The following is a 71,282-nucleotide window of genomic DNA, read 5'->3' as shown; positions in this document are numbered from 1 at the left end:
TTAAAAAAATAAAAAAATTAATAACAGTTTATAATATGAACCCTTCAAATTAGAATTCTAAAGCAATATTCAATAGTTTGGTTGCTGAAAAGATGAGTAAAATTTAACAAGAAATGTTGTCAGTTTCTTTGAAGCATAGAATGTGTACCAAGTGAAAGAACATGGCGTTGTTTATAGGTTCCACGTGCATTACTAAATATCACACTTGTATTACAACATCGTATGTTCTTTAGTTGTTGCCCTTTTATACCATGTACACATACAGGTTTTCGGTCTTGGTCCCATAATGGGCTGGACCGCACCAAACGGTTGCTAACTATATATAAATTTTAATATTTTATATTTATATATAAAAAAAATAAAACCCAAAAACTCTCTCATCTCCCATGATCTCTCTCTCATTCTCCGTCTCACTTGTTTTTGTGGTGTTGTTATACATGAAAGACTAGGGGCTAGCTATGCTTAGGCAACTGCTTCCTCTATGGCTCTCACCTTACTTAATTGCTTTAAAAAGGTAAGAATTTCAATTGAACAATTAGATGCAAAATATAATTTTTTAAAAAAAATTAGTTTTTCTTACTTGTATATAATTCTAGACATGAAAATAATATGAACCGAGATGATTTAAACTCTTGAATGATGTTTTGGCAAAAAAAATATTATTTTCAGTCTTGAAATATAATCTATTTTCAATTCTTTCCCTTAAAATTTAAGAGGTTTTATTCCCTTTCTTGAAAATTTATAATGACCATCTATCTGTTTTCGTTATGTTTTTGTCCTATGATTAAAAAAAAAAAAAAAAAACTTAATAAGATTGGAGGAAAACACCAATTGTAGAACATTTGAATTGTTTATGGAAGAATGAGAATGAAGATAAAACTTGATTATAATATAATCCAGAATGAATTGTCTCCAACGTTCTTTCTATACAAATGCTTGAGATATAGCATAAACAACAATAGCCACCAGCAGATGACAGCTCCCTCGGTACCATTGGTTTCACAGGCTTCTACTTACATAGAAATCTTGAGCTAATAAAAACTGAGAAGGTGACAAGTTGATCTTATTTGGCAAATCTTTTATAAAGAACCAACTTTAATTGGAGAGCTACTTTACCCAATTTGTAATGTTCCATTGCAAACATTACTTCAGCCATAGAATAGTACACTATAGGAAACACGAGGTGTAATGGGGTCCTACAAGATATTACACTTTAATTAACATTTTTTTGAAAGCTATAAACTATAGGCCAAATTTTACAAATACAAACCCTGTGAAATATTTGAAAGACGAATCCTCTTGACCTTAAAATCCGATGTTGCTGTGAGACCAAACAATGTATACCTTGCTACACTCTTCCGAAACCATTTAGGTAACATCATTCGTGCATGGACTGGGATTGATGTAAAAGGTAATCCTCTTTGCCCTGAAGCCAAAGCAACACTCCTGGTTTTACCAATGCTATTCCCATCTCCTCTAATCCTACCTTTCTTTTACCGATGGAAAAGGTAGATGGGATAGTCCCTAGGTCTTCCTCTTGATAAATTCGTATTATTCAGCAAAATTATAAAAAAAAAAAAAAAAAAATAAAACTAGCAATAGAAGAGACTAAACCTTCTGCCAAGTTTTATGCCATTAACAACTACCCGTCTCTAAATCACATTTGAAAATATACTCATCATACTTTGCAAAATCATAAACTAACATAGCCTGTACAAACTAACATAGAAATTATACAAGTATGCAAGTATGCATGGTCAAAATTGAAGTTCTAAGAGTTGCTCACTATCCGTGAAATCTTCATTGATCATATCATCACCATTAGCTATTTTCCTAGTTGATCTAAATGACCCAAGTGTAATACCAGAATCAACCCAACACTGAGTTGACTAGGCTCACCATAGATTGACTGTTCTAGATTGGCTAATCTCACAACTAAATATTATGAGTGAGAAAAAAAAGATAAAATAAAAAGGAAAGAAAAATAAACAACCGCATACAAGAGAGATCACCAAGAATTTACGTGATTCAGCCTTTGGCCTACATCCACGGGTGGCGACAAGAAGAAATTTTCACTTACAAATATGGAGAGTACAAAGGTGGTGTAGAACCACTCTCACAAGACAACCACGAGTAAAGAGCTTTTCTTTGCCACTAATGTGATCTTGTATTGTAAAAGTTTGATTTTAATGTGCAGGGTAACTAACAATTCAAAAAACAAAGAAAACCATTGACAGCAGCAAGATAATCAAGTGTAGACCTTTAGAGAGTGTCCCAATTGGCAACCAATCCTGTTGGAGTTAAGCTGCAAGGGTAGGAGAAGGAAATGCAGGGGATCCAAGCTTCTTTTGAAAAAATAGAGAAGGTGCTTGTCCATGGCTGGTTGTTTCAGCTGAGCTTTTTCTTCCTTTTTAATCCTTTTGTGGATATTCACAAAATAAACATGACACTCACAAAATTTCAAGAATGAATTCCTTTAATTGTATGTGCATGCATGCAAGTCAAATACATATTATACATGAACAGAAGCTCTATGTAGATATTGCATTCACCTTTGAACCTCCTAAGTCCTAACACCAAGCAAAGTGACTTTGTACCTTTTCATAGAATTGTAAAATGATTGATATTCACATATAAATTGATAGGCATCACACCTAGAAGTGATCCCTATTGCTATAATATCAAAAGAGCTTCGTAAATAACATAAAAATAAATAAATAAATAAACAAAATTTTAATTTTTAATCAAAAGAATCTATTATTGATCTAGAAGCTCCAGGAAAGCCTCCTTGACATACCATCCGTTCTCTAACTTCAAACTATTGGGATGGTTGAAATGACAGCCTTCCTTTAATAAAATGTGAATGTCTTTGTATTTAATAAATTGATTTAAAAAAAAAAAAAATGAGAGGAAAAATCAGAAATGGGAAATGGAGATCATTAGAATGGCACATATCAACTAAACGGCAAAAATATATATTGCAGCTTTCAGGATGTTCCCTATTGGCTATTACATAGCATCTTCTAGCTTTGAGATTTCTCTCTGTTAGTATTCTTAGAATTTACAATCAGGTGGCAGAGTTGGCCAATAGAGAGGCTGTGGTGAAGGATATTCAATAGTTTTACAAATGTTTGGGTTTGACAGGTAGATGGATGTCTTGGCAGAGTCTGGATCCCTAGCAACCCTTGCCTGTAAGTTATTTATGAACGTTAGCTTGGATAACAGGCAGCGAACTCTGAATCTTATACTCTTTTCTTCCTGTATTGTTTTGGTTCCTTCATTTCAATGTACAAAAAAATGAATGGCAAGACAAAGCACATTGTTGGTGTTTGAAAAGCAGTAGAAATCATGTTCTGGAAAGCAAGTAAACTTTGAAACGGGAAGCTTTTATAGTCAAAGGTATATCGATTTGTTGTTCTATCCCATTTTCTTTTCTTCCATTCAGAATTAGGCTTCTGGGTTGTCCTTATTTAGAAGTCCTTAAGTACAAGCTCATTAGTAAAGGCATGACACATTCACAGGTAGTTCAAAATGAATAAACTAGAATTCTAATTCTTATATATATTTCCTTCTTGTCATTTCCATATAAAATGATTTGCTTTATGTTAAAGTATGCAAGGAGGTTTTATTTGTTTGGAACTGTTAAAAGACTTTTTTTTGCTTGGTTTGATCTATCCATTAGAACTGATTTCATTCAGCCTACTCAGGCATTGATTAAGTGCTGGCTGAAGGATATCAGGGGAAATTTAAAGAACTTAAAGTACTTATAGTTGTCATTTGTCTTTATTTTATGGTCTATTTGAACTAAATGTTGAGTCCTGTCCAAACTTCTAAATTTTTTCTTATATTCACTCAATTGATCATAAGTTTGTTTAACCAAAACTTTTAAATGTGTACAATGAAGTTGAGTGAACAAGATACTTTTGTCTTCATTGTTAATTACACCGAACGATTACAAATAAAAGTTCTTAAACAAAATACAATTAAACTTTTCATTACAAAGAAATGTCTATCTTGGAATTTAGCTTTCATAAAAACCCAAACAGATTGCTTAAGGCAACTTGTGGCTGGAGTATGGATTTGGATTTGGACTTTGGATTGCTTGTGTTGTGGTTTGTCATCAAGTATCAAATTATGACTAATACCACATAAAGAGTATGACCAAAATTGTAAAGTTGCTTTCTAGTACAACTTGCAACAAAACTGCTAATAGCATCAATTAAGAATTTTAGGTTGGCTTTCTCTGAAGGTACTTGAAATTTCCCCCTTTTAATTCCAAATGTGAATTTTCTCCTCTACTCATGATATGAATTATGGAGAGTTAACTATCCACTTAAAATGGATTTAGGCCAATTGCTTATCGTTATGTAAATATATCATGATTAGCAAAGACTTAGCTCTAGTATATCTTAGATGTAATTTTAGTTAAAAGATTCATGTGCTTACTATACTATTAGTTGTTGATGCAGGTTAAGATTCTCCTGAATACTCTCTTGCTACAGGTTATGAGTCTCTGGAATAGCATAATGGGGATGATAAAAGGTGAGAAAATCTTAAAGTATTTTACTTCCAAATTAACAATAACGTCAAGAAACTATTTCACTAACTTTATGTTTTTTTTTTTTTTTTTTGGAAGATTATGTACTCTTTGATTTATAATAGAAGAAATATGAGATGGACTATATGAAGTGATAGTCACTTGTTCAATGATTCTATTGACAGAGAAGAGAATCAAGATGGAGAAAGCAATGCAGGTATTTGAGGCCAAAGAAGAGTACTTCATCCAGAATGGAGCAATCTTACTAGAGAAGCAAATCTCCTGCAACCAAGGTAGAGATATAGAGACAATTGGGGTTTTCTTTGCCAAGGACATTCGACAAGCTGAAAATAACTATGATCCTGATCTAATACTTGGTGCTGAAATTGGAACTGTCTACAAAGGAAAACTAGATGATCGGCAAGTTGCTATTAAAGTTAAAGGCCCTCTTAGACTTTGGTCCTTTGAGAAGACAATAGATTTCTTCTTAAATCAAGTTGCAATAAAACAATTGATCAGTAACAAGAATGTTTTCAGAATCTATGGTTGCTGCCTGGAAACTGAAATTCCCATCCTGGTTTTTGAGCTCATCTCCAACAACACTCTTTTTGATAATCTCCATGGTAAAGGCAAATGGGTTCCTCGCCTGATCTCATGGCTTGACCGTGTGAGAATTGCCATGGAGACATACTATGCTATTTGTTACATGCATTGTGGCAGGTCAAGACCAATAGTACATTTGGATAAATCTTTCACTGCCAAACTATCTAATTTTGGTTTTGCGGTTTCAATTGCACCAGGAGAAAGACTTTTTTCAAGGTAATTCAGTTTTGGATAAGAGCAGCTTATAAAATTCAATTAACCCTTGGTTAGCACAATTAGTTGGTGACCACCATTCAATTCTTATAAAATTCAAGATTTGTGGCTTTCTAGATGAGTCAAATGAATATCTTAAATGACCTGACCTGTGGTCAATTAGCATAAGAGCAGCTTGAGAATACTGAAATGTTTTGGATTGGGTTGATTGGATTGAATTGTAATTTTATGCGACTATTGTTTGGCATTTACTTTACTAGGTTGAATTTATTGTGTCTTCATATATATATATATATATATATATTTTGTTTAGTACCTAAAAGAAAAAAAACCCTTTTTTAATTAATAGTATTTAATTAAAAAGCGCAAAAAAGTGGTGAACACCCTAAAGAAACAAAAAAGAAGTAAAATAGCAGAAAAACTATCAAAAGTTCAATGAATCCAAGAAGTCTAAGCAGTTCTCAGTAGAGAAAATATTGGAAGTCGAAGGCAACACGGACATAAGCCTTGTTGGCCCTATTTCAATAATAATTTGATTTGTGCGAATCCTACAATTTATGTAGTGTTAGTTCTTAGTGAAGTATATACAATGAAATTTTTCATTACAAAGAAACTTCTATCTTTTGGATTTTAGCCTTAATAAAAATACTAAAAGATTGTATAAGGCTTTAACAACTTGTGGCTAGATAAAGAGGTTTTGTTGTGGGTTTGGGTCGTGAGTATGGATTTAGCACCCATACTCATGTGGTAGTAGCACCCATTTCGGGGGAATGGGCAGACTAGCAGTGTGAGGGGCAACTATGTAGTAAGTTAGGAAACGTTTCAAAGTTCTAAGAAAAATAGCATCTCGAGTTTTAGAAACTCGAGATCAATATTAAAACCTGAGTCTCCAAGACTCGCTTTGCGAGTGTTTGGCTGGACGATTTGGACTGAAAATGCCACATAGATCTCGAGTCTTTAAGACTCGAGTTCCATGCAAAAAAAAAAACTCCCCTATAGTGGCGTTTTTAAGTCCTATAGTGACGTTTTAAAGCCCTATAGCGGCGTTTTCTCGCAAATTTTTTTTTATAAATGTGATCAACCCATACTAGGTTCAGGGAGCCCTATAGTGGCGTTTTTAAGCCATATAGTGACGTTTTAAAACCCTATAGCGGCGTTTTTCTGCAAAAAATTTATAAGTATGATCACCCCATATCAGGTTCTGTGAGCCCTATAGTGGCGTTTTTAAGCCCTATAATGACGTTTTAAAGCATTATAGCGGCGTACAAACTCGATTTAAAGCTTTAAAACTCGATTTTCACGTGAATTTTTTCGCTTACAAATCGAGACTTAAAAACTCGAGTTTTATCTTGGAACTCAAGCTTTAGATACTCGAGATGCTAGTTTTTAGTATTGTTTTGAAACGTGACAACTAACTAAATTTTTTGATATTTATTATTATTTGGAAAGGGTGTTCCACCCATTTCCATTCAAACCCAAATGACATTACACACACAATCTCATTGCAGAAAAGTCCAATAATCTTCCAAGAAGTGAGCAACTAGCACAAATAAGTAACACAAATGACTGAACCAAAATGACCCCAGTCGCAACAATAATGAAGAAATCCAATGACTTACAGAGTATTTGAACCCATTTTTCCAAATTCCAGCAACCTTCCTTCCAATTAACTGAGCTCTCCTCACCGCATTCCAAGTACTCCTAACAATCAGAGTCACCGAAAGACACAGAATTTTACAGAAATTTTGAAAGGAGAATTGTATAGAAAAACTTCATGAATATCTTTGTAAACGTGGTCAATGACTACATGCAGACATATATGCCAAAACCCATAAATTCTCTCAACTGGGTAACCAAAATAAATCAAATGTTGATGGGCTAGAGTGACTGAGTGAGAGTGAGAGCCAGAAATTTGTCATACCTGAGCTTTGAAGCGAGAGAGAGAGAGACAGAGGGAGAGGGATAAAAACAAAGCAATGTGATTGATCGTGACTCTCTATTAATTTACAAGGCACTCGATTTCCGTTATATCGATTACCATTGAGAAAAATTTAATGTTACCCTTTTACCCCTTTTAGTTATCACCAGGTCCTGTACTATGATCCAGGGGCAGATTCGTCCATTAACAACATCTCTAAACCAAAATAGGCTCCACCATTGTAAACTCTCACTTCGGCCCATCAAAGGGTAGAGAGCTGGGAGCCCATTGGCCTTGAAAATCTATTTTCGAACCAAACTAATATCTTATCCTAAAAAAAAAAAATTGTATTGCTATTGAAAAAATTTAAAAATAAACTTCATGATTTAAAAAAAAAAAAAATTCATTATCTGACTTACCCTATTTTTTTAATGACAATTTTTTTTTTTGGGAGAAAATTTAGTGATAAAAGGTAGGTCATAAATTTTATGTTATAACATGGAACTCATCAATATCAATGCAAATTACCCAACCATATAACTATTGGCAGTTTAGGCTTAGTGAAAAGGTACAGATAGACTCGAGCATGCTAGAAAAAATCTTGAACAGATGATCGAGCTATGAAAAATATATAAATAATTAAATCTAACTAGGACCCAACCATTACTTTGGCAGTTTAGGCCAGAAGACTTGCTAGAAAAAATCTTGAACAGATGAGAGCTATGAAAAATATGAATTACTTTCCCAGAAGTTGTATAGAAATTGACTTTATTATATTTAAGATTTTTGCTATCAAAAGCCGTAACTAATATATATTTGATATTTTTTTCTTTCCTCTTGTCGAGAGTCATTTTTTTATGTAACAAATATTTCAAATCAATGAAACATATCTACCTTCTTCTTCTTTTCTTTTTTTATTTAATAATAGCCACACTCTTTATTTATGTGATAGAGATCTCTCCTTTGAACTTGAATTAAGATTAATGTGGGTTCCAATTAGCTCAGCTGGTAAAGTCTCTGATGGTTAAATAAGAGATCTGGGGTTCAATTTTCGCCTACACTAAAAACTGATTGGTGTCTTAGTTTGGTGATAAAAAATATCATCAGGAACGGATACTATAAGTTGAAACTCTCTCAAAAAAGAAAAAAAAAAAGAATTAAGATTAATTTTTAAGAGTAATTTTATGACCACAATATTTTCACAACAAGTTCTAAGTTATTGATTATAATTGATTCTAATCTAGGCTCACCGTTGACATCACTTTTTTACTTATCAACAACAGTTTGCTACCTAAGATTTGTTGCGAAAATATTATTGATGTGACGTTACATATTTAAAGGAAGTCTACAACCATTAGGAAAAATATCAAATTCATAAGGATTTTTGTGTATAGAGCACCCACAAGAGATGGGTCTGTCCAAATAATCACATTATCAAAGTACGAAAAACTACAAGCTTTTGGTTAGTACATTACAAGCTCCACGGGTCAAATTCACTCTTACTGATTTGGTTGTGTAGTGAACTAGTGGCCCCTGTTACTTTCTTTAACGAGCTCATGTGCTCAACCAGTCCACCGACTATTCTAATGTCTATGTGACATTCTAAAGAGTAAAGAATAATATGCTGCCTTAGCTCTGAAGCATGCGTGACAATTTGCCTAGACTCTCTTTTTTGGCCTCTTCTCAACTCAAAATTGAGAGCAATTATGGCATGGAAGATCTGTGCCACACAATTTCAACTGAGGCAGGCAGGCACACTCCTTATGATCCCACAAACTACAATCTCACAAAGCATGACACTCAGCTTTTAGTGATGCTCAGAACTTTGAAGTACAACACTCGCAAGAAAATTGTGTTTAATATAAGAATATATATTTGAAAAATAAGTTTGGATATGTAGGGACAATTAATTAATTAATTAAAAGTTTGATACATTAGTTTGTAAGATGGTACTAAATTATAATACATCTAATGTGTCACTTATTCTTTTATTTTAATTTTTTTTTTTTTTATGCTTGACATATAAAGTTGATTAAGAGTGCACAAGGGTAAGCAATCCCACATGTACAGGGAGTTGCTGGTGCTAAAAAATGTAAATTCTTATTCTATAGGTTCATTGATGGAGGAGTTAAGTGTTGCATGACACCAAGAGCTTTCTTTGACTTGCTTATCCAGCCTTTCCTATAAGATTTATTAGATTATTATTTTTTAATGAATTATGGCCTTGAGTCTAATCTATACATATCTAAAAGCTAAAGCGTAGTATTTATTTTCTATTTTTTCACACACAAAATGTTCTCTCTCTCTCTCTCTCTCTATATATATATATATATATTTTTTTTTTTTCCTGTTTTTGGTTTTTTTTCTTGCATCTCTACTTTAGGTTGATGAACTTTTGTATTTTTTAGAATTCTCCTTTGAGTTGATACGATTTAGTTTTGAGTTTTATGTTGTTATCTTTTTTATTCTCATTGATTGTCAAATATATCCTATTGCATTATAAAAATAGTACATAAAATAATGTTATTTTATTACATAGTATAACTAAAATAATTTAGTGTTTATCGATATACATTTCATTTTTACTATTTTTTCTTCTTATCCTATTTTATTCAATTATGGCCTTGAGTCTAATCTATACATATCTAAAAGCTAAAGCGTAGTATTTATTTTCTATTTTTTCACACACAAAATGTTCTCTCTCTCTCTCTCTCTCTCTCTCTCTCTCTATATATATATATATATATTTTTTTTTTCTTGCATCTCTACTTTAGGTTGATGAACTTTTGTATTTTTTAGAATTCTCCTTTGAGTTGATACGATTTAGTTTTGAGTTTTATGTTGTTATCTTTTTTATTCTCATTGATTGTCAAATATTATCCTATTGCATTATAAAAATAGTATATAAAATAATGTTATTTTATTACATAGCATAACTAAAATAATTTAGTGTTTATCGCTATACATTTCATTTTTACTATTTTTTCTTCTTATCCTATTTTATTCAACATTTAAATTTAGCAACATCCTCCATATCATTAAATTATTTGTATTTTGTCTCTTTTTCTTTTAAATTAAACATATAATATTTTATTTAAATTCAATAAATAAAAATTGTTCTTATTTGTGTTGAATCCAATATATTGAAACATTGGACCTAAATCCAAACATAATTTAACTAATAAAAAATGCAACAAATAAGCCTATTTAAACCAACGTTAGATATGCATCTTTGGTTCAATATGCCAAAGAAAACGATAAGATGAGGCACTAACACGCAATGATCCAACCCAATCAAACACCAAATTAGTGTTTATTGTTACAACAAATTGTTGGATGAAAGGCACTAAAAGAAAGTTTACAACAAATCAACAATTCTAGCTACCATCAACTCTGTAGTTTAAGATTTGATAAACCACAGGGACCAGGGTGAATACCACGATATTTATATGTTGCAAATAAAAGTGTTGAATTCATGAATTATTATAAATTTATAATTTGTTATTTTGTTTTTCTATCATTTATTGGAGGGCTATTCTAGCCTTCAGGCCCATGCAAGGTATCACTACAATGTAATGGGCCAATGGAGAAATTTGAAGGCCCAAAAGTCATTGCAAAAAAAAATGTTATAGAGCTACTAATTTTATTAACAAAATAAAAGTAATTTAATGTGACAATAAGTATAATTTTTGTTACATCAACAATAGGAACAAGGTGGACCGAATTAGAACGAATGGACGGAATAGGACCCAAGTGGACAAAATGGACCGAATGGCATGAATTTGGACCGAGGTGGACATGCTGGACCGATGTGGACTGAATAGGAGTAATGTGGACTAAATAGGACCGAAGTGGACAGAATGGACCGAATAGGACCAATGTGGAACGAATAGAGCCAATGTGGACTGAGTGGACCGAATTAGACCGATGTAGACTGTATAAGACGGAATGGGCCAAATTGGACCGAATAGAACTTTAATGGACAAAAGGACTAAATAGGACCTAATAGGACTGAATAAGACCAAAGTAGATAGAATGGACCTAATGGGACCACACTGGACCGAATAGGATGGAGTGGACATACTGGACCGAATAGGAGTATTGTATGGACATGGACCGAATAGAACAAAATGCCAGATGTGGACTGACGTGGACCCGCAGTTGACCAAAGTGGACAAAATAGGACCAATGTGGACTAAGTAGAGCCAATGTAGACTAGATGGACCAAATTAGACCGAAGTGGACTGAATAAGACCTAATGGACCGAATAGAATTTTAGTGGACAGAGTGGACTAAGTAGGACTGAATGGGACCAAATTGGACCGAAGATGACAAAATGGACCAAATAGAACCAATATGGACCGAATTAAACGTTTGAATATTTATCATTTTTATTGCATTTTTAGGTTCATATTTGTAATTTGTAATTTCTATTTTAGTTTTTTTTTTTAAACTCCAAAAAAAAGATTTTAGCCCAAATGTAATAAATTTCATATTTTTCAACCAAAAAATAAAGAAATTTTTTTTGGGAGCTAAACTTGAAAAGAAAACCTACAAAAAGAATCAAGTTAAGACTCAATTAGTTTAAAATGGACAGAAGGGTGACTGAAATTGACTGAGTGGACCAAATTGGACCGAAGTAAACCTAATTGGACTGAATAGAAAATTTTTAATTTTAAGGAAGAGCAAGTTATCTTCAAAAAATTTTAGAGAAAAAATTATTCATTATATTACAATATAAAATAATTATTTATTCCCATGCATTGCGTGGATTTGCGACTAGTTCGTATAATGTTGACTTTGGTCCAAACTTGAAAATTCTTTCTTATATTAGCTCAACCATCAGTTGACCAAAATTTGTAAATGTGTACAGTGAAGTTGATCAGTGAACAACAAACTTTTGTCTTCATCCTCGATTATACGAACGAACGATTACAAATAAAAGTTCTTAAACAAATACTTGCAACGAATCTTTTCATTACAAAGAAATTTCTAACCTTGTTGGGCAATTATCATGTTTTGCTTAGTACCAGTGCCATTCCCATGTCCTCTAATCCTACCTTTCTTTTACCGGTGGAGAAGGTAGATGGGTTAGTCCCTAGGTCTTCCTGTTAATAAATTCGTATTATTCAGCACTAAAAAAAAAAAACAAAAAAAAAAAAACTAGCAATAGAAGAGATTAAACCTTCTGCCAAGTTTTATGCCTTCTGCAAAATCACAAACTAGCATAGAAACTATACAAGTATGCAAGTATGTGTGGTCAGAATTGAAGTTCTAAGAGTTGCTCGCTATCTGTGAAATCTGCATTGATCATATCATCACCATTAGCTATTTTCCTAGTTGATGTAAATGTCCCAAGTGTAATACTAGAATCAACCTAACACCGAGTTGGCTAGGCTGACCATAGATTCATTGTTGTGGGAAAGGCTACTTGGACACACCCCCGCAAAAGATCTATTAATAAAAATATTATTTCTTTAGAAAAATCTCACAGATAAATATTATGAATGAAAAATAAAATAAAATAAATAAATAAATAAACATCCACATACAAGAAAGAACACCAAGGATTTACGTGGTTCGGCCTTCGGCCTACATCCACGGGCCGTGACAAGGAGAAAGTTTCACTAACAAATATGGAGAGTACAAAGGTGGTGTAGAACCACTCACAAACCCAAACCCCAATACACCCAAATAACTCTATATCAAAGAGTTTTTCTCTCAACTTTAACATAATTCAAGGCTAAACAATAGTTTCTGTCCATGCAAAGAAGTCAATCAGAAAAAAGCTAATAGACAATCCAATTCTAATTCATATCAACATTGACTACCACAATTACATAATTTCTTGATTTAGGATAGCCACTGCATCTTTATTGGCTTGGGTAGATCCACCAGAGATGGCTTGGGTAGATCCATTGCATCTTTAATGGCTTGGGTGAATTCACTTTAGCCTCTACATTCTCCTTGTCTAGCTAGGAACATTGTCTCCCAACTCTTTTAGTTGCTTCTAGTATGGTGCAAAACTGAGTTAGCATGGTTCTGTGTCTATGGCATCCCTCATTTCCTTGTCTTCCCTTTGCAAAATTTTTGGCTTCATTAACAATCCTATCCACCTGCAACATTTTTATTTTGTACATACAAACATGGGGTTTAGTAACATAATTGGGTTACTAATATAAAATGTGAATGTTTCCATTTATTTTTATTTATTTATTAATCGAAAAACATAGATGCTAGAAATGCTGAGATTTCAAAAAGAAAATAAAGATATAGGTTCTTGAAGACCATGGTAGCATCATTGAAAGGGGTAACAAATAAATAAAAAAATAAAAAAAAAAGAAGAAGAAGAAGAAGAAGAAGAAGCCCTTGAGCTATAAAATCAAAATTAAAGATTAAGAAATAAAGAATTTTTATTTAATTTTTTTATTTAGAAAATACAAATTAGCATATAAACAAGAAAAATCATTCCCTGCCAACAATGGCTATGGTAATAACTAATAAGAGTATAAAATATCTAAGTAGTAAAATGCACTAATACAGAAATGAGTCCTGATTTACTTGCAGTTTGGTGATGCAATCTCTTATATTTCTATAGTTGCATTTGTTATATATATTTGATTATTTCTCAGATGGTTAGATAATTATATTCGGCTAAGCTAGGTTGGATTTCAGGATCATTCAAGCCCTAAATTAACCAAAAATTTTAATTTGAACAAATACCAAACACTCTTCATAACAACAGTTTTTTCAAAACATACCTTTTCACTTGGCAAGGTGCTAATACCAGTTATGGCAATATCCTACTTCATTCCAATTCCCTCGGCATCAATACCAAATTTCACCAAAATTTGAGGAACTCCAAGTGGCACATGTGAGATGCCATCTAAGCGAAAGCTTCCAAGAGATATGTTGTCCCTCGAAAACTCTCTCACCTTGATACTCGTTTATATTCATCTGCTGACTGCTGTAGTGGAAAAGAAAAAAACCCTGGTTTGGAAATTGGCAAGGTTGGGTTCCTTCAGATAATTTGTCATCACACCACCTAAAGTTTCAAGTCCGGAAATGAAAGTCAAAAAAATAAATATTAATGCCTCAACTATCTCAACAATTAATGCAAGTTCTAATAAGTACTACAGTGGACAATATCAGAAATAAAGAGATCTAAAATGGAAGTAATAAGTGACATCCAAGACCACAATGTCACTAGCTTCTCCAGCTAAAACACTAGCCCTGAAATGAAAGTCACTAAGAATTACTCGTATTTGTGTAGTAAATAATGCCAAGAGGATCAGCACTGAAAGCTCACGTGCTTCATTTAAGCACACGGCATCGTTTGTTCTTTTGTTTAGTTGTTGCCGTTTTAGGCTTTTAAAAAATCCAACCATATAGTTTTCGGTCCAGGTCCCGGACTGGACCGGACCAGACCGGACCAAATAGTTACTATATATAATTTTTAATATTTTATATTAAAAAAAAAAAAAAAACCCAAAGCCACAACGTCTCTCTTTCTCTTGTGGTGTTGTCATACATGAAAGACTAGGGCCTAGTTATGCTTAGGCAGCTATTTCCTCCCTTCGCATAATTACTTAAAAATAGTAAAGAGTTTCAATTGAACAATTAGATGCAAAATATAATAAAAAGATTGGTCTGAAGCATGCGTGAATATTTACCTAGACTCTCTCTTTTTGGCCTCTTCTCAACTCAAGCAATTGAGAGCAATTATGGCATGGAAGATCTGTGCCACACAATTTCAACTGAGGCAGGCAGGTACACTCCTTGTGATCCCACAAACTACAATCTTACAAAGCATGAGACAACTTTTAGTGATGCTCAGAACTATGAAGTACAACACGCAAGAAAAATGTGTTTGATATAAGAATATATATTTGAAAATAAGGTCGGATACGTAGGGACATGACAATTAATTAATTAAAAATTTGATACATTAGTTTGTAAGACAGTATTAAAATTTTATAATACATCTAACGTGTCACTAGTTCTTTTATTTTAACTTTTTTTTTTTGTTTTTGATTTTTTGATTTTTTATGCTTCACATATAAAGTTGATTATGTAGAGAAAAAATTATACATTATATTACAATATAAAATAATTATTTATTCCCATGCATTGCTTGGATTTGTGATTAGATCGTATAATGTTGAGTTTGGTCCAAACTTATAAATTTTTCTTATATTAGCTCAACCGATCATTTGACCAAAATTTGTAAATGTGTATGGTGAAGTTGATTGAGTGAACAAAAAACTTTTGTCTTCATCCTCAATTACACCGAATGAACGATTACAAATAAAAGTTCTTAAACAAATACATGCAACGAATCTTTTCATTACAAAGAAATTTCTAACTAGTCCACTTGTTGGGTAATTATCATGTTTTGCTTTGTACCAATGCCATTCCCATCTCCTCTAATCCTACCTTTCTTTTGCCGGTGGAGAAGCTAGATGGGTTAGTCCCTAGGTCTTCCTCTTAATAAATTCGTATTATTTAGCAAAAAAAAAACTAGCAATTGAAGAGACTAAACCTTCTGCCAAGTTTTATGCCATTAATAACTACCCCAACTCTAAAGCACATTTGAAAATGTACTCATCATACTTGGCAAAATCACAAACTAACATAGAACTTATACAAGTATGCAAGTATGCGTGGTCAGAATTGAAGTTCTAAGAGTTGCTCACTATCTGTGAAATCTACATTGATCATATCATCACCATTCTCTTGTTATCCCTCATGAACTCTCTCTCACCCTGACAGACATCAATCTCTACACTGGTCTGCCCATCTGCCGCAGTGGGGAACACCTCTAATTTGGAAGTTGGCAAAGTTGTGTTCTTTGGGATAATCTTTGTCATTACACCACACAAAATTTCGAGTCCCAGAGACAATGGAGTGACATCCAAGAGCACAATGTCACTAACTTCTCCAGCTAAAACACCAGCCTGAAAAAATAAAAAAATAAAAGAAAAGAAAGAAAGACCAAAATAAATATTGATGCCTCAACAATTTATGCAATATCAATAAGTATTACAACAAATAATATCAGAAATAGAGATACATAGTCATTTATTTTTCAAATAGACTAAGAAAAAAAAATTAGAGCATGTTAAAATAATTGTTAAATAATTTGATTCACCATTTCTAGTAGCTTAAGCTATTAGAACAGTAGTAACATATCTTCATATCAGAGAGTTCAACTGCTCTACCTCCTATTAAAAAAATTAAAAAATCCAAAATGTTGCAACCCGCTTAAGTGGTAGTTTATCTCAACAAGATAAGGACAAACCTGAACTGCAGCCCCAAGAGCAACAACTTCATCAGGATTTACAGTGACATTGGGCTCTTTTCTAGTCATCTTCCTCACAAGCTCCTGAACAGCTGGGATGCGAGTAGAACCACCAACAAGGATTACTTCATCTAGATCTTTGAAGGAAAGATTTGCATCTTTCAAGGCAGTTTCAATTGGTCCTCGTAGCCTAAGGAAAAAATAGATTTCAGTTGTAATCCATTGAACTTATGCAGGCAGATAGGTATTCATATTGGCAAAAACATACTGTTTTAAATCAAAAGGCAGCAAACTCCAGTAATGGAAATCAAACACACACTGATATTTCATATGAGAAGTATATCATTTTGGAACATGCATAGAGGGCAACCACAGAGTAGCAGTTTTCAACTTACATACCTGTCTAGCAAATCTGAACATAATTCTTCAAATTTGACTCTTGTCAGGGTGGTGTCAATGTGTTTTGGGCCTTCCACAGTGGCGGTAATGAAAGGTAATCTTTAAAAAAGAAAGCTTTCCTCAATGATCATGCCAAAGAGAGAGATCCATTTATATAAAGAAGGCATAGAAATTGTCACATACCTTATACTGGTCTGAGTTAGAGATGAGAGCTCCATCTTTGCTTTCTCCGCAGTCTCTGTGAGACGTTGTAGAGCTTGCTTGTCTTTCAGAAGGTCTATTCCTTCATCTCTTTTAAAGTTTTGGGCAAGCCAATCAACAATTCTCTATTTAAGATTATAGAATATAGACGTGTAATTTTAGTAACAACTAACAGACCAGAAAAAAAAGAATGGCAAAAGCTCTATTCATCTGTCTTGTTCAAGCCCTGTCAAAATCATCTCCTCCTAGATGAGTGTCCCCTGATGTGGAAAGTAACTCAAATACTCCATCTCCAACTTCAAGAACTGCATATTTAAAACATAACAGACCACAACAATCACTGACTAACAATTTCCTTGTGCACCAAAAGAAAACAAGTGAAAAATCACATCTTATTAGTGTGCTATTTTTAGAAAACTATAGTCCATATATTCATAATTCTGGTAAAACTATCTCTTATATATGCTGTTTAATTTAATTAAAGGACTGGGATGCAATAGCAATGGTAACAAAAAGGTAAAGGTTGTGAAAGGGCATAGTGTTCAAATGATTGTATGCTACCTAACTACCGTTATTCAAAAACCTTTTGAGAGATCAGATGTTTCGAAATCACAAGGTCCAGGTCACTCTTTTAATCTATAAAACTGCTTTTGGAAGATTGAATTTCGGGAATCACAAAATACCACATGTTCACTGAATGCTCATTGACACATGTATGGATTGTCACATTACCAACTTGTGCTTGTTAATTTGTTTCATATGTATTCCTAAGAGGCTAAGACTTTCCTCAATTATTTTTTAGCAATCTCCCCCAACATAATACCTTAATATAATACTTAAAATTACAGTTGGGGAGCAGATGCCAATGCAACAAGATAGGTAAAACCTTTTACAACACTCTAAATAGAGCTTCCAAACTGCAGCTGAAAGAACAACATCTGAACCTGAGCTATATTTCATGCAACGGTATAATCCCACAAACTAGAAAAAATGAGCTATGCCTTGTAAAGATTGGCCAACATTTATCTAAAGACAATGACACCAAGAAAGAAGTTCCTGAACTAGAAACCCATTTCAGAAATTTCTCCTCAAAAAAAAAAAAAAAAAAGCTTGATTTCGAATTACATTAAAGGGCATAGCAAAATCAATTAAAACGTTCAAATCATTGCCCAAAAATCCCAAAATGCTATAGAGAGAAGTCCTGACTCAATTCATGAGAAAATTTGAGGCATGCTGATTATTTCTAATTGGTCCTGGTTCGTTTTTTGCAATTTGGTTGTGTCAAAAATATATGTGTAATTTGTAGAGGATGACGGAAGCTTTAATTGGTTCTTTTGCTAACAGCCAAGCTGCTAGTTGCTCTTTATCAACAATAAGTCCCAAGGGGCTCATTCCATTTTTGTAAGTCCCAAGTGGTCAATGCAGCCATCAAGTTGAACTCGATTGAGGAACCCAATGTACAACACCAAAGGAGCTGTACCAAACTTTTATGGAATAGTTTGTAGCAAAGCTGCTAGTTCTCTGTAATCTGCCCTGAAGAATTCCTCTGGTTTGGATAAAGATCTTATCATCCACCAAACAACAAATGAATAAAGAGAGTGAATGAGAGGAAATCTATTATTGTTAACCTATGGTCAAGCATGTAAGTTATCAACAAAGCATCCATATTATCTAATACCTAAGATAGCTAGGAATAGATACAAGAATACAAGGCACACCAAAATGTGGAGGAATCACTCACACATGTAGTCATCTCATTTGTGTTATTGCATACCCCCACCTCCCAGATAATCAAGCTGGGAAGAATTTCAAACATTAATATTTGTCAAACTCACTGAATTATAACACATAGAATGAGTGACTTGGAACTTGTAAACCTCCAATTTAGCAGGCATGTGAGGCAATGACCACAACTAATACATAGGGGTTAACCCAAAAGATTCTACTTTGCATATGCAAATGGAACAGCCTGACTACAATTAAGGGTAGCTCAACATAATTTGAGGCCTAAGGCGAAAAATTTATGCGAGGCCTTTAATGTAAATATTAATTAAACAAAATTATTTAATACTAATCATATCAAGGCTAATTTGACATTAAATACATAATTTGATGAACAATACCAACTAAACTAATATTAATTTCATATAGAGAATTGAATGTTATAGTTGAACTTGAACCATAAATATTAATAAAAATAAATAAAAATATATTATGATTAAAAAAGATACTTTATTTTGGATATATTACAATGCATAGTTAAGTAAAATTATAATCTAATTTTTAATTTTATATCTTGTTTTAAAGAGAGAGAGAGATAGATATTATTTGGAGTGTGGTTTTGTAGGATATCAATTTACAAAAATTAAAGTCTCAAACTATAAGGGGAGATTAATATATAATTGATGATTTAACAAATTTGCAACATTTTTTTTTGAAACATTTTAGGGTTTCAATTGGGTTAGGATTCTATTGGTCTCGCACTTTAAGAGTCTTAATAGAAATGAAAAGGAAAAATGTACCTTTTTTTTTTTTTTTTTTAACATGGTAGAATTTCTACTCTAGCCTAATCTAAGTGTATATGTGTGTGAAGCTCCCTCTTGGAGACTTGAACCCCGGCCTTTACCCCCCCACACTCCACAAGCACTTATATCTATGAAGTGACCACCGCACCAAGGGTGCGCGATAATAAAAGGAAAAATGTACTAAAAGCACTATAAAATGTTCAAAATATAATGTGACATTGACTCTCATTTATGAACTTTATCAATTTAATTATTGAATGTTTAAGTCACTTTTTTGTGATTAATAACATGGTAATTTGTAAGCCAATAGTAAAATTTGTAGTATTCTTAACATTACTAATAAAAAAATGCCCAACCTTTAATATATATATATATATATATATATAAATGTAATTTTATAAAAATTTGGGTCTTTATCGGTTTAAAGTGGGGCTTTTTTCCCTAAGGAATTTTGTTTTTTTGTTGGGCCTTAGGCCTAGGCCTAACTTGCCTAGGCCTTGGCCCGGCCTTGACTTCAGTCCACAAGGATAGTTCTCTACAAAATAAGTAAAAACAAACATATGAGGCGGATTAGCAGGAGAAAAGGAAAAAAGTCAATGAACTCTACCTTACTCCTCTCCTAAAAAGGGCAATGGGTGTGCATGTAACTTACCAAAAACAGAGAAAAATCCAATAAGAGGAGTAACAAAGTAATTGGCATACCTGAAACGTCAAAAGCACCACCTCCAAGTCCAAGGTCAAAAACCAGAATGGTCTCATTGTTTTTCTTCTCAAACCCATAAGCAAGCGAAGCAGCAGTAGGTTCATTGATTATTCGCAGGACGTCTAACCCTGCAATGCGACCTGCATCTTTCGTAGCTGTCCTCTATGAATCTTTAAAGTTTGCAGGCACTGTGATCACTGCTTTACTCACCTCGTCATTCAGAAACTTGGATGCATCCTCCAAAGGTTTAATTAAAAAAAAAAACAAACAAACAAACTTTGCTGGTAATTATACTCTCTATCAATCCAAGGTTAAAAAATGGGTTGGTCCTATAAGTTATCAGTCTCATAAGCCTAAACAAAAGGCCGAACTTAGTGAAAACTCATATACCTAAGAAAGGAAACCATTCGATAAAACCCAGGCCCAGCATTGCCCTATCAGTGTAGGTCACTTGCCCACATTATATACTTTTACTTTTTTAGTACATGCAAAAGCTACCAAAATTGTTACCAATTAAATTAGCACTACGCATTGCCGTTTAACAAAACACAAATGCACTTTAAAATGCAACAATTCCCACGCGCGGTCACAGTTTGTGGTCACCTGGCTTCTAAAATCAAAAAGTGACAAATTTCAGTCCAAAGTAAAAAAAAAAAAAAAAAGTAGGTATCCATCGATTTCATCGAACGTCACGCGCCGTAAGCGGAACTTCAAAAATACGTTGTTTTTCTGAAATTTACTGCAACAATTAAAAAAAAAAAAAAAATAGAAAAACGTTTCCACTTTGCCAGCACATACTGCTTCTATTCTCTCACAGCTTTATTTTTTTCACTTTGCAACCTCGTGATACCTAAAATACCTTCTCTCTTACAAAAACCTCTCACTCTTGAGCTCACATAGCGCTCTCTCTCTCTCTCTCTCTTTCTCATATGAAATTTCGACGGAAAACAGCTTTTGGGATTGTCCGAAACCGTCATTACAATACAAGCATGCAGAAGAGAAGAGATAGAGATAAAGATTTTTTTTTTTTTTTTTTTTGGGAAACTAAGTAATAGTTTCTCAGGATACAAAACAACAGATGATCCAAATTCAAATTATCTCCAATATGCTAATAATTAAATGATTTTATTAAACATTTCCTATCATGATACCTGAACATGTGCTAAAGTCGCCACTCTTTTTTTTTTTTGGCTTATTATTTGTAAAGACTTATTTGTAAAGAGGATCAGCACTGAAAGCTCATGTGCTAATCGCGTGCTTCATTTAAGCACACGGCGTCGTTTACAAGCCCCACATGCAGAACACGCTTTGGATTACGGCGTCGTTTGTTCTTTTGTTTAGTAGTTGCCCTTTTAGGCTTTTAAAAAACCCAACGCAACCGTACAGGTTTTCCGTGCAGGTCCCAGACTGGACCGCTAGAAATTAATTGATTTATTCATTTTTGGGTTGAAGTTTCTGACTTTTGTTTGGTGGCAAAGAAAATCTGGGAGCTGAAATGAAGATTTTTTAATCAGCATTCTTTTTTTTGGGACACCTAAATTGGGTAGGGGTTCTCTGCAAGTTCTTTGCTCATGGGGCGTGTCTGAAAGGGGAGCATTGTGAGTTTTCACATGATTGGAAGGATCCTCCACATAACGTAAATCTTTTGATCTCAGCTTCATTTCATTACATCTGCCCATTAATTTTCATTTAGTACGGTTCCCTTCTTTCTTTATCATTGACTCTTGCTGGCCTTTTTTGTCACAGATTTGCACCTATTGTCAGAAAGGACTTTGTGCATGTGGTAGTCGTTGCAGATATGAACATGTTAAAGCTTCTCGAGGCCATTCTTCTGCTTCATCTTCATCAACAAATGCACGCCAAATGCATGTCAAAGTTCCTGAAAGTGTTGGTAGTAAATTCAAGAAACTGATAAACAATTTAGATAACTAACAATTGAAGTATTGTGAACGCATATTGTTGTTCTCAGTTTTGTAATTTGTTATTGTCTTTCTTGCAGGTCCATTGATTGCAAGCACTTCGATTTTGGGAATGGAAACCGCCCATTTGGGAGCAGTTGCTTTTATAAGGTCACGTGAATGTTAATAAGATAAATAGTTATTGCGATTTTCATTTTTCAAAGGTTTCTGGTTTAACTAATCTCAAGTGCAACGGTTTTACTTGTATGCTATACATATAATCAAATTTGATTCTCTTTAGTGTAATGGTTATTGTAAGCATCCTTTACTACCTGGGAATTTATTATTCTGTGTTAGTAAAAATTTATGTCTCATTGATTCTTAATCTTCTTGCAGTGAAGATGTGGTGGTTTTCTAAAATTTTTGTATTTTGCATTTTGTTGGTTGATGACTTGTTTTATCTTTGTGGTTTTCTTTTAATTATCTTTTGAGTAGTTGAATGCATGCTCCGTTGCTTAATTGACCACTATGGTGTTTTACACAAGAATATGAGATAAATTATGCTTTAGTTCAGATATACAAGTTTGGAAATCTGAAAATTTCTTATCATTTCTTCCCTTCTCTTCCCCTTTTCTAAAGAAACATAATGACTGATATCAAAATCATACAACTTTCTTACTTCTAAGGAAATCATCTATACAATTATATACAATCCTTCTCCCATCATTCCACATTCCAGTGAACATGGCCAACGGCGTTCACCTTTTTGTTTCACATATCAGAATGGTCCTCCTTTTTGGTAGATTAGTATGCATCCTAGATTATTGAGATAAGTATATTTTTTATTGGATCAACCTGGCTTTGGAAAACAGTAGTACATCATAATCTTTAATGATGATTTGATGTATTATTGTTGTTGATGCTGTCGTCTTTAGTGTTATTATTGTTTTGGGTTGCATCTCAACGGCAAAACGAAGCCTGTAGTCCAGTTAGTTGTGGTAAGACTTCAAGAGTGTGATTAACTGGGCTTGTTTAGTGGTAACTGGAAGACCAGGGGATAATTTATTAACCTTTTTTTTCCTTTTGATTTAAAGAAGAAACCTGCCTTGGATGGGTCCGGCTCCCCTCCCATTTGGAATCCTCATGTTTCCTCTTTTTTATCTAGATGAGTGACACGTGGCAAATGATACATCCAAAGGTTAAAAACCACCCATGTCAACTATGATTTTCTCTTAATTTTTTGGGTCTTTCTTTCTCTCGTTCTTTCTATTTCTCTCTTTGCCCCTTTCTCTTAAGTTTTTGCCACACTCAAACATTGTCACACTCACCTGAGAATCAAAGGTGCCAAGATCATTACTTTCTGGAAAAAAAGAGGTAAAAGTAGGACAATAGATGAGAAAATCAAAGAAGAATAAAATATCTTTCTGCCAAAAGCCAAGAAAGCTCTATTGTGCAAGGTAGGTGTGCAGATTATTGTCCTCTGTTTGTAAAGCCATTTTCATTCTGCTTGTAAAACCATCATTTGTTCTATACTTCTATCTCCATTCTTGTTTTAAATTTCTTTAATTTTGTTTTATCATTTTTTTCCTATTGTTTTGAGTAATTGTTTGACCGCATAATTTATTGTATATTTCTTGTTGATTTGGGCCATTGAAGACCCAACACGTTATCACCGAATGGCTAAATCTATTCAACGTCAAATACTTCAGTTGATTTTTATTCCTCCACGCTTTGCTTTTCTCAAGTTCAGTTGTATATTGAGATTGAAAATAAAGCAAACTTGGGTTTTGTCAAAAAAAAAAAAAATATATATATATATTGGGTTTTCTCGTAGCATTCAGAATTCACTTTTACTCAAGTTCTGATCTTGATGCCTTTGATTTTCAGGTGGCGGTGATAATGTTGGAGAGATAGCTAGAAAGAGGCAGATAGAAAGAAAGACCCAAAAAATTGAGAGAAAAACCATAGTTGACGTCGGTGGGTTTTAACCTTTGGATGTGTCATTTGCCACGTGTCACTCATCTAAACAAAAACAGGAGAAAACATGAGGATTCCAAACGGGAGGAGAGCCGGACCCGCCTTGGATGACCCATAGGAGATCTAGTTATGTATTATTTATAATTTTAAAATTATATTATTTTATATTGATTGCTATTTTGTTTAGCACCTGGGATTTTAATAGTTTGCTACATGGTGAATCTATTTTGTTTAAACCTGTGTCTACATATATGCAACCAAAAAAGAAGTAGGGTTTTATTATGTATCTAAATGTAGCATTCTAATCATAAATTACTAATTAGTGTACACAAATAAGCTTATAAGTTATAAGTTCATGTCCTTGTTTTGTAAATTTATTAATAGTGTGCGTGGAAAGAAAAAAAGAACATGTGTTAAATTATTGATTGCCCCAAAAGCTTAAGTCATTGGGATATGATAAATTTTATCATTTAACCACATACTTTTAACTACATGAATAAAATAATACCTAGATAAGAGAATATACCCTTTCACTTGACTATGTTGATACCATCTCTACCAACACCGTGACCACACAGATTGGAATACCACCCCTCATCTTCAAAACTTACATCTTACTCTTGTTCTTCTTAGCACTCTGAGTAACCAATAACCTGCAACTGCCAGCACCTCAGGATGTTTTTGCCTGTAATTCAGACATCTACATTTCATATCCCCTTCCCACCAGATTATCCCCAAAGCACCAGTGTACCCCTATGTCACTAAGGATGTTATGGTACTAGAGGTACTTTCCTATTTGCTTTTCACTAAGGCCTCCCAAGTTTCCCTATTGAACATGCTCCTTTCTTGCTTTGGTTTATTATTATATTATTTTTTTATTGGTTAGAAATCCTAATGCTACTCCCTGAATCCCTCCCTTCCTTGTACCCCAAGCACGTATGTGTTTGTGGGGTACCAATCCGCTTAAGAGGCGGTTGGTTGCTACATTGTGCATTTCAAGTGTCCCGTATCTGTATTCTGTGCCAGGAACTGATATAATCATCTACAAAATTACAAATTGCTTACCTCACTGAAGGTGAGCATAGCAAATTAACATTTTCTAAAACAATGTGACAATTTTGTTCTGTCACACTCTCTCTTTTGTGCTTGTTTTTCTGAGTCTCTGTGGTTTATTTTTAGGCTTTATTGATAAGTATAGGTGGGGCACAAACGGTCTATTTCTTTTTGTGGCAGTTGTATTATTGATGTTCCTAGAGTTGCTGTCGGAATGGCTTCTAGTCAATGCTGTTCCAAGAATTATACACCTTTTGTTTGTAATTTACTTCCATCTAGGAGAGGGTTAGCTTTATGACTCCTTTAATGGGTAGAATGTTTGTTGTGTTCCAGCATAAGGTCAAGCCAGGCTCATACACTTGGAGACATCACAGGCCCTCTCCATGAAGATCTGGTTTTGTGGATGACCTGTTTGATATGTTCAACTCCATAGAAGAATTAACAGCCTTCGAGACAGCTCTTGACCCCATGGAAGAATTAACATCCTTGGAGATGGCTCTTTTATTAAGGGATCTGATTCTGGATACATCTGACTCATCAAGTGATGAAGAAGATTTTTATAGCCCATGAGCTACTAGATATAGCCAGTTGTAATCATGTTGATTGCCTGTGGGGATTTTCTAAACATTGCTGTGTTGGCATTTTGTCAGCCTACTACTCTTTGCATCAGCAGAAAGAGTTGCTTGTAGTTTTTGAACTCTATATTATGACAATATACTATTATTTATAATTGATATCTTGGTTTCCCTGCTGGGGTTAGATTGTTTCTGCTTGGGATGATTACTGGCATTATCCAATGTTGATGTCAATAAGCCTTGGAGTGTAGGTTCTTTGGTAGATATTTGATTGCTGGAGCACATAATAATTTTATGTTTGTCATTAATGGTGCTCAGTTTCCTTGGATACTTTGTAAGCAAAGAACTTTCTTGTAGTTTGACATGTACACTTCAATTTCCAGTTTGAAGGTATTCCTTTTACACATTTTGTCTTTTTAGTGAGTTTATGCTCCTTACAGTTTGATATTTTAAGACATTTGACAAACATGGCCGGTGAAGTGATTACCACTGTGGTGTATAATGTTATATTTGTTATATTTCTTTCCCATGAGTGGAAGAGGGGTTACTAAGCTTGTTGAGCTTCTTTTTAAAAACCTTCAGTAAAGGGTTCTGTGGACTTGCTCTATGAAGTGGTTTGTTTGCAAATACGGCTTGTTACAGAAGGCTCATCTTTGTGACTTGTATGTCATGTTACAAATGTACTCATTTTCTGTGCTGCATCATTTTTCTCTATACAGGTTTATGAGCCTTCTCAGCTTGAAAGTATATGCATCTGCTTTTTATTTCCCCTATTTTGGTTATGGGGGTTGCATGCAATGTAATAAGTTCAGAGCCTCATTAGGTTGTTCTGCGTGGAGTTCTCTTATTGCAGCATGCATATCGAGACGGCTGTCTAGAGGAGGTAGTTCTACGTCATCTTGGGTCTGAAGATGGAGAAATTGTGATAGCTAAAAATATTAGGTTTTGTCTGTTCCTTTTGTTGTTATTCTACTCGGTCCATTTTTTTTCCCTTAAATAATTTAATATTCCCATGCTCACTGAGTTTTGGTTATTGCCAGGCTGTCAGAGTTCCTTGGTAACATGCGTATAAGGTGAACAGATGCTGTTTTATAGTCTAGAGTAAGTACGAAGTTATGACTTGGATTCTGCTTTTTGTACAAGTATTTTGTACATTACGACTTGACCTGTGGATTAATTTTTTGATGTTCCTTACTTGTCAAAAAAAAAAAAATTTGATGTTCCTTAATTTTAGGAAATTTTTTATTCCAACAAGAGCTCAAACTAATAAATAAAAGTAAATTTGTATACTGTGTACTCGTGGTGCAAGGGTTTTACCTGACCTCTACTTGGAATGCATTAGCAGTCATTGACATGCTAGGTATATTGAGCAAAAAATATCAGTCTTTGACAAATAATGGTTTTGTTGGCCATCAGGAAAGTTTTCAATGATGGCATGCTCTCGTACTCACTGAATCTAAAGGATTGTCTTGATGTTATAAACTTATAATACCACCTTTGCACTGTGGTTTTGCCAAAAAACTGGTTATCAGTTGCACTAGTTTCATCAATTGCAAAAAGTCTCTTAATTGCTTGAACCTGTATTCATATTGCAGGATATCTAATGATATGGAGAAATCATGCGCCACTTCAATTGCTGAGTTCTTTTCAAATGCCAATGTGGCACTCCAGTTGTTTTTGAGGTATGATGCAATAGAGATATTTATATGCTTTTCTAAGATTTGTGTAATTTGATGGTTGCTCAGTTGGACCCCTGAAGTGACCTTCAATGTCTCTTTGCTTTACAAATATATATTTTGGTTCCATTGCCTCTGCTGCCTAGTTGTATTTATTCACCTTTCAATGGTGAGATGTTTGATTCTACCTGTTATGGGTGTTGGGAATTTTAGGTTTCGGTATTTTTTTTCGTCCAACTAAGATTTAGACGTTTAGTCTTGGCACAATGTTAAGTGCCTTCCACAAATAGTAACAAGTTGTGGTTTTTTTTTTTTTTTGATGTGAACAAGTTGTGGATTTGACCTTCGTATTTGACTTGATGATTGGTTCTTATTTCTAAGTTTATATTGATAACTTGGATTGACACGAAATTATTGGGCGGTTCTTACGACTCATGCCAAATGAAATATGCAGTAATAGTTTATAGGTCACAAGCTTTTGTTAGGATTTACATGTGCCGTACAAATCAGGTTGCAAGATTCTTCTACAAATCTGTGAATCCTAGGAATTCTTTCTCCATGTCACTTCTTTTTAATTAATTTATGATTAAAAGAAACGGCAGTAAAAAGTCAAGATGAGGAAATTGTTTTTTTTTAGAAGTAATATATTTTAGTCACTGTTCTCTGAACCTCTTATTGCTATCATTAACACAGATTTGCTTGCTGTAGGGGACCAGAACATGGAGTGTTGGGCATGCTATACTATTTATCGAGGTGCATCTTCTATCAAAGTAATAAAATCGTCATGCATTAGATGGGTATGTTTGAGAGTTCTCATCAGCTGTCTATTTATGGGATAATGATTTTTAGCAATGGACATGCAAATAGCCGTGTTGTTACCTAGTTGTATGGTTCTCCCTCACCAACAGTGATATATTTGGAACTGTTTATATAATTGTTTTTTCTGGCTTCCATTCTTGTCAATATGGAGCTGTGATGACATGTTCTGGGCAACATTGTTTGAGTCTTTTGTATTCTAATCTGAATTTTTCTGCTGTTTGAGGACATTGGATCTCAATTTCATTTATAGATACTTATATCACTTGTTATACATGAAAGATTAGCTTCCTCTCTCACTCTCTCCTTGCTCACTAGCTCAAAAATGGTTAAGAGTTTCAAATATACGTTTAGGTGCAAAATAACCAAAAATTAGTCGTCAAGATAGAAATTTTACTCTAACTTAATTTAAGTGTATATGTGTGTAAATCTCTTTCTGGGAGACTTGAACTCGGCCCTTGTCCCCCACACCTCACAAGCAGTTATACTTGTGGAGTGACCATCACATCAATGGTACACCATGGTTTAATTGTATAATTCTAGCCTTGAAAACATATGAATGAAGTTTAAACTCTTGATTAATGTATAATTTGGGCAAAAATATTCTTTTCAGTCCTGAAATATAATTTATATTCTATTTTTGTCCCCAAAATATATAATGTCCCTCGTATATCTATTCGCTGTTATGTTTTCTATCGGTGTGTATTACAGAATGCGTATTTTGGAAAACAAAATAGAATCTAGATTGTTTTAGAAATGAAAAGCTTATCTTTGAAATGTGGCTTTGATTTTGTTTAATTTTTTTTTAATCTTTTTATTAAACCTGTAAAAAAAATTAACAAGAGTGGAAGGGAACACTGGTTGTAAAACATTTTAATTGTTTATGGACAAAAATAAAACCATTTAAATCTTAAGAAAGACAATCAAAATAGAACGTGAGATATAATTAAATGAAACCTCCAGCCGCCATTGGTCTCACAGGCTGCTTCCTTACATAGAAATCTTGAGCTCTGAGAAGGTGACTAGTGCATATGCAATAGTGGCAAAAGAGTTGAAACGTGGCTTATTGTGCCATCACAATGATCTCAGTATGTAGTTTCACAATTCGATCTAACTAGGCCAATCTTTTATACATTAAAAACTTTAATTGGAGGGCTGCTTTACGATATTACACTTTAATTAACATTGTTTTCAAAGCTATACTATGGAACAATTTTACAAATATGAACCTTGTGAAATATTTCAAAGACGGAATCCTCATGACCTTAAAATCTGATGTTGCTGTGAGACCAAACAATATATACCTTGCTTCAATCTGCCTAAACATTTAGGCAACATCACTCATGCATGGACAGGGATCGATGTAAAAGGTGATCCTCTTTGTGTTGAAGCCAGAGCGACACTCTTGGTTGTTTCTAGTTCATTATATGCTTGTTTGGACTATATCTTTTTTTGAAGGCAACACTCCAAGGGGGCGTTTGGTTGACAGTGATGTTGCATATGCTGTAATATTAAGTTATTGTAATCTTACATTAATGTAATCTCAATACAAGAATACAACATTATATTGTTTAGAAAGGCGATGAGATTAAAACAGTGTGATATATTTTATAATTTAAAATTATGGTAATGTTAGAAAAAAAAAAAGAAAAAAAACCAAAAACCTTAATGTCATATCATCGTAATATGCATCATATCGATGACACATTACAATGAACCAAACGTCCCCTAAATGTTATTGGATCCATTCAAAATTCTACCTCCACTCAAAATTCAAAATTCTTATATTTCCTTTCGACAGGTTATTAGATCCTCAAATAGTTTAGCCCATTTCCTTGTTGCTTCAGCCCCCTTTTATAATTGTACTAGTGCCATTCCCATCTCCTCTAATCCTAATCCTACTTTGTTTTACCGGTGGATAAGGTAGATGGGTTGGTCCTAGGTCTTTGTCTTAATAAATTTGTATTAATCAGCAAAATTATAAATATATATATATATATATATATATTTTTTTTTTTTTATGTTATAAAAACTAGAAATAGAAGAGACTAAGCTCATGCCAAATTTTATGCCATTAACAACTACCCATTCTCTAAATCACATTTGAAAATATACAAGTATGCAAGTATACGTGGTTAGAATTGAAATTCTGAGTTACTTGCTATCCGTGAAATATGCATTGATCATATTATCATCATCAACTGTTTTTCCAGTTAGTTTAAATGACCCAAGTGTAATACCAAAAGCAACCCAATACTGAGTTGGTTGGGTTAACTATAGATTGACTTTTGTAGAAAATGGTATTTGGATGGCACTCCTATGTAAGATTTATTTGTAAAAATTATTATGGTTTTAGAATTCAAAAGATCTCACAAACAACTATTTTGAAAGAAAAAAAAAATAGAAAGCCAAACGAAGAATAAACAATCACACAATAGAGAGAACACTAAGGATTTACGTGGTTCGGCCTTTGGCCTACATCCACGGGCGGTGACAAGGAGAAAGTTTCACTAACAAATATGGAGAGTACAAAGGTCGTGTAGAACCACTCTCACAAACCCAAACCCCAATACACCCAAATAACTCTATATCAAAGAGTTCCCTTTCAACTCTTAACATAATTCAAGGCTAAACAATAGTTGTCGTCCATGCAAAGAATCAATTTGAAAAATGGCTAATAGACAATCCAATTCAAAGACACAACAACATCAACATTGACTACCCCAGTTACATAATTTCTTGATTCAAGACAGCCATTGCATATTTAATGGCTTGGGTAGATCCACCAGGGATGGCATCCATGACCTCATTCACTTTAGCCTCTACTTTCTCCTTGTCAACTAGGAACATTGTCTCCCAACTCTTTTTGTTGCTTCTAGTTTGATACAAAACTGAGTCAGCTTGGTTCTTTCTATCTATGGCATCCCACTCTTCCTTGTCTTCCTTTTGCAAAAGTTTCAGCTTCTTTAACCATCCTATCCACCTGCAACATTTTTGTTTTGTACATACAAACATGGGGTTAGTAACATAATTAGGTTACGTATACAGGTTATAATAAAAAATGTGAACGTTTCCTTTTTTTTTTTTTGAAAATCGAAAAACAACGCTTGAAATGCTGAGATTTTAGAAAGAAATGAAAGATGTAGGTTCTTTGTAGAACATGGTAGCATGATTGAATGGGGTGATAAATAAATAAATAAAAAGCTCCTTGTGCTACAATATAAATTATTAGAAAGCGGCATATTCCACTAATGGTTTAAATTTTTCTTGATATATGTATTAGTTATTTCTCAAATAGATTAAATAATTATAGTTAGCAAGATAGCTTGGGATTCAGGCTTATTCAGACTCATTCTAATAGTATCTCTGGCCACAACATCTTCAACCACCAGATTCTAATTCATGCCTTCTGTTAAGAACTAAAACTTGTTATATCTAGTTTGAACAAAAACCAAATTCACGATAGTTTTTGCAAATACATACCTCATCACTTGGCATGGTGCTAGCACTGGTTTTGGCTCTATGAAAAAAATTTCAAGGGATTTGTTGGCCTTCATGAACTCTCTCTCATCCGTTTTTTAGATAGACAGAGAACTCTCTCTCACCCTGATAGACGTTAATCCCTTCACTGGTCTGTCCATCTGCTGTGGTGGAGAACACCTCTGATTAGGAAGTTGGTGAATTGTGTTCCTTGCGATAATCTTTGTCATTGCACCCCCCCCCCCCCCAAAAAAAAGTTTTCAAGTCCTTCTATGGTGAGACATACAAGAGCACAATGTCATTAACTTCTCCAGCTAAAAAACAAGAGTCTGGAAATAAAACTGACACAAATAAGTGGGAAAAAAAAAAAAAAACACTAGAATAACAGGAAAAGGGCAAAACCTGAACGGCAGCCCCAAAAGCAACAACTTCATCTATATCTTTGGAGGAAAGCCTATGAGAAAGTTAATTGCAGTTGTAATCCGGTGAGGCAAGTAGACTACCAGATGACAGAAAAAGAGAGTTCAAAATCAAAAGAAAGAAAACTGAAGTGATGGAGATAAAACAAATACAGTGATATTGCATATGAGTTATTCTATTTCTGAACATGCATGGTGCCAAACCATGGAGTAAAAATTTCAATTGCCAAAAAGCATACCTGTCTAACAAATTTGAATACAGCTCGTCAAATTTGGCACTTGTCAGCATGGTGTCAAGGTGTTTTGGGCCATCCACAATGGCGATAACGAAAGATAAACTGGAAAAGAAAATGTTTTTTCTCTGTGATTATGGCAAAGAGAGAGATCAACATAAAGAAAGAAGGCATAGAAACAGGCACATACTTAATATTTGTCCGAGTCAGAGATGACAGCTCCATCTTTGCTTTCTCAGCAGTCTCTGTGAGACGTTGTAGAGCTTGCTTGTCATTTAGATGATCTATGCCTGCATCTTTCTTAAAGTTTTCAGCAAGCCAATCAACTATTCTCTATTAAAAATTATAGAATGTAAGGGTGTAATTTAATCACAACTAACTATAAATCAGAAAACAAAGAATATAAGCTAAAGATCTACTCTTTTCTCTTGTTTCAACCTTGTCCATATCATCGCCTCCTAGATGAGTGTCAGCCAAGGTAGGACGTACCTCAAATACTCCATCTCCAACATGAAGAACTGCATGGGAAAAACATAACAGAAGTATTTAAGGTTCATTACCTATTCTGTATATGTTTACATGTCACAGCTCAGAATTCTTCAAATTTGATTATAGACAAGTGTAACTGATCAGTACCTTAGCTACATCAGCTTCTCAAATCCTGAAACTATCCAAGCAAAAAATCCCATCATCAGATTACCAAAGAAATTTCTTCAGATTATCTGATTCTTCTAGGTAATTGGCATTTGCTAGATGCTTATCCCTATAAAATATTTCTCATGATAGTTCTTGTAATTAAAGTACTGTTATGTATATACTATATAGGTAATAGAGTTACAATTTGAAACACATTAGAAAAAAAGAAAAAAAAAATCATCACAAGTTTGTTTTGTTATTGAAAAAATTACACTAGGATAAAAGTTAGCTTAGGTTTTCACTGAGGGTGGCTGAAAAGTCCAAGAACTGGCCACCCTGAAATTTTACTTTATCTGAAGATAGGTAGTAATCCTGTTGCTAACACCAAGCTACAGTTCATCCAAATGCAACCTATCAGAAATAAGTTTGAGAATTAACATTAAAAAAAAAAGGAAAAAAGAGGGAAATAATACTAGAAAACAAATAGCACCGATTAGGGATATCTGTTGTACCAACCATCAATGCAAAATTACAAACAGGATTCCTCACAGCAGCAACAACAAACTTTTCTGGTGCCTGCAGCATTAGAAAAAAAATATGATCCGATTCTTAAGTGAGCCCCAGTTCATTTGAGAAATCAAATATGAATGTGTATCATTAATCATAACATCCACTTTACCAAGTATTTGCATGCAGTGCACCATGAATTAAACAGAGAGAAATGATAAAAACGTGACACACAAGACCACCGGTCCATGTATGACAAGTAGCCCACTTATAAGTTTGACTTGCACTAATCTCTCAACTATCTAATCCATAATGGAAGAGATTTCTTTGTGGAAAACCACTAGCTGGTAATAGATATCTTAACAATCAAATGCTAGACTCAAAACAAATAAAACTTGGAAGGCACAAGGGATATAGGAGGAAAGATTGAGAGATAAATTAAATTACCAAAAAAAAGAAAAAAAAAAAAAAAGAGGGGAAGTAAAAATATACAAATTTCATAATTAAAGCACCTGACCAATCAAGTGGGTTGTCAACGAGTCCCTTGTCAATGACATGATCTATAGCTGTGAGTAGATCATTTACATCCTGTGCATAACATAGAATAAAGAAAACAGGGTTTATATGAGATTCCCAACTAGTATCGCAATGGAAGAATTCAAATAACATTTTTTAAATTAAGAAGAAAAAAAATGACCATAGCAGGTGTAACAAAACTAGATACATAATAAGTACCTAGTGCCCAACTTTCCCTGGAAGAGATTGTAATGCTTCTTCACCAAAACCTAGTGAACCTCTGAGATAAATTACCATGTTAGAAGAAACTAGAAAGATAATCAGGCATATGTTGATGTAAGTAATATTGGTATTCAAAATAGGCTTTTTCAAGCATGTGATCCTTAAAATCCTAAAGGACCCAAACAAACATTAAAGATGCTGTAAAATCAAGTAGCATGCAAAAAGCAATTGGCATACCACTTCCTCATAAACCATGAATAATGGAAAGCAAATAACACTTGAGAGACATTTTTCATTTCTCAAAAGGAGGGGAAAAAAAAAAAAAAAACTTTAAACGATATTACAAAAAGATTTGCCATCTTAAATCAAAATCTAGGACATAGGACAGAATCCTAAGGAGACCAAAGAAACTATAGTTTTTAATCTCAAGTTTTACAAACAAAGACCTTTTCTGAATATTGTTTGCGAATGCTATAGAAATCACTCCATGATTCCAAATTTCTTAAGAATATTATTTTAAATAAATTTTCCAAAAATTCCAAATTTCTACCATCTTTCAATAAATTTTCCAAAAATTCAAAACAAAAGAACAAAGTGTAATAAGATATATTAAGATAGGAGTGAGATATGCACCGCATTATCTTCTTGTAGTTGCAGTAAATTCACTAAAAACTGTTTGTTTCCAAATTCAAAGTTCCTACATGCAGATTTCAATAACTGATAAATTCACTAAACCTGAAACAAAAGGAAGAATGAAGAGAATCAGTATTTAGTAAATTCAAAGTGAACTTAGAAAGGAGATGCATGAATCTAAGAAAGTAGTGGTTGCTGAATGATCAATAAAAATTTAACAAGAAATCCTTTATGTCTATGCAGTTAAGCTGTTCCAATTTCAAAATAAATAAATAAACGTCTCTGATTTTTAATTACCAAAAAACCTAAACAAATTACCATTTCAATTATACCAGAACTGAATATATATATATATTATTGTTTCTATACAGAATAGAAAAGCTCAGTTTGTTTTGAAAGCATGGAATGCGTACCAAGTGAAAGAGGGGAGTGGCCGTTGCAGAAGACGAAGTAGAGCTGTTTGCTGGTATGGTCTCAACACCGGTTCCATTTGATTTCCAAATTAGGGAAATCCTTTTCGATTTTATTTTTGTATTTTTCAGCTAACTGAGGACACTCCCAAATTTCTAGTTTTTGTAAAGACTTGAGAAAACCATCATCGGGTAGTGTTGTGAGATTGGGACAGTTGTCAATGGTAAGCTTTTCAAGTGAGATTAGATTCCTAATTGATTCGGGGAAAGTAATCAAATTGGGAAAGTCTTCAATATTCAGCGACCGTAAAGAAGTGAGACAACTAATCTGAAGAAGTGACGTCAGATTAGGCTCGCATCTTTCAATCCCAAGATATTCAAGTGAGGTGAGTTCCGGCAAAGTCATTAAATTTGGACAGTTATCAATGCGGAGCTGTTTTAGGGTGGAAATACATTGAAGACCCACAGGGAGAGACTTCAGTTTCGGAATTCTATAAAAACGTAAATGACGGAGACAATTGAGCCATCGCCATTCCATGCCATCATCATGCATGTCTCTGAATGGATCGAACTCCTCGCAATTGCCAATTGATAGCCAACAGAGGGAGGTGAGATTACGCACCGCTCCAGACATAGATGTTAGTCTAGGGCAATTCCCAATTCCTAGTTCTTTGAGAGAATGTAGTGCCCACTCAGCCGGAAGAGACTCTATATCTTCTATAGAATCCAAAATCATATGATTTAATTTGGAGAGAGGAGAAGAAGAGGATAATGAAGAGGAGGAAACTGACATTGTCTCTTGCAAAGGCTTGAAACTGACCTTGCTTAAATATAGAGATTCTTCGAGATTGGGAAACAGGGGCATGGAAGTCATTTCAGGGCAATTACGAATCCGCAAAGAAGAAAGAAGCGGAAATAAAGGCAGTGAGTTGTGAGACTGATCTTGTTGATGATCTGGTGTTGATGCGGATGTTGTTGCAACTAAATCCCTCCCTGTTCTCCCCCACCATCCCTTCAAATTAGGACATTCCTCTATTGTGAGTGACTTTAAAGATGGGAAGAACGTTGTTGATAATGTTGTGGATGAAGCAGGCACCTCTTTACTCATATCATTATCGGATATGTACTCCAAATCATTCATCGTATCAAGGCTTAGAGATTTTAAAGAGGGGAGATGAGACAATGGTGGCAGATATCGGCATCTCTTACAACTCTTTATACTTAAATCAACAAGATTTATGAGAGAAGAGGACAATGAAGAGGAGGAAGAGGGAACTAAAAAAGTCATTGACATTGTCTCTTGCAAAGGCTTCAAACTGACATTCTCTAAATATAGCTCTTCTTCGAGATTGGGAAACAGGGGCATGGAAGTCATTTTAGGGCAATTACTAATCTGCAAAGAAGAAAGAAGAGGAAATAAAGGCAGTGAGTTGTGAGACTGATCTTGTTGATGATCTGGTGTTGATGCGGACGTTGTTGCAACTAAATCCCTCCCTGTTCTCCCCCACCATCCCTTCAAATTAGGACATGCCTCTATTGTGAGTGACTTTAAAGATGGGAAGAATGGTGTTGATAATGTTGTGGACGAAGCAGGCACCTCTTTACTCATATCGTTATCGGATATGTACTCCAAATCATTCATCGTGTCAAGCCTTAGATATTTTAAAGAGGGGAGATGAGACAATGGTGGCAGATATCGGCATCTCTTACAACTCTCTATCCTTAAATCAACAAGATTTATGAGAGAAGAGATCCAACTTGAAAATTTCACACCCTTATACTGATACACTTCCAAATATTTGAGATTTTCGTGTGGTTGGGGGTCTTCTAATAACTTCACATCTTCATTATTATCTACTTGATCTTGATGATCCCATTTTAATATCAATTTTTCAAGATGTTGCTTCTCCCTTAAATTCACAACAATGGATTCTGAGTTAGTTTCTTCCAACCGCTCCAAATGTGAGATCTCTAATGTTCCTCGCAGGTTTTTTAGGTCCTTCAATTCGCCTAATCCACCAGTGCCGGAGGAGGTGCTCACAATGAATATTGGTAATGTTTGAAGTGAAGTCATTTGCCCTAATCCACATGGCATATGACTCAAATTATCACAACCATGATTATAAAGATGTTTGAGGTTAACCAAGTTTCTAAAGTTTTTGGGTAATTCTTTAAGACCTTTACAATCATAAAGTTTTAGTACTTGCAAATTCAGCAATGTAGTAATTGAGTCAGGGAGAGTTTTAATATCCTTATTAAAAGAAACATCAAGATACTTTAGATGTATTAACTTCCCTATAGAATTTGGTATTGATGTAATCTTCAATGCATGTAAATCTAATGCACGCAAGCTCTTGAAACTCAAAATAATTGTATTCAACATTGACTCCTCCAAGGCTCCAGAAAATCGGTCATTATGTGTAAGAAGAAATGTACGTACCTTGATTGCTTTAACCAACAAGCTTAAGGTTTCCATAGAAGATGAGTAAATATAAAATGGACATGATACATGACGATTTTTTTCATTAATATCTTTGCCATCAAAACTAACAAGCTTGCACTCCTCGCCTGCAATAGCTTGTGCAAGATCATGAATTAAATCATGCATCTTGTATCTTAAGCCTTTGTAATTCTCTACTTCTTCAAAGAAGGACCTCCAAAGTAAATCCTTGAAATACTCATCACCAATATCCTCTAATTGTTGGTTTTTGTTTGATGATTGGACAAACCCTTGTGCTATCCATAGTTGTATCACTGTTTCCTTATTCATCTCATAATCTTTGGGAAACAAAGAGCAATAAGCAAAACAACTCTTTAAATGTGATGGGAGATTATCATAACTCAACTTTAAAATTGGAAAAATCTCATTTCCTTCAATTACATTTGCTAGTAAATTATTCTTCACGAGTAACCATTCAGATTCTGTTTCCTTACAATATAACACATGTCCTATGGACATTATGGCAAGGGGTACCCCTTGACATATTTTTACAATCTCCCTTCCAATTTTAACTAATGCAGGATTATTGGTGACTTGCCCTTCACTAAATGCCACTTGCTCAAATAACGTCCACGATCGTTCTTCGGAGAGACCTTCGAGATTATATGGTGAAACCGTGTGTGTAATCTTTGCAACCAATTTACTACGAGTAGTTATTATAATCTTACTTCCTTTTGAACCACCCATTAAAATATCTCTCAAGTCGAACCATTTTCTACGGTCTTCATTCCATACATCATCCAATACTAGTAAGTATTTTTTTTGATCAATTTTTTGACGAAGTTGCCTTTGCAATTCATCCATTTCCAGATTTCCAGGTGCATTACCTATTATCTTTTCAATAATTATTTTCAACTCAAAGACATCGGAAATGCATACCCACATTTTTAACTCAAAATAATTTTGGACTTTCTCATCATTATACACATATTGAGCAAGTGTTGTCTTCCCTAAGCCCCCGATCCCCACAATGGGAATGACCGAAACATTCTCTTCTACATTAGAGTCAAATAATAGGCCTATGATAGCCTTTCTATCATCTTCCCTCCCAATAACTTTTTCTTCACGTACAAATGAGTGAGTTGGATCCCTCTTCCTTCTCACAACATTTGTCTCTCAATGGAATTCTTTCAGGTGAAAGTTTTTCCTGTTTCCTGCTACCGCATTTAGTTTTTGCCTCACTGCCTTTATTTTACGACTCATCTTATAACGAAAAGCAAGTGGGTTTGAACATGAAAAGCAAGTGCGTACCTCTTTTGCAACTTTATTCTTACTCACCATGCTTCGCCTTGTAGCTTCAGTTGAGAACTCACTCAACAGGTCATCTGCGTCATAAACTGCATCGTTGAGCTTTTCGAGCCAGTGCTTGACTTGATGGTTATGACTTTGCTGCTCCGCTGCATCCTGAAGTACAGCTTGGATTGTGGAAACAGTGTCCTTGAGTTTTTCAAGCTCAGCTTCGACACCCCATAGTGATCCAATCTCTTGGAAAGTCTGAGAGCCCAAATTTTCAATCATTTTCCGTACAAGACCAAAGAGGATTACTTCGGCCATTTCTTCTTAGTGGCTGAAAGGAATGCTGAGAGAGAGAGAGAGAGAGAGAGAGGAAAGCTAAGAGAGGATTGGCTTGTAGTGATGAAGTGTGAGTGAAAGTAATGTTGCTGTGAAAGAGGGCTGAGTTAATGAAGACGAATGTCTTTAGTTTTCTTTTTCATTTTCTTGGTACAATAATGCAAAGAAAAAGCAACCAATACTATCAAGAGCACATGAAGCACAATGTGAGTGTTGGGCCCCTTCTGCACCGAAAGAAAATGGGTAGGACAGAGGCTTAGTTGGAAATTTTGTCCACTAGCTGGAAAATTTTTGTTGCAGTCTTATCATCATTCTAATGGAAGACCATGTCCAAAAGTTGGGCCCCTGAGAACTGCACTAAACTCATGGTTCTGTAATTTTAGCTAACCAGTTTTTGTTTTTTTTTTTTTTTAAATAAAAATTATATTTTAGAAAAAAGTTTTTTTTCTTTTAATGGCTTGAAATTTTGATTTAATGGACATTGGATAGGTTGTCCAAGATCAATAGAAGTAATTATTAAGGGATCGAGAGGTGTTGCACCTAGTGGAATTCCTCCCAAGTCTCTTAAAATAAACTTTTCTCTCTTTAACATTTCACCTTTCACTTTCTTACCTTTGTTTTTTTAATTTACTTTTTTATTCAAAGATTGAGATTGAATTTTTTTTTTTTTTTTTTTTTTTTTAACTCTATATTCCAACTATCAAAAGAAATTGCAACAGGTGCAATCTCAATCTATAATAAAAAATATATAGTGTTATCCAAAAATGAAACCAGCTGTAGTAGATTAGAAAACATAAAGAGAAAGCAAGAGTGGAAAAAGTCATAAAGAAAAGATAGCAATCATTATTTATGTATTCTACTTTATTTCAATGTAAACACAAGGCCTTGGGCCCCTTTTGCACCGAAAGAAAATAAGTGGAACAGAGGATTACTTGGAATTTTCTTCCCTAGTTGGAAATTTAGTGGGTCAGTCATATCATGAATTTCGCATTTAGTCCAAGAGTTGAGCCCCCTGAGAATTGCACCAAACAAGCCTTACTAATTCAAATTCACATTTAAATTTCAACAACTAATTGCGTGATAATTGATAAAATGATGTTTACAAAAAGTTTGGCTACAAACATGTTTAAAGTTTTTTTATTTCAACTTATTATGTAAGAATTTTTATGCAATCAAATATGTGGTAGTTAAAAAAACTATTCACGTATACTTATAGTCAATGACATTTTTAATTTGGTTCAAAAAAAAAAAAATTTTTAATAAATTGTGACTTGATTAAATAATACACATAATTAATCTTATAAATAGCCATACAATAGATTGAATAAAAACCCTTGCAACTCAAGTTTGATATAAACCTAAATAATACATATGAATTATTTTATGTATCACCATTTAATAAATTCCGCCAAACCAGTTTTGGGAAAATCTTTCTTTGTATGTGGTTTTAACCTTGTCTAAATACACTAGGAAAAATAATCAAGTGCTCAAAATAGCTTTTTCAATAATAAAAAAGAGTGCTAAAAGGGCTCTAAATGACAATGCATAAAACCATTCGTAATTATTATAAAAAAAATAAATGTTTATATACAGCTTGGGTTGTAGGAATTTTTATTCGACTTGGTGATACTACAAGTTCTCAAAGAGATATTTTTAGGGGGAAAAGAAGTGCGAAAATTAAAATTTTTTCTAGTAGTAACATACTTACATTGTAGATCATTTTTACAAACACAAACATTGAGATATTCGAAAAAAAGGAATCCTCTTGATATTAACAAGCCATGGAAGAGACTAAACCACCTGCCAAGTTTTATGCCTTGACTAACTACCCATTGTCTAAATCACATTGATCACTATGAAGTACTGGGCAGGCTGGAGTCATGATGCACATCATAGCTAACAAAATCACAGCCAACAAAGCCTGTACAAACTAACATAGAAAATAAACCAAGTATGCATGGTTGAAATGTTGCCCACCACCAAGTTATGTGATCTACTTGCTGTCAGTAAAATCTGCTTCGATCACATCATCACCATCAGCTGTTTTCCCAGTTGATCTTGATGACCCTGGTGCAGTAGCAGAAGCAGGATCAGCATCTGGTTGGCCAGGCTGGCTATAGATTGACTGTCCTAGTTGCATAACTTCTTGATTTAGTGCTGCCATTGCATCTTTAATGGCTTGGGTTGATCCACCAGAGATTGCATCCTTGAGCTCGTTCACTTTAGCCTCTACTTTCTCCTTCACTGGGCCAGGAACTTTGTCTCCCAGCTCTTTAAGTTGCTTCTCAGTTTGGTACAATACCGAGTCTGCTTGGTTCTTTGTGTCTATGGCATCCCTCTTTTCCTTGTCTTCCTTTGCAAACTTCTCAGCTTCCTTAACCATCTTATCCACCTGCAGTTATTTTTATTTTGTACATCCAAAGTTGCAATTTAGTAACATAAATAGAATAGGTTTATATGTGGTAATAATAGCTTCAACAATAACAAGTAGTAGAACATCCTTTTATCATGGTTAATATGTGAAAAAGCATAGCTACTTGAAATGCTGAGATTCAGAAAGAAAAGAGAGATATAGGAGGTTCTTTGGAGAACATGATAGCATCATTGAAGGGGATAAATAATTAAATATAAGAAAAAAAGACCCCAAAGTTAAAGACCAAGAAATAAAAACAATTAGCATCATTTATCAACAAATTAGCATAAAAACAAGAAGAAAAGAAAAATCATTTTTGTGCCAACAATGGCTATGGTTCTAGGAGTACAATATATGTAACCAGCAGATGGCTCTAACACAATTTTTTCTTGATTTACTTGGTGTGTAGTGAATCTAGTGATGTTTATTCTTTTGAGCTATTATGAAGGTTGAGGAATAGTTATAAGGGTCCTTACGGTAAGAAATGTTTATTCCTCACTTTAAGGGAATCCTTGTAATGAATATGCAATCAAACAACTAATTAGCTATTGTGTTTTATGGTTCTAGGAGTATACCATATGCAAGCAGCATATAGCAATAATACACAAATTATTCTTGATTTACTTGGTGTTTTGTGACAAAATCTCTCATAGTTCTGCAGTTGCCTTTGTTATGTATATTCAGTTATTTCTTATGTAGTTAATTGATTATAGTCAGCTAAGATAGGTTATGCTAGTCTATTTACCCACAAATTAACCACACACATTGATTTCAAACTCATTTAAATAACAAATCTAATTTGAACTTCAACTTGCAATGGCAAGCTTGCAATATCAATAGTTTTTAGAAACATACCTCATCACTTGGCAAGGTGCTAGCACCAGTTATGGTTATATCCTGCTTCTTTCCGGTTCCCTTGTCAATAGCAGTGACAGAAAGGATGCCATTAGCGTCAATATCAAATTTCACCTCAATTTGAGGAACTCCTCGTGGGGCAGGTGGGATTCCATCTAAGCGAAAGCTTCCAAGGGATTTGTTATCCCTCACGAACTCTCTCTCACCCTGACAGACATTAATCTCTACACTGGTCTGCCCATCTGCCGCAGTAGAGAACACCTCTGATTTGGAAGTCGGCAAAGTTGTGTTCTTTGGAATAATCTTTGTCATTACACCACCCAAAGTTTCGAGTCCTAGAGACAATGGAGTGACATCCAGAAGCACAATGTCACTAACTTCTCCAGCTAAAACACCAGCCTGAAAAAAAAGTTGACTGAAATAAATATTGATGCCTCAACAATTTACGCAATATCAATAAGTATTTCAGCAGATAATATCAGAAATAGAGAGTTATAGTCATTTATTTTTCAAATAAACTAAGAAAAAAACTTAGAGCATGTTAGAATAATGGTTAAATAATTAAATTCACCATTCTAGTAGCTTAAACAAGAAGTAATTTATCTTCATATCAGAGAGTTCAACTGCTCTACCTCCTATTAAAAAAATTTAAAAAAAATCCTACATTTTGCAACCCACTTAGTGGTAATTTATCTCTACAAGATAAGGACAAACCTGAACTGCAGCCCCAAGAGCAACAACTTCATCAGGATTTACAGTCACATTGGGCTCTTTTCCAGTCATCTTCCTCACAAGCTCCTGAACAGCTGGGATGCGAGTAGAACCACCAACAAGGATTACTTCATCTAAATCTTTGAAGGAAAGATTTGCATCTTTCAAGGCAGTTTGAACTGGCCCTCGTAGCCTAAGGAAAAAATAGATTTCAGTTGTAATCCACTGAACTTATGCAGGCAGACAGTTATTCATATTGACAAAAACACACCCTTTTAAATCAAAAGGCAGCAAACTCCAGCAATGGAAATCAAACACATACTGATATTTCATATGAGAATTATTCCATTTTGGAACACGCATGGAGGGCAACCACAGTGTAGCAGTTTTCAACTTACATACCTGTCTAGCAAATCTGAACATAATTCTTCAAATTTGACCCTTGTCAGGGTGGTGTCAATGTGTTTTGGGCCATCTGCAGTGGCGGTAATGAAAGGTAAACTGTAAAAACAGAAAGCTTTTCCTCAGTGATCATGCCAAAGAGAGAGATCCATTACTAGAAAGAAGGCATAGAAATTGTCACATACCTTATACTGGTCTGAGTCAGAGATGACAGCTCCATCTTTGCTTTCTCCGCAGTCTCTGTGAGACGCTGTAGAGCTTGCTTGTCTTTCAGAAGGTCTATTCCTTCATCTCTTTTAAAGTTTTGGGCAAGCCAATCAACTATTCTCTGTTCAAGATTATAGAATATAGACATGTAATTTTAGTAACAACTAACATACCAGAAATCAAAGAATAGCAAAATCTCTATTCGTTTGTCTTGTTCAAACCTTGTCAAAATCATCTCCTCCTAGATGAGTGTCCCCTGATGTGGAAAGTACCTCAAATACTCCATCTCCAACCTCAAGAACTGCAGATTTAAAACATAACAGACTACAACAATCACTGACTAACAATTTCCTTGTGCACCAAAAGAAAACTAGTGAAAAATCATATCTGATGAGTATTAGTGTGCTATTTTTAGAAAACTATAGTCATATTTTCATAATTCTGGTAAAACTATCTTATACATGCTGTTTGATTGAATTAAAGGACTAGGATCCAATAGCAATGGTAAGAAAAAGGTAAAAGTAGTAAAAAGGCATAGTGTTCAAATGATTGTATGCTACCTAACTACAGTTGTGTTAAATCAAAAACCTTTTAAGAGATCAGATGATTCAAAATCACAAGGTCCAGGTCACTCTTTTAATCTATAAAACTGCTTTTCGAAGATTGAATTTCGGGAATCACAAAATACCATATCTTCACTGAATGCTTATTGACACATGTCAGGATCGCCACATTACCACCTTGTGCTTGTTAATTTGTTTCATATGTATTCCTAAGACGCTAAGACTTTCCTCAATTCTTTTTTGGGCAATCTCCCCCAACATAATACCTGAATATAATACTTAAAATTACAGTTGGGGAGCACATGCCAAAGCAGCAATATAGGTAAAACATTTTACAACACTGTAAATAGAGCTTCCAAACTGCAGCTGGAAGAACAACATCCGAACCTGAGCTATATTTCATGCAATGGTATAATCCCACAAACTAGAAAAAATGAGCTATGCCTTGTAAAGATCAGCCAACTTTTATCTAAAGACAATGACACCAAGAAGTTCCTGAACAAGAAATCCATTTCAGAAATTCTCCTCAAATAATAGCTTGATTTCAAGTTACATTAAAGGGCATAGCCAAATCAATTAAAATATTCATATCATTGCCCAAAAATCCCAAAATGCTATAGAGAGAAGTCCTGACTCAATTCATGAGAAAAGTTGAGGCATGCTGATTATTTCTGATTGGTCGTGGTTTTTTTTTTTTTTTTTTTTTTTTTTTTTTTTTTTTTTTTTTTGGTTGTGTCAGAAATGTAATTTGTACAGGATGATGGAAGCTTTAATTTGTTCTTTTGCTAACAGCCAAGCTGCTAGTTGCTCTTTATCAACAATAAGTCCCAAGGGGCTCATTCTATTTTTGTAAATCCTAAATGGTCAATGCAGCCATTAAGTTGAACTAGATTGAAGAACCCAACGTACAACACCAAAGGAGCTGTACCTAAGTTTTATGGAATAGTTTGCAGCAAAGCTGCTAGTTCTCTGTAATCTGCCTGAAGAATTCCTCTAGTTGGGATAAAGATCTTATCATCCCCCAAAGAACAAATGAATAAAGAGAGTGAATGAGAGGAAATCTGTCATTCTTAACCTATGGTCAAGCAAAAGCATCCATATTATCTAATACCTAAGACAGCTAGGAATAGATACAAGAATAAAAGCCACACCAAAATATGGAGGAATCACTCACACATGTAGTCATCTCATTTGTGTTATTGCATACCCCTACCACTCAGATAGTCAAGCTGGGAAGAATTTCAAACATTAATATTCGTCAAACTCACTGAATTATAACACATAGAATGAGTGACTTGGAACTTGAAAACCTCCAATTTAACAGACATTTGAGGCAATGACCAGAATTCATACATGGTGGATAACCCAAAAGATTCTACTTCACATACGCAAATGGAACAGCCTGACTACAATCCACAAGGATAATTCTCTATAAAATAAGTAAAAACAAACATATGAGGTGGATTAGCCGGAGAAAAGGAAAAATGTCAATGAACTCTGCCTTACTCCTCTCATAAAAAGGGCTATGGGTGAGATTTTTCAACTGGGTGTGCATGTAACGTACCAACAACAAAGAAAAATCCAATAAGAGGAGTAACAAAGCAATTGGCATACCTGAAACGTCAAAAGTACCACCTCCAAGGTCAAAAACCAGGATGGTCTCATTGTTTTTCTTCTCAAACCCATAAGCAAGCGAAGCAGCAGTAGGTTCATTGATTATTCGCAGGACGTCTAACCCTGCAATGCGACCTGCATCTTTCGTAGCTGTCCTCTGCGAATCATTGAAGTATGCCGGCACCGTGATCACTGCTTTACTCACCCCATCATTCAGAAACTTGGATGCATCCTCCACAAGCTTCCTCAATACCTGTGCAGAAATCTCCTCAGCTGCAAATTGCTTGCCTATGGCCGGACATTCAAGCTTCACATTGCCATTTTCGTCCCGCACGACCTTGTATGACACCTATATTGGAATATTGGAATAATGGTTAAATGATTAAATTCACACTAGTTTATCATAGTATCAAACAATTGATCCAAAATTCCTATCTCTAATTAGTCAACTACTAGTTAAAATATTATAAAGATTAACAATTTAAGCTTTTTCAATAAGTAATAGTTTCTCATGATATAAGACATCAGATGATCCAAATTCAAATTAACTCCAACATACTAATAATTAAATGATTTTATTAAACATTGTCTATCATGATATCTGAACATGTGATAGCATACTAATCGTTATAAGAATATAAAATTATCAAAATTTACCATTTAAGTGATAGTTTAATATGATTGCATAACAAGTAACATCTAATCCAAATTCAAATCCTATCTATAATCTACTAGTATTTAAATGATAAATTTTACAGTCATTTATAATAATATATGTTTGATTCCCAAAAAAAAAAAAAAAAAAACCATTCAAGATTAATCAAAAAATTGGGTTTTGATCAAACAATACCAGAACATGTCATGGTATCCAACAAAGCAATCCTAAGTTCCAATCTCCAAATAGCATACTAATAGTTAAAAGATCATTAAAACTCACAGTATAAGCTCTTGTGAACACTAATCCAAATACAAATGCTGTCTCTAATCTACAAATTCTGCCTCCAATTTACAAATGGTCAAGTTAAAATACTAACTTTACAGTAAAAACTTTTAAGAAAAGTGATAAATTTACCAACCTGCTTGGCCTCCTCATCCACTTCAGACATCTTCCTCCCAATAAACCTTTTGACAGAAAAGAAAGTGTTCGCAGGATTCACCACAGCTTGTCTCTTAGCAATTTGCCCAACAAGCTTATCACCATTCTTAGTGTACGCCACCACAGATGGTGTCGTTCTCTGCCCCTCAGCATTAGTCACAATCGTTGGCTTCCCACCTTCCATGGCTGCAACTGCACTGTTAGTTGTCCCCAAGTCAATACCAACCACTTTCTCACACACCACCACATTGTTGTTCCCATTTCTCCTCCTCCTTCCACTACTACAACTACTCCATTTCGTTTTTGGTTGCTGACCGAAGAACAAGTTTCTTGAGCTGGTGATGGTACACCGAGTGTTTTTGCTTGGCTTATGGGAACACGAAGGATAGAAGTGGATATGAGTTGGTGTTAAAGTCGCCATTTTTTTTTTCTTTTGGGTTTGCTATTTGCAAAGACTTGAACTTTTTGTGTTTGTGTGATAATGCAAAGAGTGTTTTGGGTTTTGTAATAAGAGAGAGATAAACATGTGGGCACTTCTGGAATGCTCTGGGTTTGCTTAGTTCGGTCACTTGCTGGGACTCTGTAGAAGGTTTGGATTTTTTGGAAGGAACAATAAAGAAGCGCCTAGAAAGTCGAAAGCTTGGGACTTTGAACTATTTCTAGTAGTCTCGTTCCGCACGTGTGACATGGTTCAAGGATTGGGAAGAGTAAAGATTAAAAAAATATATAAATAGAAAATATTTTTTCTTTTCTTTTTTTAAGATTGAAATAGAAAATTTCTTGGTCATTAGATTAGATGGTAGTAAAAGAGAACTAGAGAATGTTAAGGGTTCGTTCAACCCAAAAACTTTGCTAATTTGGCCCAACCCAATATCTTGGATTTTGATTAGTAATATTTTTAAGCCTAGTAAACTAACCCAATCAATATTTTTAAGCCTAGTAATCTAACCCAATCAATATTTTTAACCCAATCAAGTAATCTAACCCAGACATTGCCATTTTTATTAGACCTTGGCCTTCCCACCCCTAACCCATACTCATTGATCTGCCTTACTTTGCCTCACTTCCCACTTTGCTTATGGTAGGCAAAATTCTATTTTTTTAAGGAATTTCGTCAAGCACATAGTCAATAAATCAACCAAATAACCAGTAGAAGTATAGAACAGTTATCATTTCACAAACCCAGATCACAAAGTTCTACCTTAATACCATATCCAACACAATTGCGCAACTTCTGAAATAAATAAAAAGCAAAAACCAAATACTTACTGACACGCACAGAGAACTAAAGGGATGCTTGAACTTGAAGGAGATTATGGCCATGGATTTCTCTGCTACTGCTTTAGTAACTACGGTGTCATAGAAGAAATTTGTTTTATTTATTTTAAGAACTTGGTTTAGAGCTATACTTGTTGGATATTTGATTTTTACCATAAAGCTCCACTGAGATAGTGAGGGGGTATTTTTGTCTCAATGGAATATGTAATCCACGTGTGCCAATAATTGCATGCCAAGTGTCCATACTTTTTAAAATTAAATGGTTTGGTTTAACTCATATGCCATGTCAGCATACCGTTGAGCCACGTAGGACATAAACTAACAGATATTAACAAAAGAACAAAAAGTATAACATTTTGTAAAGTTTAAAGATGAAAAACGAATTTTTGTAAAAATTTAGGGATAAACATGATATTTTACACTTATTTTTATTAGATCTAACCCAATTCTCACATGTTGGGTTGCTTAAAGATAACATGAATTGGATTAGCTTGGAGATTTCTCAGCACAAAAAGGATGGGTTGATTTGAAAATACTACAAATCCAATCCAATCTGACTTATAAAAACTCCAACTTAGTCAATTGAAAGAAATTAAGCCTTTTTATTCAAGAAATACAAGTTAATAATGTTCTTTGAGCTAAGATTTTCCAATTTCCACTAAAAACAATTCTTGAAAATTTATGCCCATATGCAAAAGAATAGTTACATTCAACTTAAATATCGTACGCTAGAAAAATTGAAAAAAGTAAGATGTAAAATAAAAAATAGAAATAAAAATTCACTGAAATGATACACTTACATACCTTCTAATGGAGATATATTAATACTAATAGTACAATATAATATAATTGGTACATTAGATTGAGAATGCATGATGATGTGCAAAAAGTGAAAGGGAAATTAAAAAAATTAATGTGATTCATTCTAATTCAAACTTTGCACAGTAAAATTACCAAGATGATATTAACCCTTAACAATTGCAGTATCTGTTTTTAAATAAAGACATAGCCCCATGACTCCAAAAAAAAAATGACGATATAATAGGTATTTGCAATTTGTGAGTGAGGGGTGTTTTTGCGAGCCCCTTCGTCCTCCATCTAAGTTGCGCAAGAAAAGCCCAAAGCCAATCCTAAGAAATAGTGAAACTTTATAGTTTTTTTTGCCTAGGTGTAAGTAGGTAACTCGCATCTTGTTTTGGGATTTTTAATTATGTAATCATTTTTCATTCTCCCAAGAAAATTATTTACACAATAATACATCCATATAGGAGTAATTTTTTCCGTGTCCAAATTTGTTGCATGATACTTCAAAATGAAGACAAGGACCATAATAAGACCATTTTTACTAGTTTAACATTTTAATGCTTCATTGTTGGGAGTGTGTCATGGCCTGTAACGAAATAATTTTAGAGATTGTAACTTGTAACCCAAGCCTCTCCACTCCAACAGTAAAAGTCTACATTGTCCATCATTGCCACTTTTTTCAAAGTGATTTACATTTTATGCTTATACAAGAACAGTTCAAAGAAAATATTTTGGGATAAACTTGGGTCCAGTCATCACTGTATATTGGACACATTAAGATTCAAACACGTGTCTAATTATGGACACTCTGAATTCCACTGTGTCTAATGCATTCTTGCTCTAGGCACAAGCCATGTTCATCTTGTAAAACATGCAAGTGACAATAATGTGAAATTTCTCTATGCAAAAGGAAAAAAATAAATTTCATGACATGTTAGATATAAAAAACTTGTACCTAACACTATAAATGGTAACAATCTTGTAAGCCAAGTATCTAACACTTCGTATACACACGAATGTCCTCATAAATATTAGGAAAAAAAAAAAATAATAAAACATCTGAAGAGAATGCCTACTTAACTTATTAAATCTGTTTCTCCAAAAAAAAAAACTTATTAAACCCAGGGAACAAGCTAATATGTGAACAATATTATCTATCTTGGCGTGTTTTGACCAACTCAATATTACTTGTTAATCAATATATCTGTACTAAATTAATCATGAGATCATAGGTTGCTCCTCAGAAGATTTATTCGATTATGAAAAATAGAAAGCTAAGATTTTATGTGGCCTTGACACGTTAGATATATATTGTTCTGAAATTGTCACATTCAAGCTAATTCACTTAGAGTCATAGGAACTACATGCATTTGACCTATTTATTATGTCGTTGGTTTATCCTATGACTAATAAATAGGTTATATACAAATCTATTATTATATTAAAAAAACCATAATTAACTCATCCTTATAATCTCATTGGTAAACAAAATTAGTTATCAAACTCATCGATAGGATGAACCATTGACATAACACAATGTATTCCACCTCTTAGATAGAAATAAAAACTAAAATATGAAATTTACATGATATCTTAACCTCTAATGTACCTACCTCTTTATATATGTAGGCTAATTTCTCTTTTCTTCTTACATTCTCTACTTCCTCCTTGTTAGAACTTTCTTCCTCTTTTATTTCTATTCACCTTCATCAATGGCTTCTGTCTTAAAGTTGTTCGTCATCTTACTTATATTCCTTTATTCTTCCAACCCATGCAAGAGCTCTAATGATAATAGTTTTAAGTTGGATGTTGATTCTCCTACCTTCAAAGATTCATTGAACTTAGCTATGAGTATTCTTCAAAATACAACCTCTACCATATCAAAATTTCAAAATCTTGTCAAAGATTTTCGGCTCTCCAACATTCTCTCTGATTGTGCTAAGTTGTTGGATTCAACTCAAGAAGTTCTAGATTGGTCCCTTACCAAATTTCAGAATCCACATGGTACACGTATGCATGCATGTATATTAGTTACTCTTTTTTATTTTTTATTTATATATAATTATTTATTTTTACTTTGGTGTTTATTTAGATTATAAGCCTTAATGTGACAACATATACTTGGACTGTTTCTATTTGGTAACAATTGTGTTCTAACAAAATTTTTTTTTTTGAAGGTTGGCAAAAATAAAAATAAAAGGAGAATAGTATTGGAATCTATAATGCCAAAAGGAAATTAATGTAAATGTGGCAATAATTATTAGCTTGCAGCATAAAACCATGACATGTTAACGATGAATATTAGCATTGGAACAAAAATCCTTTGTAAAAGGAAAACTAAAGAAGCATGCATATATACTATCCTTTGTATATTTTTGGATGGCTGATAGTGTCTCAAAAATTGTTATATAGTCTCCGCTGCAATCTTTGGCTATAATATCCTCTGAATCTCTGATCCTCACGGGTCATCAAGGTGGCCACCGTAACGTTCTTTTATAGATCGTTCATACAAAATAAAGGAGCATTCATGTTTATCATGGTCCCTTTTATGTCTCACCACATGTATAGACTCAAAACCACAAGCCTTAAAATTGATTTTGTGCTGTCAAAAAAAAAAAAAAAAAAACTGACGTTGTTTTCTAGAATTGTTCACACCATTTTCTTACAATTACATAAGATGATAAATCGTTATTTGAATAATGTTATTTTAACAAGGGTACACCATGGATTTTACTTGGTAATTTATTTTATTTACAGTTGATCTTTAGCAATTCTATATTTTCAGTGTTTGAAAATTCTTAATTGTTCAATAATGAGGGAATTTTTTTGTTCTTGTTTTTGTTTTTTTTTTTTAATAATTTGAAAACCATGATAAAGCTACTAAAATGAATCAAACTGCAAATGACCAAAACTACACTTTTAATTAATAGATGACGGCACTGCTCAATTAGAAAATTTTCATTGACATGAGCTTTTGTTTCTGTTTTTGTTTTTACAAGAAAAGATATACTAACATGTAAAGTTCCATAACAATTACAGATTTTGGCACCAGTAATCTAAAGTTTGATCTCCAAACATGGTTGAGTGCGGCCATCACAAATATTGCCACATGCAATGATGAACTTGTTGGCACTAACATGAGTATCATCTTGAAAGAAAGCATAGCAATGAGCTTAGAGAAAGTAACCATATTGGTTACCAATCAGTTGGCTTCTGTGCAACAATTACCTAATGAGACAGTTGATGATGGTTTTCAATCTTGGTTTACTTCACTTGACTGGAAACCCATGGAAGCAAGTGAGATTTCGGTCAACATTACAGTGGCTTCTAATGGGTCTGGTGATTACAAGACAATCATGGATGCAGTAAAAGTTGCGCCATCTAAAAGCTCAGAACGTTTTGTAATTTATATCAAGAAAGGTACCTATAGGGAATTCGTGTCTATTCCAAGTGACAAATGGAATATGATGATGGTTGGGGATGGTATCGACCAGACTATAATTTCAGGAAATCGAAGCAACACCACTGGCTGGAGAACATATGGATCAGCCACATTCGGTAATTAAAAAATATCAATATGTTTATAATTATATTCTCTCAATGCAAGATTAATCCTAAATCAAAAAAAAAAAGAAAAAAAAAGGTGTATAAATATATATATATATATATATATATATATATATATAGGAACAATTAACTCCTTGTTTTGAAAATATAAATATGTTTATGTATTTTGTGCATCAAACCGATTTCTATACAAGGTAAAACTAATTTGGCCAAGCACCATTAGTGCTAAAAACTAAGCTTATGCAAGGACTAAGAGAAGATACTAAAGGTTTATATATACAATATTACAAAACATTGTTTATTCTAAGATTTTCATATTGTATATTCTGTTGTGCAGGTGTTGATGGTAAAAACTTCATAGCAGTGAACATGACATTTGAGAACACTGCAGGGCCAGAAGGAGGCCAAGCTGTGGCACTTCGATCAGACTCTGACTATTCAGTCTTCTATCGTTGTGGTATAAGTGGTTACCAAGATTCATTATACGCACACAAAAATCGCCAATTCTATAGAGAATGCCAAATAAAGGGCACTGTCGATTTCATCTTTGGTGATGCAACCGCAGTCTTTCAAAAGTGTGATATTCTTCCAAGACAAGCTTCGCCAGGACAATCCAACACTATCACAGCTGAAGGCCGAGAACAAGTAAATGCCACAGGTGGCTTTTCTTTCCATATGTGCACTATATCTGGGGATTCAGATTTAATTTCTTCAAACAACCCAACTCCTACATACCTTGGTCGACCTTGGAAGACATATTCAAGAACTGTATTTTTGCAATCATACATGAGCAACATCATAAGGCCAGAAGGGTGGCTAAGGTGGAATCCAGCCTTTGAATCCACTTTGTTTTATGGAGAGTACAACAATACTGGGCCAGGTGCAAACACAGACAAGCGGGTCAAGTGGCCAGGTGTTCATATTTTAGATTCAACTCAAGCTCAAAATTACACAGTTGATCAGTTTCTCCTTGGCAACACATGGTTGCCTTCCACTGGTATACCGTTCGATGGAGGATTAGTAGGCTAAACAAATGTATTACCAAAAACTATGATAATAATAAATAAAACGTGTTTAGAACTTTAATATGCAATCCAAATGATAGCAATAGTATTCGTAGCTTTAATGCTTTTGTTCATATATATATCATAATGTGTTTGAAGTTTTAATACTTTCTGGTTGCTTTTGGTTAGGCAATGTAGCAACGACAACCATAAGGGGGTAACAATTTAACTGTGAGTATATATTCACTCAAAAGACTACTCAAATCAAATTCTAATTAACTCAATTAGTAAAAATTTTTTTATGGTTAAATAAAAGATCTTGAATTAAATCCTAGAAATTAATGATAAAAAACAGTCATTATAGAGCAAACACGTTTCAAATCCTATAATATCTCTTAAAAACTATAAATGTAAATCAAATACTCGTGGGATTACCCTTACTACCACCAGAAACCTCCTTTCTAATTCAGCAACAAATAAATAAGTAACTAAAATAAAGAGAAAGAAAACAAGACAAAATTTTTACCTTTTATCAGAATGTGATCGATAATATCAAATATTTTATTTTGCATGGCCACATGCACATGATGATTTAGCTAAGACCTGATAGGCGTTTTGAAACAAGCAAAAATGTCTCACAATAAAAAGACACTTCTTTATTTTCTCGTAGGAGGGGGGATGCATTAGTTGTTATTTCATCTCTACAGTCACCAGTTGAAGTGAGGCAACTATCAGCTGCAACAACTACAGTAAAGTAGTCACCACCTTTCCATGCATCCTTTGCATATTCTATATCGCCAACAAGAGATTCATAGAATTGTTGGCAGAATTCATACTGCGGTTTTAACTTGGGGTCCGAGGTTTTATTGACGAGTAAGCCAATGAAGGCAAAGGTTTTATTAGCAGCAACTTCTGCTAAGTGGATTGAAATATTGGTAAGGCCAACGAGGTCGATTGTGACTGTTCGAGGATCGGATTTTAGGGCTTTCAAGCAAAAGGGAGGATCTCTATGGGGAGAGCAAATATCATGAAGCACACCTTCATCAGCCTTCACACTTAGCCGTGCACTTGTTGGGCAAATCAATAGGATTGCTAGCATAAGAGAGAGCAATAAGGAGGCACAAATGGATGGGGCCATTTCTTTCATACTTTACTATCAACAATTTTTGGGTTTGATGTATAGGGTTTCGAGGGAAGCTTATGTAGGAGTTGTTATTCTTTCAAAATGGGACAATTATGACAAGAAATCTGAGGGTATGCTTACTAAGGAGGTGTATTCAGCTTGATTAGGTCTGTTAGGAAGAGAAACCATTTATTTTAGGCACATAATTAGCGTCAATTGGTGCCAGAAAAAAAGTGTCAATTGCATTGTACCATAAAAGGAGGGGTAATTCTTTTTCCTTTCTTTTAAAAAAAAAAAATTGAATAAAAAAACACACACACACAAAAAAGGTGGTATGAAATATTAACACAACCATGGTAAAGGAGGGGCAATCTAGAGAGAGAAAAAAAGGATAAAACATTTCAATAGGTGACATTCATACCAAATCCTATAAGTTATAATGTCTCCGACTATTGAATTCTTAGCCAAACGTTTCTATAATTACCCCTAGTTAAGAGGGCAGCTTAAACAAAGGGATCGATTTTGAGGTGATCAGCTCGACTCAATATCATTCCGCCAAGCTGACTTTTGAAACCGACTTCACATAAGCTATGTCATTATCTTGTTAAAATCATAAGGGTGTGGTAATGTTGACATAAGAGAAGTATTTTCTCTTCACCATACCATCGCTTTTGATGTTATTGTTGTTTTTGTTTTTGGATCATAATACCAGGATTTTTTTTTCTTTAGGGTGACTTATGAGGTTCATTTTATTATAAATAAAACCTTCTGAAACGATTTATCTTTCTTTTTTATATCCTATCTGACTTGCCCTCCTTTTATAGTATACTAGCAACTCTGATGGCTAGTTCATCGATTTTGATAGTTTGTTTGAAAAATTTTACTCATCATACCAATTATCTAAAAATATTTTAGAATTAAAAATATTTTATTTCAAAACAAACAAAGGCATACAATCACACGGTACTATTTTTTTTCTTTTAAATAATGTGAAAGTACTTAGAGGTGGGAGGATTTCTATCTCTTATATAATAATAGATTTTTCTTTTTCTTTTTTAAATTTTTTTTTTAATAGAAAACACATAGTAATAGACCTCAATAACGAAATTTATGGTTAGATCGATCTACCATCCATGTGAGATGAGAGAATATCATATGACATCATAACTTTGGAAGGAAGAAGTAAATTCATGGGTGTGTCATGAGTGGATCTAGATTGCTATCTTTGGAAGGAATTGAAAAATTATTATATACTCTATAAGTATAGCAACGTGATACTCCCTCAATAATTAAATTCATAGGTGGTAGGATTCATATCTATATGAGAGGAGGAAATATCAAATTGCTAATTTTGGAAGAAAAAATTATTAGATTCTCCTAGAATATGGCTTACATAGTACTCCTTTACACATGAATAATGGATCCACCATAAATCTAATTAATAGAATACATTATAATGTGAAAAGTGAAAATACCATATCTTTATTTTCTCAAAATACGGAATAATTACTCCTTCAAAAGCACCATATAATTTGCTATAGATATTTTTTTGATAGATTTAAACAAAAAAAAAAAAAATGATAGAATAATTTTCTTAGACCTAACATTTAAGAGCTTGATTCATATTTGTATAGCCATTCATGTTTTTGCAAGATATTGAAGGTATGAAGCTAAATTAATTAAGATTTGAATTTCTAAGAATCGTATAAATCAATAACTAACATTCTCTCATTTATTAAGAGAAAAATGTTCAAATCCCCTACTATTGTATATATTGAATTGTAAAAAATAAAAAATAAAAATTTGAATCACACTTGTACTGGCCAAAAAAATGTCCTTTGCTTTTTCCAAATTATATATGTTTTATTAGTTTAATTCATAATTTTACAAATTAATTAGTTTAACTCATCATTTACGCGAGCACCCTTTTGGCCAAATGGAATTACCTACTCAGATAAACTAAAAGGTCAGGATTTAAACCCTGGTCCTTGAAGTGGGCGGGAAAGGTTTTTTTTTTTTTTTTTTTAAACGATAAATTAAGAAGAAAATAAGGTAGCAACAATTTATGGCATTATTTTATTCCAATGGTTTATGTCAATGTGAAGAAAACCTGTAACCAACCAGGCCAGCTGAGTAGTAAAAGCAATAGAAACAGTCACCTAAGGTCCCAAGTAAAAAAAAGGCTCCCAAATTTTAACTAATAATGCTATCAATAAATAAAATACTATTTTTTTGATCAAATGAAAAACAGACAAAAAAGAGAGAAAAATGTTACGTCCACAATATTTTTCACAACACATTTACAACAAATGCTAAATAATAGGTTGTTACAGCCTGATATTGATGACAAAAAAATAATTATAGTGGTGTTTTCAAATAGAAAACAAGAAACAACTTAAAACCTAAGATTTGTTATAAAAAATATTGTGAATGTTGCACTTCTAAAAAATAATATAATAATAAGAGTTGAGTTAGTAAACTTTTACTAGTTTTCATCTAGGTCCACCATTAACTACACTCTTTTACTTACCACTATCAATCTGCCACATCAACAAGTGTGAAAAGTTTTTTCATATTTTTTATGTCTATAAAATTTCTAAAAAAAAAAAAAAAAAAATTTTTTTTACGTTGTTCATGTTTATTAGTAGTAATTTTGCATCTAAAACAATATAATCAATTTTCGTCTTAGGCCCCTAAATGCATCAAGCCACCCCTGTAACCAACTATGTACTGATTTGTGGGTTCCAGTTAATTCAACTAGTAAAGTCTGTAATAGTTGAATAAGAGATCTGGAATTCAATCTCCGTCTATACTAAAAATCGATTAGTGTCTGGGTCATATTATAAAGAACTTTCATCAGCAGTAGATGCCATAAGTTGAAACTCTCTGAAAAAAAAAAAAAAAAAAAACTATACGCTGATTTATTCCATCAAAAAGAAAAACTATACACTGATTCCTTCTCAAAAAAAGATTAAAAAAAAAAAAAAACTATATATTGAATCATTGATGAAGATTCAAACTTCTAAAGGAAAACAAAAGCATGTTGTTCAAACAATTGTATGTGGCGTGTGGCATATCATTTGGCCTTACATTTTTGTTTTACCTTTAAAATTGATTTAAACAATGTGAAACGTTATCCATATTAACACAAACATGGTTCCTTTTGACAAAATCATAAGATCCACCAACTTATATATACGGTGCATCTTCTTTCTTGTTATTTCAGAGCAAAATCATCGAGCCTTAAAAGCCACCATTGGTCAGTAGTTTTCACCTAGAAAAAATTGCACCTATGAACGAAAAGTATGAACAACGTCACTGATGCAATATTTTTCACAACAATTGCATTAGCAAGTTTTTACTGCTCTCATATGAGCCCATCACTAATATCATTTTCAAATCTTTTGTTGATTATTTTTTTTGGTTGGTATATAGACTTATTTCAAAGGTATTGAGGCATTGGATAGGGTTCATTTACAATTATCTTTTTGTTTTTTATTAGTTGGATGGTTGGAGAAGAAGATTTGAACTTTGGATGTCTTCCTTGAAACTACTTAAGGTGCAAAATGAACCCAAAACTCTTGGCTAGTGTGTGTGTGTGTATATATATATAAGTTAATATGCTATTAAAATCCAAAATTAATTTCTAATTGTGGTTTAATTTTGTGAGAAGTGTCCATTTAATTCTTAATCTTGTTTGTTGTATATATAGGTATATACATGGATAGGTTGTTGTGGGGCCAAAGAATTTGACAACCCCAGCCCACTTTATACTAAGCCCAAGGCCCATGTCGAGGAGGGAGAAATGGCCGAGGACGAACAAAGAAAGCCTAAATAGCCTAGAAACGTTGCCGAGGATGATCCTGTTCTTGGCATCCTAAATCCCAGGAGGAAAGAATGGCACGCCGTCAAAGGCAACCTCCCAGAGCGCCCCCAGAAAAAGGACAAGTACAGTAGGGCACCCATGGGGGTATGGTATAGAAGCAATTCAAGGAGAAGCTGTCACCTCCACATTGAATGCACCCAACTAACGTTCTAGCCGCATTAATGAGGAAATGACTACTGAACAGTGCGGTCTTGGTTGCCGCAACTCACAGAGGGTTTGGGAAAGTGGCTTATAGGACGAGCATTCGAGTAATGAACTGCATGATCAACAGATGGAGGGCCAAGATCGACTGGAAAGAGATATATAATGTGAGAGATCATCCAAGAATGAGGGATCAAAAATCAGGATGGAGAAAAAAGGAGAATACGGGAGAAATTTGCATGATCCTAGAAGCCTTTGGAACCTAGCATTGAAGAAAGAAGAAGAACACTAAGTTCCTCGGACAAAGCGCTCGAGGATAGAACTTCATACTTTGGTCTATATCCTTATTCTTCAATTCATACATAACCGTGTCTAGTTGTTGTAATCCTGACTAAGATCTAGTTCTTAAACCCATTCTCTATAAATTTATTGTATTGGACTAGTTGGGCTTGAGTCTACTCATCCAACAGGAGAAGTGCTCGAACCCAGTCCCTATAGTTGTAATAATGATATTTGAGTTTGAAGAATATTGTTTCATAAAGTGAAAATTCAAGTTCTGGAATTTTCTAAATGAAAATTAGAAATACAGTATTTTCGATCGATCAAAATTTTGGCTGGATTGATTGAAAATGGTAAAGAAAAAATCCTGGAGTTTCTGGATGTCTCGATCGCTGTTTGATTCCTATTTGACCGATCGAAAAGAGTACTCGATCAATTGAAAGTAATTTTCGACCGATTGAAAATCATGAAACAGAATTTTCTGGTGACTGTTCAGAAAGATTGAAGAGGTTTCAAGTCTTGTTAATGGTTTTATGAAACATTTTAACTCTCCATATATGCTTTTTGATAAAATAACCCTATAGGTATAAATAGAGGCTTATGTTCACTTGAAACACAAGATAGTAAGTTAGAGAGAAATACAATAAATCTTGTAGTCATTCTCCAGAATTGTTATCTGTAGAACCCAACATCTTGGTTGTATCTTGGGGAAAAATTTGTGATAACCCTTAAGTTACAATAGTATGGGGGGCAAATATTATCTAAGGAAAATGATATAGTGCATCTAAGTTATCTATTTTCTATTTGTCTTTTGTGTTAACATTGTTCTTCCATTATTACTTTGTGTAATATCTCAAACATTGTTGTCAAGTGACCTATTTATAATGGTCAATGTGAAAATCGAGATGACTTCCTCAGTCACTTAGGTAAAAAATAGGGATAATTACAGTAAACCCACCTATGGTATGACCTGTTTTCACTTTGCCTACCCGTGGTTCAATCATTTACACTTTGCCCACCTAAGGTTGCTTCTGTTAGGACTCTATTACCCACCTATTGGCTTTTCCATTAAAAAACAACTTCTACCACCAAAACATAACATGAATCAAAAAGCTTAGGTTATGGGGTTTTGAAAGAGCTTGGGTTATAGAGTTGTAGAAGAAGAAGAGTACAATTTCAAACGCCTCCTTGATAGAACCATTACTTCTTCTTCTTCTTCTTTTAGAGACAGAGACAAAGATCTTGTTGATGTTGATGTCATTCTAACCGACGCTCTTTCAAAAAATAGTCAATCTCATTCTTAATAGCTTTCAACAAGTAATGGTCACCAATTGGGTTATCACAAGGTTTAGGAAGGAGACCCAGTAACGAGCAAGATATGAGGCTTACCATTAATATGGTTAGGGAACTCAGGATTTTGATCTAACCTGGTTTTACGGTCTTGGTCCCAAGTAGAGATCTTAGGTTCGAGAGTGAAGGTGTCATTTACGCTGAAGAAGAATTTAGGTTCGTTGACCAGGTTAGATGCGTCGGAGTTAGACCGGATCTCAGCGAGGATGTGGTTGGTTTCTTCGATGATGTTTTGGTTCATTGCGTCATCGCCAGTGGAGCTGAGGTTACTGATGTCGATGGTGCGAATTGGGGTCCGAATGAGAACATGGGGCAAATGGGTGTCCAAAATCTGAGAGCCCAGGAAGAAAACCCACCACCAATCTGATCTCCACGACTCTACCACTCTCCACATTAATTCAAACAAGCTCCAACCATTGATTCAAATCGCAATAATTGAAACCCACAATGATTAAAAATGCAAAAATCAACAGCTGAAACCCACACAAAACGCAACCACTAATGATCTCCTTGTCTCCACCATTCTCATCGATTCAAACAAGCTCTAGCCACCGAAATCGATTAAAAAACCCACCACCAATTCAGCAAGCCACACCGATTCAACAACCCACAACGCCGATTTAGCAACACATGCTGATTCAACCCACCTTTGAAACCCAATCACTAATTCAACTTCAATACTAGAACTAAAACCCAGCCAACACCCAAACGACCACCACGACACCAAACCCATGGATAATCTATCATGATCCAAACCCACGACTGGATTTTTCTATACCTCACACTTCAGTTGTTGGCTTATCTCTATCTCACTCTCTCTTTGTTGATAATGTTGCTGGTTGTTTTGAGATGTTGGTATTCTTATAAATTTGGTTCAAAATTTTGAGTTGTTGTGAAATTGTTGATATTGTTATAGATTAAAAATAATTTCATTGAGCCATTTGATTGGTGTGTTGTTTCTCTACTTTGTTCTCATTGAAGTTCATGAGCAATGAAAAACCCTAACTTTTTGATTCTTGTTATATTTGTTTTTGCCTAAAAATGTGCTTTTCTAACAGTAAACAGAGAGGTGGGTTACGGAAGGGTAACAGAAGCAACCTCAGATGGGCAAAGTGTAAATAATTGAACCACGGGTAGGCAAAGTGAAAACAGGTCATACCACAGGTGGGTTTATTGTAATTATCCCTAAAAAATAAGATCAAATCATCGTTACTAAACATGGGTTATAACCTAATTAATTTAGGAATAAAGACATTGACCATAAAATTATACAAATACTTTCTTCTTATTTTCAATTTTTTATTTGATGGGACATTTTCAAATGATTATTTTGATTGTTTGACCTCGCTGTCAAACTATAGTAATTCGGCATTAATTCTTCACTTCATACCTAAAATTAGTTAAACAATTGATTAATCTAAATTCACTTTGTTTATTTATTACTTTCATGTAACTTATGCAAACACAAGGATACATTTAAAATTAAGTACAATTTTTATTATAAAAATTTAAATAATTAGTCGAATTATTAATAAATAAAAAAATAGCATGTAACACATACATATGTATGGATACATTTAAAATTAAACACAATTTTTTTCATAAAAATATAAGTAATTAGTCAAATTATATTTTAAAAAAAATTAAATGTAATAAGTTACATATTAAAATTCTTATCTAAATATAATACCACTTATGATCCTTTTTTTTTTCCTTTTTTTTTTTCTAATTTTTAATAAGATAGAACGTGTAGTGATCTTTTTTGGGTGGTGATTTTTATTAACTATATGTAATTGGTTTTTTTATTTATTTAAATTTTACAGTTCATTAATATTAAATTCTTAACTCATTAACTCATTTTGCACTCATTAACTTACAAAGATTAAAAAACTTAAGTGGATAATTATGGTATGGTCCTCACATAAATTTTGACACGGCGCAAAATTTGATTTTAATTTCAAATTCTAATTAAATTTTCTCTGAGCTTTACAACTCATGCTTATGCATGGAAATGGATAATTGTAGTGGTGCTATTGATGTTAACTTGGATTATTAAACATATAGGACATTAGTTAATGTAATTTAATTACAACATGGATATGGAGTGTGAGGGGCAAGAGCCGGGGTTCAAGTCTCTAGAAGGGAGCTTCACACACATATACACTTAGATTAGGTTAGAGTAGAAATTTTATCTTGTATATAAAAAACAAAAAAGAACTAAAACATACTTTTCTTTTTTTGGATTTGAATTGGATTGTTTAACGGTTCAAATTAGTAGTGATTGTTGGAAATTGGAATTGCTCTCTATATGTTAATTTTCTTAAAATCCACAACAATATGTTTTTATAGACAAACTATTATAAAGAAGAAAAGGTGATTGGCGTTACCTAAATCTTATGACTTGATCAAACTCAGTATCAATCTGCAATCTAGTAGAAAAACCCAGCCAATTTCAGTTAGAAAATTCAATTGGGTATTTATACTATTGTAACTTGCATAATGAGCTTAAGAAAAAAAATTATTGATTTTTTTTTATCTTACTATAAATGTTTTGGTGTTTAGATGACATATATTCACTCTATGAAACCATAAAATGTGTATCATAAAAAACAAAAATCTTATTGGTTATTTGACAATAGTGCCAAATAAATAATGTGGACAAAATTGGCCTTTGCCATTTTTAAAAAAACAATCCAGCATTTTGCCCCATTTCCCAAACTAATTAAGGAAATACCCCTCTTTTGAAACTCGATTTTGAAAAAATCGAGTTAAAAAAAAAAAAAAATCCTAGAGCCCTATAGTGGCATTTTAAGGAGCCTATAGTAACGTTTTAAGGACCTATAGTGGCATTTTGGAACTCGATCTTCATGAACTCGAGTTCAATGCAAGTTTTGTTTTTTGTTTTTTTGTTTTTACCTATAACTCGAGTTTATGGAGCTCGAGTTATAAAACGCCACTATAGGCTCATTAAAACGTCACTATAGACTCCTTAAAACGCCACTATAGGGGTTAACTCGATTTTGAGAAAATTGAATTTCAAAAGAAGAACATTTCCCTAATTAGTTTGGAAAAGGGGGCAAAATGCTGGATTGTTTTTTTAAAAAGGGCAAAGGCCAATTTTGTCCAATGTAGTAGGTGCCCCCCAAAAAAAGGTAAAAAGTAAAAGAAATACATAAGAATAACCTACACAACCTACTATCTATTTATGTCCATTCTAAAGAGCCAGCATCCAAATCCATGTATGCAAATGGTACCATCTAACAACCATCTCTGGTCTGTAATACAAAGCAAAAAATAAAAAGCAATATAAGGCACAAGTAATAGCCGGATAAGTGAACCAAAGAAAGGTATTTTACCCGTAAGATATATAAATTAAAATTCTTCTTTATAATAAAGCATCATCAAGTAAAAAACAATATTATTGATTGTGGTGTGGAAAAAGTCTAGCAAAATTCATTGAATTTTTATATTCAAAATTAATTTTGAACATTTTTTTTAGAGAGAGTTTCAATTTATAGCGTCTGCTCCTAATGATAGCTCTGACTGAACCCCAGATCTCTTACTCAAATTTTAAAAAGTTATCATTAGGAGCATACACCATAAGTTGAAAACTCTCTTAAAAATAAAAGGACAACCCAAAAAAATGAGCCGCTAAAGATGCTACCACTACGTGGGCATAAGATTTTTGGAAGGTGCCAACATTCATTTGACCTGCCAATAAAAAGAAGAAAATTTAAATTAAAAATAATGAAAGGGATTTGGCCAGAAGAAGTATATCATGAAACTTTCTAAAAAAAATCTGAGAATTGCTTCTTTTGTGGGTAGAGAAAATCATGTAAATTAGCAATTGTTAGTGATGATGCCGAAAATTGTCAGTAAACCGCACAATACTCATGTGCTCGAAACAAGACCTGCGAAACAAAAACAAAGAAAACCCTAAGAGAGTACCGGTGTAGTACCGGCCGAAGACCCTCCGAAGGTTAAGTTAGAAAACTTTTCACAACTCTAGAGTATCAGAGCTGGGAGGAATTATGCATACCTCGGTTTATAGGGGTCTCGGGATTTTTATAGTAGTGTAGGGTTGACATCCGTGCCTTGGTTAAGAAGATGTTTCCTTGTAGGAGATATCCTCTTTAATTTGTGTATTTTGCGGAGTTCTTTCCTTATAGAACTCCACTTAATTAGGGATAATCGTGGGGCACAAGATATTTCCTTACACACTTATGCTGTGGAGGCCAAGTAAGGCCATGTCAGACTCATCAGAGGTTCTATTATTCCCTTCAGCTTCCTGTCAGCTATTTATCCTCGTCCACACATTCTAGTCATCACCTTTAGGTGTTTGATGACCTAAAAGTGCTGTCGTCAGCTTTAAGGTGGGACCGTCGACCTTATCCTGTCGTCACTCGGGCTATGGACGTATGGGTGAGGCTGACAAGTTCATTGGGGTCGTCGACTTTGCCTAATATGGACGAGTTTATCAATGTTACAGAACTTCCCTTATCAGTTAGTTATGCTAACATTCACGTGGTCATTTTCTATTTCTTTCAAATTCATATCCCATGATTTTCTCTACAACTAAACAGGAATTAAGTGATTTTCTCTTCCTATATAAGATACATAAATAACCCTTTGAATACCCAAAACCATGTATCATAAATCTTAAGAAGTCTACAATTCTTATCCATAATCGGTGCATTTCATCTGGTTGTAATTAATCGGTGCAATTCTTTTTAAAAGAATTCTACAATTCTTATCCACATTAATTACAAATCGGTGCAATTCTTATCCATAGAGAGAAAATGATTGTAATTAATGAATAACCCTTTGAATGCACCTCCTTTGGAAAAGAAAATAAGAATTGTAGACCTCTTTTCCATCCATGTGTGCATCCATGCGCCACTTCTTTTTCAAAATTGGTGCATTTCATCGGTCTAAAAAAAGTCAAATAAAAATGATTGTAATTAATGTGGTCTTTTTGGTTTTCGATGTTAATAACACATTTGCAAAAATATTTAAAAAGTTAAATTAGACAGGTGGCACAAAATTGGACTCTAATTTGAAATTCTAATTAAATTTTCTCTGAGTTTTACTTATTAATTCTATATTATATATAAGAAGATTTTCCTCTTTCAACTGGACTTTTATTTGGTTAAAAAATACATTCATTAATTATGGGTAACTTCATTTAGAAATAAAGGTCATAAGTGTCAAATAACAAATTTCATTTTGAATTCAAAAATAGAACTCTTAAAATTTAGGATTAATGAAGGGTAACTTCATTTACAAATAGGGTCATAAATATCAAATTTCAAATTTCATTTTGAATTTTGAAATGAAAACTTCTAAAATTTAGGATTTTTTCCACAGCTAGTGCTTATCTCTAAAGTTTAGCCTTATTATTTTTTTGAAAAAAAATATATATTATAAAAGATGCAAATTATTAATCTTTACTCAAAAAAATAGAAGAGACTAACACGCGTGCTCAGAGACTAACAATTTAGTGCCTAAAATAAACAGTTTCTCTTCGAAACAAATTTTGTCAAGTCAATACCACCCACTTAATAAGTATATCCCAAGATTTCTTGTCATATTTAGCCCATTTTTTAAAGCATAACAAACTACTGCTACACATGTTCGTTTGATTAAGGTTTTGGGAGTCTAAAATTATGTCTTTAAAAGTTAAAACTTTGTTTCGAAACAACAACCTCTCATACTTTTTTTTACAAACACTCATTTTAAACAAAAAAACACCATTTTTGCAACCGCTAATACAAATGCACCTTACATTCCATTAAAAAAAAAAAAACAAACTAACAAACTACTACTACATAAATAAGCTTCCCTCAAACCCCGTCAATATATCCTCAAAAAATCAAACCCAACCATTGGTGCTAGTACAGGAAAAAAGAAATGGCCCCCTCTTTTTCTCTCTCTTCTTTGCTCTCTTTTATGCTAACAATCCTATTGATTTGCCCAACACATGCACATAAAAATGTGCAGGTATCAGAAAAAGTGCTTTATGATATTTGCCATAACCATGCAGATTATTCTTTCTGCTTGAAAGCTCTCAAATCCGATCCTAGTGCACCCTTACCCGACCTTGTTGGCCTCACCAATGTTTCAATTAACTTGGCTGATGTTGCTACTAATAAAACCCTTGAGCTTATTGCTTCACTCAAAAGCAATACCTCGGACCCCTTATTAGCATCGCAGTATGAAAGCTGCGGCGTATTCTATGGAAATATTGCTCACATTATAGAAGATGCAAAGAAAGCATGGAAAGCTGGTGACTACGAAACAGTTTTTGTTAAAGCTGGTGGTATCCTCACTTACAATGTTGATTGTAGCGATGCATTAACGTTCAAAGAAGCATCCTCTCTCCGAGAAGCCAATAAAGAAGTGTATAATTACTTCACGACACTGTTGCGTGTTTCAAAAAGCCTAACAAAAGATGGCTAAATCCTCATGTGCGTGTGGCCATGCAATATAGAACGTTTGATATTAATCCCTTTGTTTCAAAACTATTATCAGGAGATAGCTAAATCCTCATGTGCATGTGGCCATGAAGTATAGAATATTTGATATTATCCATCATCTTCTATTGAATTAATATAATATAAGTTTAAAATGCTGTTTTGTTTTTGTGTGTTTTTATACAAGTCTGGTTTTCTTCCTTGATTCACATTTTGTAATTTTTTTTAATAAATACAATAGGATTTGAAATGTGTTCACTTTATAATAATTTTTTTTCTTTTATCATTTAACCAACATAGCATATGGGTTCCTTTTAGGCATAGGTGGGACTTATACCCAAATTGGCCAGATCCTTTATCCCATGACAACAAAAAACTCACCAATTGAGTTAATTAGAATCCATCTTAAAAAACCCTTTGACATGAATTAATAGAACCGCGAGATCACATTTATAATATTATTTAATTGCTCCATATCATTGAAGGAACAAATAAATTACTATTATTATCCAAAATGGTTAAAAAATATAAAAAATGTTGTTTAGAAATCTAATATGCAATACAAATTACAGTAATAGTATTCGTAGTTTTAATGCTTTTGTTCGTACATATATATATCGTAATGTCTTTGACGTTTTAATGCTTTCTGGTTGCTTCTGGTTAGGCAATGTAGCAATGACAACCATATGCGGCTAACAATTTTAGAGAATACATTCACACACAAAAAAATAAAAGATTTGTAACAGGCTTGGTTTAACGTGGTTGAGGAGGAACCACCCATTAGCGTTATGTCTACCACCTATGGACACATCCCTTCCCACACCTGTGCTTATGTGATCATGAAAGACTATTAATTTATGTCCAAAGACACTCAAATTAGATTCTAAAGCTATGTTTGATAAATGTTTTTGTTTTCTATTTTCAATTTCTTGTTTTTAAGGAAAAAAGCAAAAAAATATTTTGTTATGTTTTCAAAATGGAAAACATGTTTGGTTAGTTGAAAAGAAAAAATAATTTTTTAATTTTTTATTTTTTGGAATTACGTGCTCTCATTACATTCCTTTGTCAACATTGTTATGGAAGCAGCACTTTGTTAAGAGCTTCATTACAATTTACAAGACAAAAATAGAGGGATCAAAACAACACAAAATTCAACCCCAAAAAAGGAAAAAAGAAATCACAGAATTCAAATGAAATTTATTCTGGTAGTTGCGGTGTAACTCGTTAAATGAGATTGAGCCAAGAAGCTTGAAGAGATTCCCCATGGTAAAATCATATTACGTGTTATTGTAAAACCATGGAAATAGATCAATCTGCCCACCACTAGCTACTTCCATTCCACATATTATAAAATTATTGCATCACATTAAAAATTAATAATAGAACCTATTAGAGATATATTAGCCCATTAGCATAGGCCCAAGCCTAATTCTACTTTGTGTGCAAGCCAAATCTCCTACTTATACTAGAAGTCTATTAGTCTAGGGTTTAGTCTATTATATATACACATGTTATGATTCATTATAACACAGGATTTGTACTACACTCTAATATATTATTAATGTAACCCTTTAGGGTTTCCTCCGTGGATGTAGGCCGTTAGGCTGAACCACGTAACCCTCGTGTGTTATTATGTTTTATACTTTATGCTTTCGCTTCCGCATCTATACTAGCATATTCAACATGGTGTATCAATGCTAATATTTAACAAAACCAATCCCAAACACTAGCCCTGCAATTAGTTAGAATATAGATTTTGTTTTGTTTCCTACATGGGTTTCAATTGATACCCATGAGGTATTACGTAATAGAAGTATGAACAAATGTGAAGTACTTCAGATCTGCTTGATAGATGTGTATCTATGATTGATGGGCTTTCAAAATCTGTGAAAGACCTGCAGATCTGCTTCTAGAAAAATAGAAATCTGAAATTAGGAAGGGAGAGAAAGAGGAAGGGAATGGTCTTGGTGTGAAGAAGACGAATACCAATCTGAAAAAGATGTAGAAGAAGAACAAGAAATCTGAAATTATGAGAGGAGAGAGAGAAAGGGGATGGGTCTATGGGAAAAAAAGAAAAAATATTGTAGGTAACAATAAAAATATGTTTAGTTGCATGGTTAGAACTAGAGGACTGGTTCATTAAAGTAGTAATAGAAATTGTGGGGTACAGAAATTTAATAAGGTGATAATGCCATGTGTCATACTCAAGGCCGAGGAGGCCAGTATAGTTCTGAGGAGCCCATACGCTTGGACGGTAAAGCCGCAGAGGCGAGCCATTGCCACGTCATGGGCACATTACCAGAGGGGGGCCACACTATGGAGGAAGAGCTTCAAAGAGAGGGTTAGCCCTGATGTGATTGGAGGGATGGTAGTTGCCACAACATTGATTGCACCTCACCAAACCCTCTAGCCGTATTTATGTGGAGAAGACCCTAGAACAGTGCTGTCTTAGTTGCCGCAACTTACAGAAGACTAGGGAAGACATCTGATAGGACAAATACTCAAGTAGTGACTTGCATAATCAACAGATGGAGTGCCAAGATCAGCGAAATGAGCATATATAATGTGAGGGATCCTCCAGGGATAGGGGGATCAGGAAATCTGTAGAGAAAACATTGTAGTAACAAGAATCGGAATTGTATCCAAGTCTAAAAGAAATATATTCAAGAACCACTCTCTTCGGACTTCGCCGAGGAAGGATTTCTTTGCATAGAGCTTGTCATTCTTTGCTTTCTTACTATTTTTAATTCACTGTGCGCGTTGCTTGATCCATTAAAGCCTAGTTTTTAAGCCCACTCTCTACAAATTCGTTGTGTTGGGCTCTTTGGGCCTGAATCCTTCTACCTTTTAGACTCAGGAACCAAAACGCCACTCTTACAGAAACTATTTTTTTCGGTGTTTTCACAAGTGTGAAAAAATACAACACTAAAAATAGCTCTTTGGTTGTTTTCATTTGTCTTTATAAATTGAAAACAAAAACTATTTTTATATTTCTCAATATTTTCAGCTTACCAAACAAGTTTTTTGTTATTGGAAACAGAAAATAGTCACTGGGAATAGAAAACTGAGAAAAAAAACTGTTACCAAATATACTCATTTTTTTTAGAAAAGTATTAACTCAATTAGTGAATTTTTTTGTTGATAAATAAAATATCTAGGATTAAATTCTAGATATTAATCATAAAAAAATACTTATTATAGAGAAAACACGTTTCAAATCCTTAATATCTATTAAAAACTACAAAATGTGAATCAAATACACGTGGAATTACCTTTACTATCACCAAAAACCTCCTTTTTAATTCAACAACAATATAAATAATAAATAAATAAAAAGAAAAAAAAATTATACCTTTCATCATATTCGATTGAGTAGAATGTGATTGATAATATCAAATATTTTATTTTGCATGGACACAAGCAAAAGATGTAGCTGAAGCTTTCCTTTTTCCCCCTCCCAACAAAAGACGGAAGTCCCAAATATTTTCATATTATGTAATCTCCCGCAAACCCATAGCATCCGTAATATGTTGTTTGGTGCTCTCTGTAGTGGATTTACTAAAGAAAATTGCCGTCTTATTTTAGTTCACTTTTTGGCTTGAAGCTTTCTCATAGGTGTCCAAAATATTCAAAATTTTTGCACATTCATCAGAAGTAGCCCTATAAAAAGCAATATGTCATCTACAAACAACAAATGGGTTAGTTTTGGGTCTCTTTTATAGAGAGAAGCCCTGTATATCCCCAGCTTGTGTATTTGTTTCTAAAAAAAAAAAAAAGTCCAATCTTATTAGGCGTGTAAACCAAGAATATTATTTATACTATAAGCTCATTAGCCATAGTTGTGAGACATTGATGCTTGTTTCCATACGTCTGTCTTTAGCTGGTGAAATCCCTGTATATAAGTTACATTTTTTGTGTTGTTCTGTTTTTCTCAATTTACATTTTCCTTTTCCTTTTCTGATGTGTCTTGATTTACATTTTATTTTCCAACAT

The 71,282-nt window shown here is 33.8% G+C and overlaps 7 protein-coding genes and 1 pseudogene across 27 annotated transcripts; 3 read left to right on the top strand and 5 right to left on the bottom strand.

The window, feature by feature from the left end:
• The first annotated feature begins 4,736 nt into the window (after nucleotides 1-4,736).
• Nucleotides 4,737-5,360, top strand: LOC115984458 (wall-associated receptor kinase-like 8). The gene has a single exon (XM_031107480.1). The coding sequence runs from the start codon at nucleotides 4,737-4,739 to the stop codon at nucleotides 5,358-5,360; it is 624 nt and encodes a 207-aa protein (XP_030963340.1).
• A 10,438-nt stretch (nucleotides 5,361-15,798) lies between these two features.
• On the bottom strand, nucleotides 15,799-20,932 carry LOC115984457 (annotated as a pseudogene).
• Nucleotides 20,933-21,695: 763 nt separating this feature from the next.
• LOC115984128 (E3 ubiquitin-protein ligase makorin-like) lies at nucleotides 21,696-28,691 on the top strand. Of its 20 annotated transcripts, none has more exons than XR_004090401.1 (8): nucleotides 21,696-22,036; nucleotides 22,147-22,291; nucleotides 22,400-22,469; nucleotides 24,186-24,401; nucleotides 25,662-26,786; nucleotides 26,944-27,004; nucleotides 27,499-27,585; nucleotides 28,288-28,691. XR_004090401.1 is itself a non-coding variant. In XM_031107045.1 (7 exons), the coding sequence occupies exons 1-5, from the start codon at nucleotides 22,011-22,013 to the stop codon at nucleotides 26,978-26,980; spliced, it is 387 nt and encodes a 128-aa protein (XP_030962905.1). In that variant the 5' UTR covers nucleotides 21,700-22,010; the 3' UTR covers nucleotides 26,981-27,004; nucleotides 27,499-27,585; nucleotides 28,273-28,691. The 20 variants fall into 20 exon arrangements, 3 of the variants coding, with proteins under 3 accessions (XP_030962905.1, XP_030962904.1, XP_030962906.1); XR_004090390.1 differs by having other exon boundaries at nucleotides 21,699-22,036; nucleotides 22,147-22,287; nucleotides 25,662-26,845; XR_004090386.1 differs by having other exon boundaries at nucleotides 21,699-22,036; nucleotides 25,662-26,845.
• Nucleotides 28,692-30,830: 2,139 nt separating this feature from the next.
• Nucleotides 30,831-34,663, bottom strand: LOC115984456 (stromal 70 kDa heat shock-related protein, chloroplastic-like). The gene is made up of 9 exons (XM_031107479.1): nucleotides 34,646-34,663; nucleotides 34,163-34,258; nucleotides 33,676-33,739; nucleotides 32,966-33,045; nucleotides 32,718-32,860; nucleotides 32,534-32,632; nucleotides 32,278-32,329; nucleotides 31,879-32,145; nucleotides 30,831-31,378 (listed from the first exon to the last, which is right to left on the bottom strand). The coding sequence occupies exons 1-8, from the start codon at nucleotides 34,661-34,663 to the stop codon at nucleotides 32,062-32,064; spliced, it is 636 nt and encodes a 211-aa protein (XP_030963339.1). The 3' UTR covers nucleotides 30,831-31,378; nucleotides 31,879-32,061.
• Nucleotides 32,729-38,860, bottom strand: LOC115984126 (putative disease resistance protein RGA3). Of its 2 annotated transcripts, XM_031107042.1 has the most exons (8): nucleotides 35,455-38,860; nucleotides 35,042-35,143; nucleotides 34,406-34,466; nucleotides 34,183-34,258; nucleotides 33,680-33,739; nucleotides 33,164-33,574; nucleotides 33,017-33,045; nucleotides 32,729-32,817 (listed from the first exon to the last, which is right to left on the bottom strand). In XM_031107042.1, the coding sequence occupies exon 1, from the start codon at nucleotides 38,834-38,836 to the stop codon at nucleotides 35,516-35,518; it is 3,321 nt and encodes a 1,106-aa protein (XP_030962902.1). In that variant the 5' UTR covers nucleotides 38,837-38,860; the 3' UTR covers nucleotides 32,729-32,817; nucleotides 33,017-33,045; nucleotides 33,164-33,574; nucleotides 33,680-33,739; nucleotides 34,183-34,258; nucleotides 34,406-34,466; nucleotides 35,042-35,143; nucleotides 35,455-35,515. The 2 variants fall into 2 exon arrangements, with proteins under 2 accessions (XP_030962902.1, XP_030962901.1); XM_031107041.1 differs by lacking the exon at nucleotides 32,729-32,817 and having other exon boundaries at nucleotides 32,966-33,045.
• A 2,381-nt stretch (nucleotides 38,861-41,241) lies between these two features.
• Nucleotides 41,242-48,033, bottom strand: LOC115984127 (stromal 70 kDa heat shock-related protein, chloroplastic-like). The gene is made up of 8 exons (XM_031107043.1): nucleotides 47,365-48,033; nucleotides 46,289-46,637; nucleotides 44,333-44,412; nucleotides 44,090-44,232; nucleotides 43,905-44,003; nucleotides 43,506-43,695; nucleotides 42,792-43,190; nucleotides 41,242-41,915 (listed from the first exon to the last, which is right to left on the bottom strand). Exons 1-8 carry the CDS (start codon nucleotides 47,803-47,805, stop codon nucleotides 41,517-41,519), a joined length of 2,100 nt encoding a protein of 699 aa, XP_030962903.1. The 5' UTR covers nucleotides 47,806-48,033; the 3' UTR covers nucleotides 41,242-41,516.
• A 4,720-nt stretch (nucleotides 48,034-52,753) lies between these two features.
• LOC115987535 (pectinesterase/pectinesterase inhibitor PPE8B-like) lies at nucleotides 52,754-54,466 on the top strand. Its single transcript, XM_031111109.1, has 2 exons — nucleotides 52,754-53,024; nucleotides 53,371-54,466. The coding sequence occupies exons 1-2, from the start codon at nucleotides 52,754-52,756 to the stop codon at nucleotides 54,060-54,062; spliced, it is 963 nt and encodes a 320-aa protein (XP_030966969.1). The 3' UTR covers nucleotides 54,063-54,466.
• Nucleotides 54,467-54,556: 90 nt separating this feature from the next.
• On the bottom strand, nucleotides 54,557-55,308 carry LOC115987536 (pectinesterase inhibitor-like). The gene has a single exon (XM_031111110.1). The coding sequence runs from the start codon at nucleotides 55,182-55,184 to the stop codon at nucleotides 54,630-54,632; it is 555 nt and encodes a 184-aa protein (XP_030966970.1). The 5' UTR covers nucleotides 55,185-55,308; the 3' UTR covers nucleotides 54,557-54,629.
• Between the last annotated feature and the right edge of the window lie 15,974 nt (nucleotides 55,309-71,282).

The sequence above is a fragment of the Quercus lobata genome, chromosome 4 (genome assembly GCF_001633185.2).
Source record: "Quercus lobata isolate SW786 chromosome 4, ValleyOak3.0 Primary Assembly, whole genome shotgun sequence".
Classification (NCBI taxonomy): Eukaryota; Viridiplantae; Streptophyta; class Magnoliopsida; order Fagales; family Fagaceae; genus Quercus; species Quercus lobata.
This window is presented reverse-complemented; position numbering and strand designations above follow the sequence as displayed.

Coding starts and splice junctions, on each gene's coding strand:
- LOC115984458 (XM_031107480.1), top strand. CDS start 4,737: ATGGAGAAAGCAATGCAGGTATTTGAGGCCAAAGAAGAGTACTTCATC.
- LOC115984127 (XM_031107043.1), bottom strand. CDS start 47,805: ATGGCGACTTTAACACCAACTCATATCCACTTCTATCCTTCGTGTTCC. Junction 44,413..46,288: donor TGGTACTTTTGACGTTTCAG/GTATGCCAATTG, acceptor TTAAATCTGCAG/TTCTTGAGGTTGGAGATGGA. Junction 44,233..44,332: donor GAGGAGATGATTTTGACAAG/GTTTGAACAAGA, acceptor AATCTTGAACAG/AGAATAGTTGATTGGCTTGC.
- LOC115984128 (XM_031107045.1), top strand. CDS start 22,011: ATGATTGGAAGGATCCTCCACATAAC. Junction 22,312..22,399: donor GTAGTAAATTCAAGAAACTG/ATAAACAATTTA, acceptor TCTTTCTTGCAG/GTCCATTGATTGCAAGCACT. Junction 22,470..26,756: donor GGAGCAGTTGCTTTTATAAG/GTCACGTGAATG, acceptor CTCTTATTGCAG/CATGCATATCGAGACGGCTG.
- LOC115984456 (XM_031107479.1), bottom strand. Junction 33,046..33,675: donor TAATTTTGCATTGATGGTTG/GTACAACAGATA, acceptor TTTCCCATGCAG/TTCTTCATGTTGGAGATGGA. Junction 32,330..32,533: donor TATTCAAATTTGTTAGACAG/GTATGCTTTTTG, acceptor ACTTTCTCATAG/GCTTTCCTCCAAAGATATAG.
- LOC115984126 (XM_031107042.1), bottom strand. CDS start 38,836: ATGTGGGTATGCATTTCCGATGTCTTTGAGTTGAAAATAATTATTGAA.
- LOC115987535 (XM_031111109.1), top strand. CDS start 52,754: ATGGAAGCAAGTGAGATTTCGGTCAACATTACAGTGGCTTCTAATGGG. Junction 53,025..53,370: donor ATATGGATCAGCCACATTCG/GTAATTAAAAAA, acceptor TCTGTTGTGCAG/GTGTTGATGGTAAAAACTTC.
- LOC115987536 (XM_031111110.1), bottom strand. CDS start 55,184: ATGAAAGAAATGGCCCCATCCATTTGTGCCTCCTTATTGCTCTCTCTT.